Source organism: Rhincodon typus, chromosome 32 (assembly GCF_021869965.1).
Source record: "Rhincodon typus isolate 14 chromosome 32, sRhiTyp1.1, whole genome shotgun sequence".
NCBI lineage: Eukaryota > Metazoa > Chordata > Chondrichthyes > Orectolobiformes > Rhincodontidae > Rhincodon > Rhincodon typus.
In genome coordinates, this window is record NC_063363.1 from 29,492,139 (window position 1) to 29,559,889 (window position 67,751).

Here is a 67,751-nt window from a genome sequence, read left to right on the forward strand (position 1 = left end):
GCCTTCTTAACCTTCCTAACATATGCAATATGTCGGTCCCTCCACCTTCAGGGATCTGTAGATTAGCACCCCAAGATTCCTCTGCTTCTCTGAGCTTCCGAGCATCCTTCCATTTGTTGAGTAATCCCTTGTCTTGTTCCTTCTTCCAGGGTTAAATTCCATCTGCCACCGATATGCCCATCTGATCTATAACTCTAACCAATGCGTTTCCCAGTTAAGTTGTAATAAATTTTCGGGGGCTTGCAAATCTGGGATCTTTGAACAGGACAGCAGAGTGGATGTGGAATTAGTGTAATTGCCACAGAAAAGATACCAGGTTTCTCAACCTAAAATGAGATGGATTTGGATTCAGCTTAAAACCTACCTGTACTTGGAACAGGTATCTGTGATGAATTTGCAGGAATTAACAAAAGACAGACTGCTGGAATTGGCAAATAAGTTCGAAGTGGAATTGCCTGCCACAGCCAAGAGGTAGAAGTAATTGAAATATTGGTAAAAACCTCTGGGTCTATTCAAATTCAGAAGGACTAGGTACACCAAGCAGTGAGTCACTTGAGTTAAGGATTTAATTACGTTAAAACATGAGATAATGATAAAGGAGGAGAGGCAACAGCCTAGGGGTATTATTGGTGGGCTGTTAATCTAGAGACCCAGGTAAAGTTCTGGAAACCTGGGTTCATATCCTGCCACAGTAGATGGTGGAATTTGAATTCAATAAAAATCTGGAATTAGAAATCTAATGATGACCATGAATCCATTGTCACAAAAAAACCCATCTGGTTTGCTAATGTACTTTAGGGAAGAAAACCTTTTCTGTTTGGTCTGCATGTGACTCCATTAGAGTCATACAGCATGGAAATAGACCCTTCGGTCCAACCAGTCTATGCTGAACAAAATTCCAAACTAAACTAGTCCCACCTGCCTGCTCCTAGCCCATATTCCTCCAAACCTTTCCTATTCATGTACCTATCCAAATGTCTTTTAAACGTTGTAATTGTACCCACATTCACCACTTCCTCAGAAAGTTCACTCCACACACGAACTACACTCTGTGTAAAAACTTTGCTCCTCATGTCTTTTTTAAATCTCTCTCCTATCACTTTAAAAATGTGTCCCCTCGCCTTGAAATCCCCTATGTCTAAACACCTCTCATTATTTTATAAACTTCTATTGGGTCACCTCTCAACCTCCTACACTCCACACCCACATTAATGTGGTTAACTCTTAACTAGGTAACTAGGGATGGGTGATAAAGGCTGCCCCAGCCAGTGATGCCCTTATCTTGTGAATGAATAAAAGAACGAGGGGCTTAATGCCAAATTAAGAAAATCTCAAAGAACATAATCTCTGCATGCAAATTTCCATAAAGTAAATCAGATTAGAGAGATGACTGCATGGTTCAAATGTGATAGAAGGTGTGCGATTTATATGTAATCTAATATTATTTATTTTAGAGATTTTTGAATTTTTAAGTAGTGGCATATTGGTTTTAGGTGTCTGAATGGTTCAATGATTAATCTATATATATGTCTATAGCCATAGTGATTTCTTTTCTAAAAAAAAGGTGTGTTTGGGGAAACGGATTAGAATTTGTTTTTTATTGGGAGGTTTTCATGGTGAACAAAGTAAATAGTTGTGCGTTAAGTTTTCAGTTTAGAAAGCAGGACGCAATTTTTCTTTTCTTTTGGGCATTGAAAATCTGTTGGGTTTCAGTTGGGCAGTTTTGCAATGATCTAGGTTGGAGCCATACATGTAAAACCGTTGCTTCTGGCCAAAATATTTTATCAGCAAAGACATAGTATCAAGTGAAATATCTGTATTGTCGTGCAGTCCATCTATGACAAAGGCTGAAATAAAATAGGATATGTACCGAACAAGACAACTACGTGTGGGAAGTCGATGGATTTACTTATTATCCAGACATTATTGTGTTCCTTTAAACTTCTCTCATCAAAATACAGTATACACACCCGGCACTTTTCCCTGCAACCGCAGGAAGTGCTACACCTGCCCCCATACCTCCTCCCTCACCCCCATCCCAGGCCCCAAGAAGACTTTCCACATCAAGCAAATGTTCACCTGCACATCTGCCAATGTGGTATACTGCATCCACTGTACCCGGTGTGGCTTCCTCTACATCGGGGAAACCAAGCGGAGACTCGGGGACCGCTTTGCAGAACACCTACGCTCGGTTCGCAACAAACAACTGCACCTCCCAGTCGCGAACCATTTCAACTCCCCCTCCCATTCCTCAGATGACATGTCCATCCTGGGCCTCCTGCAGTGCCACAACGATGCCACCCGAAGGTTGCAGGAACAGCAACTCATATTCCGCTTGGGAACCCTGCAGCCCAATGGTATCAATGTGGATTTCACAAGTTTCAAAATCTCCCCTCCCCCCACCGCATCCCAAAACCAGTCCAACTCGTCCCTGCCTCCCTAACCTGTTCTTCCTCCCACCTATCCCCTCCTCCCACCTCAAGCCGCACCTCCATCTCCTACCGACCAACCTCATCCCGCCCCCTTGGCCTGTCCGTCCTCCCTGGACTGACCTATCCCCTTCCTAACTCCCTACCTACACTCACCTTTCCTGGCCCCATCCCCGCCTCTTCGACCTGTTTGTTTCCTCTCCACCTATCCTCTCCTCTATCCCTCTTCTATCCGCCTCCCACTCTCTCCCTATTTATTTCAAAACCCCCTTCCCCTTCCCCTGTTCTGATGAAGGGTCTAGGCCCGAAACGTCAGCCTCTCTGCTCCTATGATGCTGCTTGGCCTGCTGTGTTCATCCAGCCCTGCACCTTGTTGTCTCATTGAGGGGCTGGTATTGGCGACAGGAGTTTTACGTAAAAAGGGAATTCTCCTCAAATTGTCAGTTTACCAAATCCATCCTCTTACAGGTTGAAAATCCTACTATAGGATGCAGGAAGCATAAGGTACACGAAATGTATAGAATTTAATACAGACAAATATGAGGACATCATCACTATCCATAGTGAGTTTCTCATTAGCAAGTGACTTTAAAAAATTGTAGCAATTAACTCGAACATAGACGATAGAAGAAAAACAGTTTGTTTCCACTTCATTGGTATAGCTACTGGATTTAGTCACCCTACAATTATACACACTAAAGTGAAAAGAGTAATGGTGAACCAGCGAGTGAAGAAATGCATAGAGAGTGAACTGGAGGTGTCAGCTAAACTCCTAATGGACAACGGTAGGGGGAAGGGTCAAATTTGCCAATGATAGATCTAGAATATATGTAAAAATGTGAACATTGTGGTAATGAACACAGCACCAGCAATTCCCTTGAGTAATGTAGTGCGTGAAAGAAGCAACAACAAAGGATGAGCTGCTTCATAAAATCTTAGAACCAGCAATTTGTAAATTAACATCTGCCCTCTGATGAATTCATCTATTTGCAGCCATCTTTCGTAATGAACAAGCCAGCAATCTATGACTGGTCACATCTATAGAACTAACAGTTCCCAGGGTGGAGTGCCACAGTGGTTAGCACTGCTGCCTCAGCGCCAGGGACCTGGGCTCGATCCCACCCTTGGGCGTCTGTGGAGTTTGCAAATTCTCCCCGTGTTTGTGTGGGTTTCATCCAGGTGTTCCGGTTTCCTCCCACAGTCCAATGATGTGTGGGGTTATGTAGATTGACCATGGGAAATGCAGGGAGAGGGGGATAAAGAGGGTTGGTAGGGACTTGATGGGCTGAATGACCTGCTTCCACGCTGTGTAGGGATTCTATGAAGAATTACAAGTAGCAACATTCTGCTCTGTAGAGCAGTACAGCTTATTGCAAGGTTTTCAACAGGCATTTCAGGGGTCATTCAATAACAGTTTGAAGATTACAGGCATTGAGCAAGAGAAAGGAGAGAAGCAGATTCCGTGATGGAGGCGCTGGAGTTGGCTGTAAAGCTGAGAAAGCAACTCAACTACAAAGACTTTATACAGGGTACTTAATGAGGAGTCAAGAACAGTTGGATAGCCCTGTGCTGCTAGAATTCAGGAAAAAAAAAACGTTCTAGGAATTAGTGGGCAGCCAAGTGTTGGAATCAGGACCAACAGGAAGTCCTGGAAAGCTGACAAAGTGGAGAGATTGCTGGCTCTAGGAACACCTGAGGGGCTTGAAAGAAGCTTGCAAGCACTAATACTTCAGAGTGGTTGAGTAAGCAGGGCTTGAAAAAAAAACAAACAGTATTTACTTAATGCAACTGAGCAAGATTGAAACTTGTGGGGATAAAGCCTGGGGCAGAATATTTGATGTGGCTAGTTGTCAGTGAACAGCTAGAGTTACACTTGAGTGAGTACTTTAGTACTGTTTCAGAGTCTAGAATAACAGACCCAGGAAAGGAAATTACATAACCAGAACAACAGCAGTCCATGGTGGCTCCTCATAGGGAGTTAAGGTCTAGTTGGTAAAAGTAAAGAACTGTGATCCCTTGTGAATTTGAATAGATTGCATTACCCACAATGTTATTAACATTTGGAGCAAACTGCTAAGAAATCTATAGGATCTGCTTTGATTACATTTGGTAATTGATTAAACACCTTTAATTACCCAAATAAACAATTTGTATTTAGAGTTTTAGAATAGAAGATTTTCATATATTGGAAACAGCATTACTGCTCTTAGAGTGGACCACAAAGTTTATTCTTCTTTGTGAAATCGTTGGTCTCTTAGTAAATCCTCTGTTTTGTCTACTTTAAAAAATAAAAGTTTCTGATCCCCCACCAGAACATAAATATGGTGGTCTGGTTCAGAATCATAATACTAGGCTTGGGCAGGCAGTGCAAAGATCACACTGCATATGATCAGCTACAGTCTTTATTGTTTTTAAGAAAAGGAGGAATCCAGAAATTCCTTTGGTAATGAGCTGCCATTTCCCAGTCAGAGATCCAATTGGCTCTACTTCATCTGAATAGACGAATGTCCTGCCTGCAGAGAGAATTCAATGAACCTTCCAACATTGTATAACACCACCAAAAAATAAATTTTTGTCCAGTGGACATGGAAAATTATTTAAGAAAACAAAGCAGAATTACTTAAGGATGGTAATATTCTGGAGGCAGTTCAGAGAAGGGTTACTAGTCTAATATCTGGATGGTAGGCTGGGAGTGTGTGTCTTATGACAAAAAGGTTGGATACCATTGGCTAGTATCCACTGGAATTTAGAAGATTTAATTGACTAAAATAATTAGGGGTGGATGTAAACAGGAAGTGGCCTCTTGTGGAGATTCAAGAATTAGGGGTCACTGTTTAAAAAAAAAAAAAAATCAGGAATTACCCCATTGAAAACAATTTTTCCTGAGAGTTGAGAGTCTTTGATGCTCTTTTCCTGACCAAGTGACAGAAGTAAGAATTCTCTTGCAGAGAGATGGATTCTTAATGAAAGGGGTGAAAAGGTACATCAGAGGTAGGCAGGAATGTGGATTTGAAATTAATATCTGATCAGCCATGGTCTTATTGAGTAGCTAGGCAGGCTGCAGGGGCTCAGAGGCCCACTCCTGCTCCTAATTAGTAGGTTCAAAGTGTCCCCTTTATAAACTTGATGTCCTCCAAAATTCTACTGCTCATGTTATACCAGAAATTTGGGTAGGTCATTCAACTCCCATCTACTCCATCATTCGAGGTGGTAATGGCTGATCTGAATCCTCAACTCCACTTTCCTTGGCTTTGTCCACATAGCCCTCAATTCCCTTACTGATTTAAAAAAATCTATCTCAGCATTGGATATACTTAAGAGCCCAACTTCAGCCCTCCATAGCTAAGAATTCCTCTTCATCCACATCACATAGGTATTTTTTACTCTAGCTTCTGCCCTCTGGTCCTAGGCTCTCCCTTTAGTGAGGAACAACCTCTCTGCCTCTACCCTGTCAATTCCACTAAGAAGCTGTACGTTCCAAAAAAAAAAAAAAAAAAAGCCTCTGCTCAGTCTATGCTCCAATGGGTACAGGGCAAGCCTACTCAGAATCCTTCCATGCCCAGAATCTAACGAGTGAACATTGGCATTGGAGACAGACTAGATAATGTATCTTTTCTTTGATAAGGGGGCCAAAACTATTCAGACTTCCCTATTTTCATACCTCATTGAGTGTTGACAACTTGCCTTCCCATTACCTGCTGAACCTGTATACCAACTTTTAGGGAGAGTCATACAGGAGGACAACCAAATTGCTATGCTGCAGCTCTCCTCCATTTAGATCATATTCAGATCTTCTATTCTTCCAAATAGACATCCTTATATCTTCCCACATTATATTCCATCTGTCTGTATCCCTCTGTACGCTCTCATCTTCCCTACTTGGTCTTTTTTACTACATGGCTAGTCATGTCAAGCCTGGTGCTTATTGACCACTTTGCTTTTAGCATTTTCATGTTCATTTTCAGACTGTTCCATACCATTGGCCAGTCTCTAACTGTGCTCAACCCTATAATCTCCAACCCTCCCCCCACCCCCCACCCCCCACCCCCCAAGTTCTGGTTTCTTGATCATTCCGGATTTCAATTGCTCCATCACCAGCAATTGTACCTTCAGTTGTCAAAATCCTCATTTTCTATAATTTCTGTCGTAAGACACTCAGTCTCCTGACTTCTTTTTCCTCTATTAAGACACTTCTTAAAATCTACCTCTTGCCCAAATATTTCCCTTACTGTCATGGTGTCAAACTTTGCTTTGGAACACTCCAATGTTTAGAAGATTTAATGGACTGAAACAGTTTGGGATACAAAACACACTGTGCAAACACAGACTGTTGCTGTATATTAATGTGGTGTCCATGCAAAAAAAAAAAAAAGCTTGGTTTAAATAGTCCAGAATAATTGAACGATGACAGAAAACACTATAGAAATTATATGCAATAGTTGTGGGGAAGTGAAAGGGTAGGCTATACCATTTAAATTTTATTCTTTAAGGTTTTGAAAGGTCACTGGTGACAAACTCCAGTTTTCTCTCCTCCCCAAAATGTATAGAATCCCTACAGTGTGGAAACAGGCCATTCAGCCCATCAAGTCCATACTGACCTTCCAAAGAGCATTCCATCCAGGCACTCCCCTATACTATTCCTGTAACCCTGCATTTCCCACAGCTAATCCAGCTAGCCTGCCCATCCTATGGTCAATTCAGCATGGCCAATCCACTTAACCTGCACATCTTTGGGCTGTGGGAAGAAACCAAAGCAGAGGAAACCCATGCAGACACAGGGAAAACATGCAAACTCCACGGAGTTGCCCAAGGCCAGAACTGAACCCAGTTCCCTGGCACTGTGAGGCAGCATTGCTGACCACTGAGTCACCATGCCATCCCTAGTAGCCATGGTGCCCTGTGTAGCAAACAACCGAGAAAAACTTAAATTCTTGCTTCCCCCTCCCTTCAAAATAGCAAAATGTGTTGACATTCAAAAAAAAAAATTTTACTTTACGAACAATCTTTACTGTCCTTCTCCTTGGCCAGTCTTGAAACAAAAAACAACTCAGGTGTAGCCCAAAAACGTGACAAAAGAGAAAGCATTTGGTCAAAGCCAAAAGAAAAGAAAGTACCCATACAGTATCCTTAAACACCTTATATGTCATTATTTTATTGTACCTGCTTTTGAATCAGGAGGTATACCAAAAATCACCAGTAATTGAATCCACTGTGGGTTCAATGGAGAACTGCTCCGACAGCATTAGGAGAGGTAATTGTTAGCTAGAAGTTTGCAGTGAGGTTTCAAAGCTGCACTATTTTTACTCATCTGTCCAAAAATAACAGTCAACAAATCAAAAGGTTTTGCCCTGCACTTTAAATGCGCTATGCGAATTCTAGAGAATCTCATGGTCAACAAGGACGAACTGCTAGGAGATACTGGATCCCTCCATTAAGCTCAGTACCTGCCAATGTCATTTCTGCAGCAAGACTTTGACTCACTGACCAGTTATTAACTGAAAATCCATTTGATCCGAATTGTCCTGGATAGCCAAAGTGAAGTACCACAACATCACAAATATAAACCAGCTCAATATTATGGTCTCCCACAAACGTGCATGTAGAGAAACAGCAAATTGCAGTAGGAATGTCTGAATAGCTATGAGAATTAAGAAACTGGTTACAAAATGAAATTTTAAAAATAAAAAAAAAAAAAAACTTGGCAGGTTGACTATGTTCTCCAACTAAAAAAAGCACAAGTCTTGCCACAAATTGAGAAAACAGTTAGGGAGAATTTAACAGTTCCACATTTTCATTTTGGGTGTTTGAAAATGTTACGCATGTTCTTTAGTCAGGTTAATACTTTGCAAAAGCAGCCAAGTCCTAAAGAACACTTACAAATGAACATGTGGACATGTGACAGAGCAGGAATAGGCCATTTGTTTGCTCAAACCAGGAATTAAGTGACTTACTGCCAGTTGTTTTTAACAAATAAATAGTGAAGAGAGTGTAATATGTTGCCACACTCCAGTGCCATTAAGTTACAGAAGACAGTAAGATATAAATAAAAAGGAGTTCTTCCTCCCTTGTGCTCTGCTCGACATTGGGTGGGTGGGGAGGAGGGGGAAGGGGTTTGGTTCTCCAGTGGGCTCCAGGCCCACCAATGCCCTCGCACAGTCCATTCTAGGAGTCCGACACTGGGGCTACCACTGCTGCCAGGAGAACCCCACTAGGCCTACCACACCACCAACGACACAACTGCCGCTCCTGTTCATTCGTCAGGAGTACCAGTTTGGGGCTTACTGCGTTTCCACAGCTGGCTGACACAGCCTTGGATGCTACCTTCTCTGCAGGCTGCAGAGGGACCCGAGTAACACTGGGAGGACTCCATGTATAGGGGAATTGCTGAGCAGAATGTTCACTTCCCGGACAATTCCCTTGCAGTCTGCGATGATGGAGGATCAGAAGGGTTACGCCTGAGCAATTACCAGGAGGACTTCAGAAAGCACGGTTTAGCCTATTGGAAAGTATAGGGCTGCTTGTTGTCAGCAGCTCCAGTCTTCTCCGAAGGAGGTTTAAAAACTTCGAGCACAGAAAAAGAACATTTATTCAATCATGTCTGTGCAAGCTCTTGATAAAGAATCCAAAATCACTTGGATGATCTGATTTTTCCTTTAAAAGCTCCAAGGTGAAAAAAGATGGGCAGGAACAAGCATGGATGGGATGTACACGAGAGACCCAGCTTACCTCTGTCTCAATAGTATAATGTCTCAATGTAATGTAACACAAATTGCACACCTCGCTGAAAGTGCAGCAAATTTATGAAGCTAACTGGAAAACAGATCATCAGAATTCATTTGAGAAAGTTTACCCCCAAAGTCTTCGATAGTTGCTGATATAATGGTAAGGCTCAGCAGGTCTGTCTGGAAATCGAAGGCAGAAACACTTAATATCACAGGTCCTGCTTCTGAGGCACTAAGTTGCTCTCTGTACGTATGCCCTGGAGAATTTCCAGGGTTTTGTTTTTCTATCTGGAGCCTTGATATTGTGTGGAATGTAACAGTGCAACTGCATTGTTGGTGCATACGTCCATCTGAAATAAGATTGAAGAACAGCATAGCTATTGGCCTTACTGTGGCTCCTGGCAGCATTAAACTCAGCTTCATGTCAGTCAGGTCACAGCAGATTGTGGATAGTAAAAAGGACAAAATTTAAACAAAAAAAAAGGTGTTAAGTGCTGCACCATGAAGCATGCACCCTTGACATTTATTTTCCCTTTTTAAAAACAAGGAGTGCAATTCAGAGGCTGGTGCAGTAGTTGACAGGGACTGCCCTTTCCCAAGACACCTGTGGGAGAGGGAGACAGCAAGACTCCATCTTTCTCCCAATCCTCACCAAAAGCCAATTAAACTGGTTCAGGCTGCAGCACAAATGGAGGGGGGTGTCAGAAATCAGAAGGGACCAAATAAAAAACCTGAATAAATAAAACGGAAGGAAAGCAAAAGCTTGCTGTTTGATTGTTAAAAACAATGAGCTGGGAAACAAAAGATTATACAAATTGTGTGTATTTTAAACAATAAAAGACAGTACATCACAGATTCTGCTGTCAAATGAAGTCCTTTTCACCATCAATTGGAAGGCAATTTTCAATAGAAAGGGTCTAAAATTTAATTGACTGTTTCAAAAGCCGAGATGACTTTAATCTCTGTGATGTTAGGTTCTGGGAGGGATTGAGATTAAAGAGACTCATTATTCTTCTCACTGTACTGGATCGAGAGAGTTTGCTCCCACACATCGACGAATAGGTGGTGAGCTTTGAAGCAAAAAATATTAAATTAACCCGCAAATTTCAAGTCTCTTGGTCTCATTTAGCAACTTCTCTGAACAGCATTCTCAGAACTCCTTAAACCTACAGGGCAAAAGGGAAAAAAGAAAAAAAAAAAGAGGGGAAGAGGAGTTAGATATCTATGCAGCTTTTCAGTGTTAAACACAAACTTAAATATACAGCACTCCTCATCTTTATCTTCCATTCTTTGCTTCCTCTGCACCTGCCTTTTAAATTCCTCCTGTAAAAAGGGATGCCCTTTCGAGATGCAGTGTCATCAGATTTCTAGCATCTTATTTTGACAAACATTAATAGTTCAGCTGCTTGAGAGCTGCACATGGGCTGCATGGTGGCTTAGTGATTAGCACTGCTGCCTCAGCACCAGGGACCTGGGTTCGATTCCACCCTCGGGCAACTGTGTGTGGAGTTTGTACGTTCTCCCCGTGTCTGTGGGTTTCTGCTGGGTGCTCTGGTTTTCTCCCAGTCCAGAAAATGCCTAGGCTAGGGGCATTGGCCATGCTAAAAATTCTCTGTAGTATCTAGGGATGTGCAGACTAGATGGATCAGCCATGGGAAATGTGAGGTTCCAGGGATCTGGGTGGGATGCTGAGAGTCGGTGCCCCTTTCTGCACTGTAGGGATACTATGAGGGGCACAGGGAAACCAACAGCTGATTTGGTCCTTGCACAGAACCATTTCCAGCACAAAAATCACTGCTGACATCCTACTGAAGACACAGAATGCTGCCTGTCCATTAGCTCTTAGCTGAAAATCAAAAACAGCACAAACTGGAGTTTAAACTGCATGGCTCAGCAATACACTACCTGATTGCTGAGGACAATACAAAGTATAGGTTCAGATTTTTCTAAAGCAGCACTTGTGCAAAAAAATAAAAAAAAAAAGAAAAAAATCCATTAGTGTTTCAGAGTCCAGGGGAGTTGATGCCATCCAAATCTCCTGCATTACTTTGTTCAATTCCAGTTCGGTGCTAAAATCGACCTTGTAAGTCGAGGGCTCCCATCAACTGAAGTTTTACCCCAACACCCCAATTATTCTTGTAATTGTAAAACCAATTCAAGATTTCCCTATACAGCAAACAAAAATCCACTTTGAAAAACCACTTGAGATCCTAAGCATACGAAAAAAAGTTTAAGTGGTCCATGTAGGTTGCATAAAGTCTGTATTCACTCAAGTTTAGAGGATTAAAAAGGTATTAACCAGCTGTGCTTAGCACAATCAAAGGAATTGAAAGAGAAAAGAAACCCAATTGCTCTGATGGGATAGTCCAGAACACAGCGGAATAACCTTAAAGTTAGAGCTAGGCCATTCAGGGATGATGTCGAGAGGCACTTTTGCACACAGGGCAGGTGAACATTTGAAAACAAAAAAACAAAAAAGGGAGAGAGACTGGGGCTCTACTGGGATTTGTCAAGTCAGGCAGTAGATTTGTTAGGCAAAGTCAGTCAGTCAAAAAAAGGGATACACTGCCAAGAAAAAAGGCAAATGGAGTCAAAATAGTTCACAATGCTTTAACTGAAACAGTGCAGACTAGAGAGGCCTTATTCCTACCAAATGCCAGGTTTATTAAACCAGAGTGGCACATGCCTTTGCACAGAGGGAGCCCGAGAGTCTGTTCTCACGTTAAGCTGAGGAAATCAATTCACACTAACCAAAAAAAGGACACATGTCCAGATTGACAGTAATGATTTAAGTGTTACCCTTAAATACATGAACAGAAAAATAAAGGACAAAGCTTGAACAAAGCAGCATAGACATACCAGGATATCAAAGTTTAAAATTTTAGAAGGAGCAGCAGCAAGTAGAATTACACTTTCAAATGGGACCTCCTTTGCAAAACCCCAGATGCTGGCAACATCATTACTGGAAGCCACAAAACAAAACCAGAGATGAACGTGCCCAGCTGTTGTTCTCTGCTTTTCAGAAGAGCCAGTGCATCACAGCACATAGCGCTAGGGTGCTAGATCCCAGATAATCCTGGGGAGCTTCTAGGAATATCAGTTTCCCCAGACATTGTTGAGAGGAATCTACTGCAGACAATGTTTTGCCTGAAGGAACCGCAAAAAGGTAGTCCCTAGTTTAAAGGGAAAGACAATTTGGAGGGCTGGGAGAGGAACTTAGCACATCTATTTCCAAAGTGTCTCATTCATACAATAAAAAAAAGAGGAAATTAAAACTGGTCTGTCTACAAAAATATAGAGCCACTGCAACAAACTGCTGTCTAAGAACTCCAGATACAAGACACCGTCTGGCTCTCAGGCCCAAAATGCAGAGGTTCAATGAGAAGGCTTTATTCTTACCCTCTTAGCCTTGTGGGGTATCCACAGCAGCCTCGGATCTCCTTGTACACCAGTCTGCTCAATAACTGCAAAACAGCCAGAAAAAAAAACAAAGATTAGAAGGGTCCCGACTTGAAACGCCAGCTTTCCTGTTCCTCTGATGCTGCCTGGCCTGCTGTGTTCCTCCAGCTCCACACTTATCTCAGACTCCAGCATCGGCAGTTCTTACTATTTCAGATTAATATTAAATAATGTGAAAATATTTTGCCCATAAACTCCAGTGAAATCCAATACCTGAGCTGCCTTTGTCCTGGAGAGGGATATGGGTTGAGGGGTGCCCAGCCTAATGCTTTCTGCTGGCTAGCCCAAACCATTTACATTCAATACATGGACAGAATGACCCCAGGGGCTAAACCAATTGGGTTACTGTCTCCTGTAAATAACATTAACTTCAGTTTTACTTCAAACTGGCCCACACTGGAAAAAAATAGGAGATATTGATTCCTGAAGAAAATATTCTGAATAAGCCCATGTAGCAATAATTAAACATTTAAAGCCATCTGCCCAGGAGAATGGTGTCAGAAAAGAATGGTCAGGGCCATGAGGTAGAGCAAAATGGAGACTCTTCTGCTTCTCTTTACACACAAAATCATCCCCATTTCTCCCAATGGTGGAGAAAGAAAACAGATAAGATTTTGGGTTTAACAAGAACCAAAAAGGGAGGCAAGAAAATGGAGGGGTTCATTGCCGTCCTTATTCAGATTCCTCAAATGAGGCTTCAGCTCCAATCTACTCCCAGATATCATCTTTCTCTCCTTGCCTCCATTTTGCCCCCTCCTGCAGCATCATTCTTGGAGCACAGCCTTTCAAACAGCAGTCTTCACACCACTCCGTTAGGGGCAAGGCTGACCTTCAAGTAACAGTTATCCAAAGTGGGTCAATGCTGGGAACTCCCTGTACTGTGTACGAGTGGGAGAATTGCAAATGCAACCCCTACCTCACAACAAACTGGCTTTCCAACACATTGATAGCACGGTGTCAGAAGAAAAGGGGTTGTACCATGATCAACCTCAACACAAATCACTCCATAAAGTATGAAACGTCCCATATTCAGTGAAGTCAGTTGGTAGCACAGAACTTGCTTATCGATGGAGAGAAACATTTGGCCGATCATGCACTGATCAGAAAATTCACAAGAATTTCAATTCTAGTGGAAACATTTATACTCTAAAGAGAACAGAGAGTGGTTGGCAAATAGGGTCTGACTGGTAGAAGCATGATCATGGAGAATACACCCATTAAATGTGTAGTCCATGACATGTACTGTCCTCATGCAATTTAAAACATTGGCTTTTCTCCTCGAATGTGATATTCTTGCAAATTGTCCCGATGAGTGAAAGATTAAAAGCTATGACAAAAGTATCTCTTCTCAGCAATATTTCACAAATACAAAAGTGTATAAATGGGATATGGTGCAATGAGGAACAAATGCAAACAAGATAAAGGAACTTTAATCAGAGCAGAAAAACTTAATTTATAATCTGTGCTAAATTGGATGGTCTCACTTTAACATTGTGGAAGGACTGTACGAGTAATCAGTGTCGAGATTAGTGTGTGTAAGAGGGGTAACAAAAGCAGGGAATCCTGGCTCCCTGTTCCTTTAATGGATCACTATTTCATTAATGAAAAGTTTAAAAAGACAACACTAACCCAAGGGAGTATTTATAAAATCTATAACTGATGTAAATAAGGTTGAGACAGAGACACAAAAGAGGGGGGTGAGGGGCAACAGCATGCAGGGGGAAAGAGCATGGAATTAGGCCATTTGGTCCATCCCATCTGCACTGACCCACCAAAGAGCATCCCATCCAGACCCAGGCCTAGCTGTCCCTACAATTCGCATGGCTAACCCACCTAGCCTGTACACCCCAGTTACTGTGGGCAATTTAGCACAGCCAATTTACCTAACCTGCACATCTTTGGACTGTGGGAGGAAACCAGAGCACCCGGAGGAAACTCATGCAGACACGGGGAAAACATGCAAAGTCCACAGACAGTTGCCTGATGCTGGAAGTGAACCCAAGTCCCTGATGCTACACGACAGCAGTGTTAACCACTGAGTCACCATGCTATCCCAAGAGAAAAAAGGGAGAAAAAAAACAGAAAGAGAGAGAGAGAGATCACTTGGACATGGGAGTGTGAAGAGGGCTAAAATATTAAAAAAAAAGTGCAGGAAGAGGCTATGGAACACTGAGTGACATACCAGACAGGCCAAGATGTCAGATGCTATCAACATGTAAAAGACACTGTTCCAGTCACTGAGGAGTCCAGCCAGCAGCGGGCCCAATGCAGCACCTAGAAAATGAACAGCAGGAAGATCAACCATCCTGCAGTTACAGCTGGCCCCCGAAAATGTTCAGCAGGAACAACAAAAGGTTGATCTTTTCTCAAAAAGGCAACAATTGACAGAATCAGGAAAAATGTGGTGTTTAGTTAAAAAACTAGAAATCCTTAATAGCAGGAAAACCAACATTCCAAAAATAAGATCGGCTTCTCATTTCACAACATTCAATCTCCATTGCATTTGGTCGTAGAATAGTCAGACATGTGCCATGACAGTATGGAGTGTATTAACAGAGAGGGATTTTAGTGCCAAGGATGGAAATTACAGCTCTTTACAATGTCTCAAACTCAAAAAAAGGACACTATCTACACAATGCAAGTTGAAGTTGCAGCATTTAAAATGAATAAAATGTCTGTTTCAAAGGGCCCAAAAAGAAAACAGAAATCAAGCTAGAGGCAGGGATTAGCAATGTGACCAATAGCTTGGTCAACCACACAGGAACTGTTTGGCTTTGCAACCAAAAAGGTAGACACCTGAAATGTCAACTCTCTCCAGATAATTCTGGGGGAGGGGGGTGGGGGAAGAAAAAAAACATGCTTCAGTTGGTTATTTCCACACATGACCACTTCTGTATTACTTTGCCTCCTTTACCAGCATGCAGCAGTGGATGAGAGATGTTGGAGGTAGGTCAGTGTCACAATCCTTCTTTGCCTTGAGCTTAGCTAGTGACAAATGGTAGAAGATACATCACTGTACAGCATCTACAGAAGTGGCATTTGTTCTTTGATAACCGGGAGGGTTATAGCATGATAGCAATAAATACAATGATAATTGGTCAAGTATTACTTCTAGGACCGTAGAGAGCTGGTACAGATACATATGCTCCATCTCAAAACTCGTGTAAAGTTCCCCATCTGCACCCAGGCTAAGATGTGTGCAGAACGGGGCAGAGCTATTAGTGTGAACACTGAGCCATGACCTTCTACAACAGTGATAGCAGAGTATGCCTGACAATAGCAATGCTGTCACATTCACTTTCCACAACACCCAGACTAAGTCTAACATTTCATACTGCGCCTTTGTAATCACGATGAACCAAGTCACAACATCCAAACAAAAATTGCAAAGACTTTTACAGGCAAGAATGCGAGAGATATCATTCCCATTCCAGGTGGCTTTTATAGCTGAGCCTCAATCTGTACTTTACCTTCAGCTAGCTCACTCCTCACTGGCTATAGGCCATTCCTACACAATTACAATCTTCTAGCTTCTAGAAGCATTAACATAGACATATAGGGCAATTAAACTTAAATCACATTCACTTCACATTGATGGACACAACTGTGAATGCTCAGCATAATTTCCTTTCTAAGAAAGGAAATTAAGAACCATGTACCCAACATTATGCCGTATTCCACTTTACTTAGAAACACTGCAATCTTCACAGTCTCTCCTCAGGTGATGTGAACTAAAAAGTTTAATTGTCTAAGTTACATTTATTTACAATGTAGCTTTGTGGCCATTATATATACCGGTCAGTGTAAACACTACTACCCAAACTGCAGAATACTGAGGTCCCAACTACAAAAATAAAACATCCTGAAGCCATAAGCATTGTCAAGGCAGGTCTGCTAATACAGTCCAGATTGACTTTTTAAAAAAAGTTGCACTAATAGAAAAGCACACTACTTAAAAAATTAAAGGCATAAAACCTGCAACTTAATGATTAGCTAATTTGATTAAAATTATGACTTGATTCTCACCTGGTTATATCTAATTAATTTAACTCTAATCAGGTATAGCCCATTAACATCATTGGAGTAGTTGGTGGAATGACTTACCAATTGAACCTGTTCCATCGATGATTGCTGTGACAGTTGATAAAGCTTTAGCATTCCCTTTAAGACACCGGTGAGTTCCCTGATGATAAAGTCACAAAAGTTACGCATCTTCCAATCACTATTTTACTTGTTACACACAACTTGGGCCAGCAACGTTCAGTGGTTAGCACTGCTGCCTCAGTGGGCTTGATGCCAGCCTCAGGCAACAGTCTGTGCAAACTCCACATATGTTCTCAGTGTGCATAGATATTCTCCAGGTGCTCTGGTTTCCACCCACAGTCCAAGAGAGGTGTAGGTTAGGTGGATTGATCATGCTTGCCCCATATAGTGTCCAGGGATGTGCAGGCTAGGTGGGTTAGCCATGGGAAATGGTTACAGGGATAGGGCAGAAGGTGGGATGCTCTTCAGGAGGGTCAGTGTGGACTCAATGGGCTGAAATCGACTGCTTTCACACTGCAGGAATTCTATGATAATCTATTGCCCATTTAAATTTTTTTTTTTTTTTTTTGAAAGAGGTGTTTGGAAAGCTGGAAATGTTAACTGACCATAGGTTTTTAGTCAACGATCAAGAGTTAAATCATTATCCTACTCTTCCCCACCCTTGCAAAGTGTACACACAGTGGCTCCTCACCAGATCAGCTGCTACTGCTGTCGTGATCAAAGCATACGGTCCATTCACTAGCGCACCACAGAATATTAACATTCCTGTTAGAAAGAGCAAAACTTGTTTGTATTATACCTTTCAGAAGATGGCCTCAAAAACCAATAAAAACGTGACTACACTTCAAAATTAAGTGCAAGAAATGCCACAGGCAACTGACATACAGCAAGCTCTCACAAACAATGAGAAAAACGTTTTAAATAATGTGGAGGATGGGATAAATCCCAGCCAGGACAGTGGGGAGGAGGACACCAGTACTTTCTGAAATCATGTAGAGATATTTTTACGCCAAAATCGGGGCCTCATTTTAAACACATTACCTGAAAGTACATCACACCTCTGATGCTGCACACTTGTATTAGTTTGAATCGTGTCTTGAATCTTTAAGCAGGGGGGATGGCTACAACCTGTAGCCTAACTTGAAGGTTGGGGTGCTTTGCATAGAGCTACAACCAACATCCAATAATCAGTCTCTCCAATCTACTCCTATCTCTTCAGAGCCAAAGCATTTCAACAATTTTTTTTTTTTTTTTTTTTAAAAAATAAATTTTTAGAACATGGGTGCTGCAGGCTAGGCCAGTACTTGCTGCCCATCCTCAACTCTCCTCAAACCAAGTGACTTCCTAGGCCATTTCAGAGGGCAGGTAAAACTTGTCATTGTAATGGACATTATTATGGAGTTAGAGTTAAACCTAGACCAGGTCATGCAAGGAAAGGAAATATCCTTCCCTACCAAAAAAAAAGAGGAATCATTCAACCAGATGGGACTTACCCCCAGCAATCTATGGCAGTTAGTTTTCTAGACAAGTTTAAGACTAGATTTCCCTTATGTCCATTGGCTAGCCAATGGGAAGTAATCTTCTCCCAATGCTAATATGTAACGCCTACACAGATTTTTATATTCTGCAATGATCTTTGCTATTCTATCAAATGGCTTTTGGAAATCTAAAGTACACTACATCACCAAAAGCAGCTAAACTATGGAGAAATCCTTTTGTTAGAAGCAGAGAGACTTCATATAACCCAAAAGGTATGGCCAGCACATCAGAAGTGACTTACCAATAATTGGTGCTAATCCATTCTTCCCAATGTAGTTGTAAACAAACAGCTGAAAAGGAGGGAAAGGGACAGAACTAAAAAAAACAGCAGTAGTTAAGAGTTCGTATGATTTGAAGATGTGTTTTAAAACAAGTCGCAAGAAACTGCTCGTTAAGCACTGGTGAATTATTTCTTGTTTGACTCTCCTGGAGAAAGCTCATTGTTTTGTGTTGACTAAGAATTGGTGGCCAGGGGAAAAATCATTTGCTGGTTGGGTTACACATTGTTAGGATGTTCAAGACACGCAGGAGCAAAATTTTGGATAAAAAGGTCTCTTCAGCTCAACTTTGTAGCAAGTTCAGAATTCAGCAACCTCTCCCCTTCCACAAAATCCAGCAAATCTCTCCAGTCAGTCAGATTCTCTCCTACTTTCAATGAATGGTCACCCCCTTGCCCAATTGGCATAGATATTGGAGTAGTTATTGTATAAAATGCCTCAAGCACATCTAAAATAATTAGAAATATTGTCTCAGGTTTTAGGAGGCTTTCTACTCCCTTTGCAGTCATCCCAAACCCTTACAGCAACATCCACATCCCATGAAAGGATAAAACAAAAAAAAAATGCAGCCACATTGGGGATCATATTTTACCTCATTCCTAGCACACGTTCAGATGCAGCCAGATAGTGACCTCGGCCTATTTAAATGTCTTGTGGCTACATCATGGCAGTCACGTTGAAGTTTAATAGAACAGTCATCTTAACAATGTCAATGCCCACCCTCCACCCCTGTGCCATCCTTACCATAGGAGCAGCGGCAATCAGCATAACACAGCAAGTTGTGGCCCTCCCGCCCACGTAATCAGAGATAATTCCAGCCAGAATCCCACCTTCACAGAAAAAAGGAAACACAGTGAACAATTGGCATGGCAATGCCAAGACAGTTACCACATTCTGTAATCCACCACATCTTGCCCAGTGCTGACCAAAACTAAAACATCCAATTGCCTGGGGAGCACAAGGAAGGATCCCAAAGCTAGCATGATCCACAATAAAGTACATTTCCCCACTTCACAAAGTAATTAAAGGAAGTGGAACTTTTTTCGGTATGAAGTGGCATGAAATGGGAGTGGGGAAGGATTGACTGACTGACTGAGGTATCCAAGGTTACATTGCATTGTTGATGAAGGAAGAAGTCGATAGCAAGGTAAAGAAGCTCCAGGTAGAGACATTTATTCAGGTACAGCCACAAACTTCAGCAAAGGCTGACTCAATTTTTAAAAATGACAGGGAGGAAAACCCACACTCCACACAGAAACGCTGTCACCCAAGGATGGAATCAAACCAAGGTCCCTGGCGCTATGAGGCAACAGTGTTACTCACTGAGCCACCACGCAGGCCCTTGGAGTGATTCGGGTCAACAGCCTTCCAATTGATTTCAGGTGTATGTCTTGCATGGGTGCTAATAACAGTACATTGCTGCAAATTTATGGAAGCCAGAGAAAAGAAGTCGTTGTGCCAAACTGCAATGCCCATTGATTAAGTGAGCTGACACTGTTTAAATTACAAAAGCGGTGTTTCTGCTCCACCTAGTGGTGGCATTGGCAATAAATGTGGCTGTAAAAGCAAAGTTCGGGATATAACAGTCAGCTTTCCTGCTGGGTTCTGTCATGTCTAGTAAGATGATTAACTGGAATCATAATATTTTGTGTAGGAATTTAACATCATTCTTCAGTTTTAAACTGGTTATTATACTGTTGTCTGAGGATTACAAATCAGAAAGTCCTCCATTTAGCTGAGGCGCCGATTCTGCTGAACTTTGTTTCTTAAAGTGACATTTCCACTTTGGTTACGAATGGTGCTCCTTTCATTAGCCATTATAGCATCCTTAGCCTATCATCTTTCAGTCACACATTTTCCAATGACCAGCCACAGCTAAGCTTAGTGTACAGTGTAAAAAGAATGGAAAGGATAGGTAGCATACAGGATATTTGCTTAAAAAGCGATTAATACTGCCCCTCAGGTGTTGACTAACAAATAGTTAGTCATTAACTCAAACTCCACTGGGAGGAACCCAACACCAAGCTGTTGATGGGAAGAGGCTGTACAACTCAACGAGCCAGTTCCTTCGAAATTCCCCTGTACAAGTTTGCACTGGAAATGGATCCTCTTGATATTTTTGTTCCAAGATTCAGGATTGACAGGTAACATTAAACTCTTGTGATCAAAGTCCAGGCCAATTCAATAATAACAACCACTAATAACTCTGACCAGTGAGCTTGCTGTCATTTGTACTTCCTTCCCCCCTCCCCCCCACCCCCCTCCCGATTCCAGCTAGGTATATAGTTCTCATGGCTCCATAACACCTCCAATACCAACTCAAGTGACTGTACCGCAGGTCAAAGAGAAGTTAGCATCTATTTGACCAAAAAGAGTATGTGGCATTTCAAATAAACAGAATTTGATCAGCCCTCAGTGCCAGTGAATTCTGCCCCCCAGAAATACATTTGGTTGCGGTTCCCTAACCAGGCCACAAGTCCAGCTAATTGCAATTACCATCTATAATAACCAAGTGGAGCAAGAGTGCCAACAAATGTAGAAACTAAAAACTTTAGCACCAGTTACAATCTAAAGAAGTTAATGAGAAAACCATAATAGGTTAATATAAACTCATGATAACCAAAAATATACAGGTAAATTTGGACCAAACACTTGTACGTGGAGAAAGAGGTGGAAGTTAATAGGTAATTTTAGTCTAATGTCTGTACCACCTCATTGTATCAAATGCTTTACATTCCTCAAATCAAAATCACATACCTAAAATGCCACCGACATCAAAAAGTGTTGAAATGTCACCAGCAGCTTTGGGATTCAAATGGGCTGAAAAGCAAGAAAAACATTAAATTAGATAAGCCTCTGTTAGAAGTTGCAATGAGTTAACAAGTTTATGTTAACATATGCTGGAAGATTTAACTGTGGTTCAGCAGCTGGAAGATCTGTCCAGCTCCAGAGATTGGAGCACATAGGTAGGCTGTCATTAGACTCCAGTACTGAAGGGGCAGTAGATCAGAGGTGCTATTTTTCTGGACAGATAATATTGTTGAGTTAGAAATTGATTTTTTAGAAACAAAAAAAAAAATCAATGTTGTAAAACCAAAGTTTGATTCTGGGATATCAAAATTGCATCTGGTGTTGGTTTTTCAATTTATATGCTTCAGTTTTGTTGTGTATTGTATACATCTCAGACTAAAGCAGTGACGACTAGTTTTTTTTAAATTGAAAAAAAAATTATGCAGCCAGTTTGCTTATAGTACTTCAAAATATCTCCAAAACCACATTCACACTTGTGCTCATAACTAAGTTTAAGCATGAGTGCTAACTCAACTAAATCAATTACTACGCATAGATCAGTTCCAGACTAAACATAGTCCAGCACTGAACAATTCAACAGTTGAACACCACATTCAGCAATATGCCATTTAAATTTCTCAGTGAGTGGGGAAATCCTTTGCACACAGGTTAGTGGAAAGCTTTCTCCTTCCACAAACAACTGGTGTTACTCACTTCCCTACCCAGTAACCCAGACTACAAGCACCATGCATGTGTGCTGTGGATATGCACTTTGTGCAAGTGGTGCAAAAAAAAAAAAAGTGTTACTCACCAACAGATGAAATGTAGAGAGGCAACCAAAACAGGAATGTATAGCTGACCAATTTGGCAAAGAGTAAACACAGTGAGAATTCAATCACACCCTGCACAGAAAAGAGACTTCATTAACCAAGTACAAAAGACTATTTGAAGAAGCTTTGTTCCTTTACACTCCTCACATAGTATTCAATTGGGTGGTAGCAATGTATCATTATATCTAAAACCATAAAAAGTAAAGAGCACATCCAGCCAGTTTCAGTTTTACTTTGTTACCTTCTCAGTGTCCATGGAAGGATTTAAAAAAGGTCAATAAAAAAGTTAGACTGGCAAATAAACAGCCTGGACAGACATCTTAATTCAGTATTATTTAATTCAAACTCACTTTTAAAAAAAACCATTCACTCACAGATGAGGGCATCACTTATTGCCCATCTCCTAATGGCTGAGAGGGCAGTTAAGAGTCAACCACATTACTGATAGTCTGGAGTCACATGTAGGCCAAACCAGGTAAAAGGCGGCAGTTTCCTTCCCTAAAAAAGTCATTAATGAACCAGATGGTTTTTTTCTTGACAATCAATAATAGATTCATGGCACCTAATTCCACAGATTTTTAATTCATTGCGTTCAAATTCCACCAGCTGCTGTGGCAGGATTCGAACTCGGGTTTCCAGAACACTATCTGGGCCTCTGGATTAACAGTCCAGCGATAATACCACTACGCCATCACTTTTCCCCTAAAGAGGTTATTTAAGGTTGAAGCACTGGACACATGTTCACATCTCAGTGGTTGATGGCATTTAAATTCAAATTGAAATTGAAAGCTGTGTCAGGAATGGCAGTCATGAAACAATCTGATTACTGTGAAACCCCATCTGGTTTCAGAATGTCCTTCAGGGAAGGAAATCTGCCATTCTTACCTGGTCTAGCCTAAATGCGACACAGAGTCAGGGAGTAACAGACTGACTTTTGCCTCCTCTCAGGAGGTAAATAGCATGGACAACACATGCTGGGCTTGCCAGCAAGACCCTTATCTGTGAACAAAAATGTTTGAGCACTAAAGTTCCATTTCATCATTTTGATAAATGGATATGTTGGATAATCCAGATTTTTTTGTTTAAAAGTTTTGCTCAAAGAATTTAAAAAAAAGACAGTGCACCAACTTTTCAACTCTACAGCAGAGTGTGAAAGCATGAGCACTACCTATTGTCAGAACTTAATTACACATGGATTGCCCAAGGTTCTGGCACTTACAGGAATTTTGAGTGCTCCAATGAAGCTAATTGCAGAAGGCTCAGTGGGAGCACCAGGACTGACGATGCTGCCGTTCTCAGAAACATCACTCGGGCTAGTGAAAATCTCTTCCATGCTCCCGCGGCGCAACACCGGCTCCTGCTCCTTTGGGTCCTGTGACATTAGCAAAATCACCTCTTTAATAATCAAAACCCTGATCCATGGGACAATAAAAACCTCTTCCTTTTAAATATTCCGAACCTCTATCAAAGGCCTGGCTGCCAGAGTATGCAAGGGGTCAGGGGTGGGGAATAGACACCTTTCCTTGCACTCTGATCCCAGTGTTACACTTTCAAACATGAAAACAGAAGGAGGATTGATAGCTTGGTGATGATAGTATCCAACAGCAGCTCAAATACAAAATGAAAAAACATTTAGACAGATTCTGCAGAAGTCTGAAGATGCAAGAGAAATGGACCATCTTCATTTTTTAAAAACTGACCCACCAATTTGAAATTTACCCTTTGCCAATTTGCTAATCCTCTCAAGAGGAGGACAATAAAGATCCAGTGTACTACATGTCTGATCTAGAGACAGGACTGGAAGATTAGCAGAGACTGGGTTTGGAGCAGTGACCGAGCCGGAGTTTATTTCAATAACATTACTGCATTTTAAATGTTTAAGAAAAAAGGTCTATTTTCTTACATAGTGTGTTGGAGGGGTGCAGCCAATATCTTCAGGGTCTGTGAAAAAGATAACAAAAAAGTAAGTTTTGCACTTGTTAATTCAGAAACATTATGCAGCAATTATCAGACCCATGTTGTTCAATATCAGAATTCAATAATTAAAGTCACCAATCTATAGAAGCTCTTTCCAAAACAAAAAAAAAATCTCAGATCCCCAGGCAAGGCAGCACAAGTCATTATCAGCTCCTGCAGATGGGCAATTGCCAGGTGGTCTGCAGTGGACAAGCAGGCTCCACCACTGGTTTTCTTTGGAGATTTCAGGTGGAGATAGAGTTTGTAAAGGGTCAATTGCTTCCACTTCCTTCCACAATAACCCAAAGAGAAGTCTACCTGCACATGTATCCAATCAACACTATCCTAAATAACTATCCATTACAAAGCCATAGAAACATAAAAGATAGGAGTAGGCCATTCGAGCCCTTGAGCCTACTCTGCCATTCAATAGGATCATGGCAGATCAAGCTCAATACCTGAATTGTGCCCTCCCCCATAACCTATGCATCTTGTGGCTAATCTGCCTCTTTGTTGAAAACATTATGGTAGTGCAGTTCACAGCCTCACCACTCTAGGTAATGAAAAAGTTTCCCCTCATCTCAATCCCAAAAAAGTTGACCTTTCATCTTTAAGTAATGACCACGATTCTGGGCTCCTGCACACACACCCCCCCACCCCCTGCCCAGCAACTAATGACCACCTCTTTCCCTTGTCCCCCGTTCCCCCAGTCCTTCCTGCATTTAATCTGTTCAGTCCCATTAGAATTTTATAGGTTTCTAAGAGAATCCCCTCATTCTCCTGAACTCTAGTGAATACAATCCTAACTGATTCACTCAATCTCCATTGACTGAATCCTGGGATAGCAGGATTCAATTTGGTAAACCCTCATTGCACTCCTATTACAAGAGCATCCTTCCTTAGGTAAGGACACTATATTCCAGGTGTAGCCTCACCAATGCCCTACATAATTGCATTAAGACATTCTTGCTCCTGTACTCAAATCCTCACTAGGAAGAGCGACATTTAGTTTGCCTTCTTTACAGCCTGCTCACCTGTACACTTTCAGTGAATGATGCATAAGGAGACCCAGGTCTCTTGAACATTAAAAAAAAAACCTGCCTTATTTTTGCTCCCAAAGTGGACAACCTCTCCTTGGCCCACATTATACTGCATCTGCCATGGCCCACTTACTCATGCGTAGTGGTATTATCGCTGGACCCAGATAACCAGACACCCAGATAACATTCTGGGGACCCGGGTTCGAATCCCACTACGGCAGATGGTGGAATTTGAATTCAAATTCAATAAAAATACAAATAAAAATAAAAAATTAAGAATCTAATGATGACCAAGAATCCATTGCCAATTATTGTAAAAATCCATCTGGTTCACTAACATCCTTTAGGGAAGGAAAGTCATCCTTACATGGTCTAGCCTACATGTGACTCCAGACCTGCAGCAATGTGGTTGACTCTGAACCGCCCTCTGGGCAATTAGGGATGGGCAATAAATGCTGCCTGGCCAGCATCGTCCTCATCCTGTTAAATTAAAATACCTCAGCTTGTCCAAAATCACACCAACATCTTCTCAGAGGATCACCAGTTATTACATGTCTTCAAATACACAAAGCCATAATTCGATATTCTCCATCTGCACCCACCCATTTGCTGTGGGCAGCATAACAAGCTCATATAGGTGGTGGTGGTGGGAAGGCAGAGGCTAGGTACAAGCTCAAATGAACAGCAATTCATTTGCACTCAATTTGACAGCAAAAGCAATAAAAAAAGTTCATTCAATTATTTCCATTCACAGCTATTCCAGCATACCACATGAAGCAGACAGACACAGCCTGTGGGAAAACACAGGCATACTATCACCGAGCCATCACTTACATTCCACCAGAAAGAGAAAGCAGACAATTCCCATTGCTGCGATGATGGCACCAGGCACAATGAATGATAAACCCCAGGCAGATGACACAAAGATCCCAGCGATCAAGGACCCCAGGATATTTCCGACTGATGTGTGAGAATTCCAGATTCCCATGATGAAGCCTCTCCTGTCAAATTAAGTGGGAACGAGGTTAGAAAACAAAGTCGGATTTAGCTCAATTCAAAAAGCCATGGGAATGAAGCCCGAGAGCGCGCACAGTTTGGGAGTCAAGACATCAAAATCACAAAATTCTGACATGCCCAGATCTATACGTTAATAAAGTTAAGTTTCTCAAATATCCAGCTTTTGTTAGTGTGTATTCAGGAGAGCTACTGGGGAACACTTCTATATACAAAAGAGTGGAAGTAGTTTAGGACTTTTCTAAAAATGGCAAACAATGCTAGATCAGTTATTAATTTTAAAATGAGAAATACTTTTTCGCTTAACAAAAATGTATTTAAAAGGGCCAATACAGTCCAAAGACAGGTATATGGAGTTAGGTCACAGTTCAGCCACGATCCTTTCGAATGGTGGAACAAACTCAAGGGGATATTATGGCCTACTCCTATGTTCCACATGCCCATGATTACAGAGGTCTACAGAAAACTCTCAGTTCATTCAAAGCAAGCTGCTAGAGGCCACATCATCCTCAAAGTCAGGCTTACACTGCTGCCAAAAGTCAGAAGCTTGGGCTCAATTGGAAGTCAAGAAAACATTGACGACTACTTGATAAGCGTCAAGAGAAATGGAGTTAAGGCAAGCACAAAGAGCTCCAAGTTACATCTCAGACATGATCTAACGGAAAGGCAGAATGAAACATTTGTGTTCATTTGAGCCACACAGTTACCTACATTTTAGTGGTTATATTCAAGGGAGACTGGCAGAATTGATAAAGTCACCTGGTTAGCCTACAGGAAACGAGTTGGAGAAAAATAAATACAGACAACAGTGATGGGAGCAGCGTGGTGGGGTAACCCTGCAGTGAGATGCAGTCAGGCTGAGGAAAGTGAAAAGACTTGATCTAAGAACTGACAATAGGAAATACAAACATTTCTGTAGCTATTTCTGAAAAATAATTGACCAACTGGAATGGGCCCTACTATGTACAGGGTTGTCACTGAGTGTTCAGATGAAGACATTACTGATTTTTGTACAGGATTAAAGGAGGAGAAGACCATGGACTAGCATTCAGGTGAAGGGGAGTGGCTATTGGCGGAGAGTCAGTGGTTGAATGCTTGAAGAATGGGAGTGGAAATTTTGCCAGAAAGGGGATGGGTTTGAAGGACGATAGGGTTGAAATCCAGTTCTCTGTCATTGAGTAGCACATCTCCACCAGGTGAGGGTAGTACAGTTGATCTCTGAACTTGAGGGCCTGTGGTATAGGAGGTGATTCTACCAGGGCTCTAGTTCCCTTCTCCCAAGGGAGATTATCTAGGCAGGGTGGGCCATTGGAGGATCCTAGGCCAATCCATCATTCACTGATGAACCACGTGTCCACACTTGCTTTCCAAGATCAGCGACTGATCAGCAACAGTAAACTTTGCCCCAATTCCTCTAATTAAGGATGTTTGAATCCATCCCTAGTAAAATCAGTTAACATTGGATATCCAAAGAGGTCTATCGTTGGCTGTTTGACTGAACACATCATACTGTGCACAAAATCAGAGCTATTTGACTGGAGAGTTGGGGTGAATGCAGCAACACAAATGGATTACATCAAGAGGTATGAAGTTTATTAATCTTTTGTTGGGTTACAATTTAAACAATTGTTCCTTTTTGGGGAAAAAAGGAGATACAGCAACATCAGACTCCCCCGCTTCAAGTGATGCGGCATAGGGGACTCAGTTTGTCACATCAACTTTGGTTTTACAGGAACCATTAATTACTCTCACTTCCTGCTCATTCTCCACAGCCCTGCAAATTTCTTCCTTCCCAAAAATTTATATTAGTCAGAACTACTGAATTTGACTCTCTTCGCCCTTGCAGATTACAATTTGTCACAAAACAAAATTCACAACGTCCCATGTTCTTTCGCAAATCCCATTAAATCTGTGCCCACTGATTACTGACCAACCTCCTGCCCCTGCCCATAGGGGTTAATCGTTTACTGACAATCCTTTGCGACCTTGCAAACCATCCCCTAACCTTCCTGCTCAGTGAACTATCCCAGCTTCACTAATACCTCCATTGAATTGAAATCATTAAAGTCCATCCCTTTCTTTGCATAACTAGACCCAATCCTCTGGAATGGTCTCATTCTCTGAACTGGAGAAGAAAAGCCAGGTTTTGCCCGAAGTATTGTAGATAAACAGATCATTCAGCCCAGCTGATCCATGCCAGCATTTATACTCCAAGTGGGTATCCTTGAACTTACCGCCACCCCCGCTTCACAAACTACTATTCTTTTCTCTCATGTATTTATTTAATTTTTCCATAAATACATCCCAGCTGTTCACCGAGTGTTTAATGTAGTAACAGGTTCCACATGCTGGTTACAAAGGTAAAGTGAGTTCAGTTATTCTTTAGGGCAATTTATTTGTGGTGATGTTATGTTTTGCTCCCCCCTACCCCCTCCATTAAGTTCCCCCACAAATAGAAGCTTGTGTACAACCTCATTAAGCACTTCCCTAAAATTTGAAAAGCCACTATGGAGGTCATTCTTAGCTTCACTTTTCTAGTTTAGAAAGTGAGATTAGCGTAGGGGTGCATAACAAGCAAGCAGTTTGTAATCAAATGCCATGCCAATCATTGATAGCTTTCTTTGGGCAAATAAAAACAGCAACAGGAAGATCAAGTGAATACTCAGGCAATGCACATGATTAAGCACACATTTACGTAAGTGAGTCGTGTAATATTTCTATGTAATTGGCTGCAAATTAAAAGCAAGTGCATTCCTTTATTCAAAAAGGAAAAAAATAAAGTAATTTAATTCAGTTGATTTGATCACAAGATAAAGTGTCAAGCACCAGGTAAGGACTACCATTTTGTAGCCTCACATGCTGGATCACATGCATGGCTTTTTTTGCAAGACCAGTAAAACAATACTCACTTCCCTTTTCCAAACCAGTTCCCGACGCAAGCAACAACAGCTGGCCACCCTGTAGTCTGTGCCAAACCATTTGCGATCTATGGAAGAGATATTAAATGAAGATCATTAAAAAAGTGAGGAAGAAGAGAGTTGCATATAAAGAGTTCGACTATTGGTGGTGGATGGAGCCAATAACAGTGGTAATATCCCTGTTGATTGTTGGGAGAAACCCATCTAAAGTCAGATGTATAGCATGAAAACAGACCCTTCAGTCCAACTAGTCCATACTGACCATGTTCCCAAACTAAACTAGTCCCACTTGCCTGCATTTGGCCCATATCCCTCTAAACCTTTCCTATTCATGAACTTATCCAAATGTCGTCTCAATGTTGTAACTGTACCCAGATCCACTACTTCCTCTGATCGTTCATTCCACACAAACTACTCTCTAAAAGCGTTGCCCCCCATTGTCCTTTTTAATTATTGCTTGCCTCATGCCCCAAGTTTTGAATTCCCCACACTCTGGAATAAACCCGTCATTCACTTTATTTAAGGCCCTCACAATTTTAAGAGCATCAAGATGATCACCCTTTAACCTCACACTCAAGCGAAAAAAGTGTCCCAGTCTTTCCCATTGATTTTTATACCTCAAACCCTCCAGTCCTGGCAACATCCTGGTAAAGTAGTTTTTGAACCCTCTCCAATTTAATAATATCCTTGCTATAGCAGGGTGACCAGAACTGCATGCAGTATTCCAGAAGAGGCCTCACCAATATCCTGTACAACCTCAACATGATGCCCCAACTCCTACACTGAAAAAGGAGTGAGCAATGAAGGCAAGTGTGCTAAACATCTTTTTAACCATCCCATCCACACGTGACGCAAATTTCAAAGAATTATGTGCCTGAACTCCTAGGTTGCTGTGCTCTGGTTGATCAAATATCCTTTAGGAAAGGAAACTGCTGTCCCTACCTCATCTGGCCTGCACGTAACTCCAGACCCACAATAAAAGCATCTGGGCATTCTGTGACAGTAAGTAACTGCGTAGCCTGTGATACCCCTATCCCATGAGCAAATAAAAACAAAAACTGCTGATTGCAGCATTTGAGAAAGAGATGAAACCAAACTTCTCCTGACAAAGGCAGCAGGAATCAACATGCCCTCTAAGTTTTGTTGCCACGGGAACAGCCTACAGAAGCAATAAATATTCGTGCTAATCGGCCTGTGCTGCAGATCCCAGCAACTGCAGTGGGTTAAACTCACTTCTGAAGAAGGGTCCTGACCCGAAACGTCAGCCTTCCTGCTCCTCGGATGCTGCCTGGCCTGCTGTGTTCATCCAGCTCTACACCTTGTTAACTGCAGCGGTTTGCAGCTTAAGGGAAGACAGCTAGGAATGAGGATACCAAGTCAGCTTTGGGCTGAAGAACAATCTCTAATGGAGTCTGTAACCCACAAACAGCTGCCATTTTGTCCCCCGGAGCATTGGAACAGAGGAGGCCATTCAGCCCTGAGCCCTGCCATTCAAGTAGATTGTAGCCAATTTGAATCTTGATTTTTATATTCCCAGAACATAACACTAGATACGGTCATCCAACAAAATCTATTTCTTTGTCTCAATGGAACCCAGCACCTTGGGGAGGAAGAGCTTTAGACTTTTACTACCCCTTCTGAAGTTATTTCTCAGATTTAAGGGGGAAAGGAATAGTGGAGATCACATTTTTCAGGCAGAAGTTGTGCTGGTGGTATTAACCTGGCAGCATGCATGCCCACAAGAATGTTGTGGTCTGCAGCTATGGATCCAAGGTAGATGATCCATTTCCTTCCATCGCAAGGAATCGTCCTTGCACTTACAGCTATTGGCATGCAATGGAAGGGTTTGCAGGTTGATATTCACATTTTATGTGAATGAATGTACCCTCCTTGGCAGTTCAACACTTGGAATAGGACTTAAACTTGGAGCTTCTGGCTTCCAGCAATGTTGCTACCCACAGCTCCATAATGACCTCAAGTACCTGAAGCAGAATGTGGTTTTATTTCGGTCTATTACAAAATAAAGCAAGACCAATCCCTCTAGCACCAACAGAATTGTCTCTTGCTACAATTCTTTGAATCCCAGGTGTTATTTCCTTGTGATCGGGCCAAAGGAGGCAGCTGAGCTCCTCAATAAAGTGTACTATGTACATAAGGTAGAGTGGTTCTCCACAACAGAGGGGGAAATAAAGTACATCTCCTGTCAGAGTCAGAGGCTGTGGACAGAATGGCTCTTTACTGCAAGTTTCCATGGCAGCCCCTGTTGCAAGCTAGTTTTCCCTCTTTTAACCTGAGGGGCCTACATTTCCAATATTTTCATTCCACTAAGGAAAAAAAAAAGTCCTTAGAATTGTTGAAAAATAAATCGAACCAACTTTAACCCTGCCACCCCACCTCATCCCAATCCAACCAGTGTAACTGGTCCATGCCAACTGGTGGTTTTAGCCCTTCCCCAATGCTTCCAGCCACGTGCGTGTGCGAATAGAACGGAAATAAATAAAAAGGCACACACACACACAAAGTCCAGCAATAGGAACATGGGCAAAAAAAAAAAAGGATCAGCACAGATGATTGCTGCACTCGAACAGCGTGAGGTCATCAGTGGTCACACAAACAGGAGCAGGACAGTTTAGTTGTGGATGGTGTTTTTAGGTGCAATCTGCAGGTTGACACTCCACCTGCTTTGCTACATTACCGATGTGAGTCTTGGGATGGAACTCGAACTCAGAGCTTTTGACTCTGGGACTGACTGCATTTGCACTTGTTACAAATCATACCTCAGTTTAACACTTTAAATAGGGGGTAAAGAATATTAGCCAATGTATTTTGCTAAGACGTCAGCTGCCTGCTCTTACACCTACAAGAGCATTATATCTGTCAACAAATCCAATGGGCATCAGAATCATCTCAAAAGGACATTAGAAAATGTCTAAGAGGGTGACAGTGATAATATAAGTAAACAACAGCCCACACACGCATTTGCTACTTGACACCTACAGTAGGGCTCCACAATCAACTATGTGACTGACCTGTACAATTGTGTAGTACCAGATACTGTGAATGTTCCAATAAAATCCAAACCCAAAGAGTGCTGTGAATAACCCACTGAGCAACATCCCAACAGTCAGGTAATATCGCAGAGGGAGCCGCTCACCGAAAATACCACTGAAACAAAACACAGGAGGCAAGTTTAAAAACTAGTCGGAGTAATCAGAAATCATTTCTACACACATCAGTTCCCAAGTAACTGGTCAACTGCTTACGGAACCAAGAAAAACATTCTGCATTATACACAGGAATTAAAAATGTCATAACAAAGCTGTGTCATCAGCACTTTCCACTAAAATCAGTTCTCAGGAACCCTGCTGCTGCTAATTCATCTATGTTTCATCTAGTACCCATTATGGACATAGGGTGGTCAGAGGTTGGCAAAAACGATGATTAACTACTAATAAAATGTTCCCTCTGTAGATCTGTCAGCTCTAGCCTGGGCAACTAGGACATGCAACATCAGATGACCCAAGGGAGAACAAAGCTAAGGAATGCTAGAGGATACAGTCACAGAATCACAGTGTGAAAGCAGGCCATTCAGCCCATCATGTCCATACCAACCTTCTGAACAGTATCCCACCCAGACCTGGAATTCAAATCTCAGTGTGAACTTGTGATGCAGAGTCAGTGTCCCTATCTCTAAGCCAGGAGGCCAAAGTTAAAAGTCCCACCTGCTCCAGAGGTGGTATAATAATCTGTGCTGGAATGTTAAGTGATAAATGTGTTCTTCAAATCTCAATGTCAACTACCAAGTCTTAGCGACCCCTCATCTGCTCCACAGAAAAGTTTCCAAACTTTAAACCAGCCAGTGAAAAACATTCCTGAACATTTGCACTTTTGGGCAGTTTTATTTTAAAAAATAAAGAAACAAATTTCTCACACCATAAACTAAAAAACTAAAATGTTCCAAGTTGAATTTGATGTTTTGCATCAAGTCTGGTAGAGCAGTGCGCTGCAACCAATGTTATGTGATAAACACTGATTGGCTCCTTTATTTGGACGATCACATGATAGCCATTTTGGTGCCCATCATTCAGAACAAAATGAAACATTGACAGGCTGGTGAATTAGTGGCAAGTTTTAAGTTTGGGGCAAAAGGTTCAGAGTTTGGTGGAGCTTTGGGAATACCAACATTGGATATCCCCAAGAAAAAAAAAAAAAGAAAATTCAGTAGGTATACATTGTCTGAATTTCTTGACTACTAACCTGAAAAACATGCCGATAGCATAGGCTATCAGGAAGGAATTATCCAATGCACCAAACAACATCCTGTAGTTGGGTTTATCTGAAATAAAGGGAACATGGAATGAAGTAATTGAATATTCTGCACACACCCCACACCGTCTCCCCCCACACCCCAACCCCCAATCCCACACCACCTGTTTACTATGGCTCTGCTTGACAAAGTGTCTTTGGCCTCACAAACCCACAGCCCACCCAAACCCACAGCCCCTACCACCAGAAAGAAAAAAACATCAAAAAAAAAAAAAATCAGCATAGCCAATATAGGAGAACACCATCAGCTCCCAGTTCCTCTTCAGTTCTGATTTGGATATTGTCAGACGCAAGAAACTTTTGACCCAATGGCACTGAGTACCTTCACCTGCAGTGATTCAATGCAGGTAACCATCCTCAAGTAGTGCAATTAAAATATTTTTGCCTTTCCAGTGAAAGATCACCGTTTGAACGTCCCAGCATTTGCTCCAGCTCCCATTTGTGTCTTGATAATGGCTCGCAAATGTTTATTGCTTTTGGAAATAAATGTAGACATTTCAAAAAGTCAGCTGACAATGACATTGGTTAGTGGGGAATTCAAAACCCAAACAAACTTGCAAAGGTCCCAGGGTTCAATTGGATTTCAGAATTATAATCAGTTAGCAAGCAATTAACCTCCATACATTTGACTGGGTAACAGTAATTCTCTAAAGTTATCAAAACAGAACATAATTCTATATTCAGCCAGAGACCTTGCACGTTAAAAGTCGTTGTCTTATTTGTTTCTAGCAGACTCTTGGTAAGTGCACACGTGGAACCTCAAGCAGACAAACGATTTAATTTTCAGTAGACTTCATTTTGTGGCTAATGAATGAATGTGTAAATGAGAACAGGATCAGGGTTAGCTGCAATTTCTTAAGGAAGAGGTTGGTTTTCTAAAATGCATGCATAAAGAAGTCATTTAGAATCATAGAGCTGCACAGCATAGAAACAGACCCTTCAGTCCAATTGTACCAGCGTCTACCACCTCCTTTGGCAGTTCATTCCATTCACGCACCACTCAGAGTTGCCCCTCAGGTCCCTTTTAAAATCTTTCCATCTTACCTTAAACTTATGCCCTCCAGGTTTGGACTCCCCCACCCCAGGGAAAAGACCTTTTCCATTTACCCTATCCAAGTCCTTCCTGATTTTATAAACCTCTAAGGTCACCCCTCAGCCTGACACTCCAGGGGAAAATAGCCCCAGCCTATTCAGCCTCTCCCTATAGCTCAAAGCCTCCAACCCTGTCAACATCCTTGTAAATCTTTCCTGAACCTTTTCCAGTTTCAGAACATCCTCCATAAAGCAGGCAGACCAGAATAGAATGCAGTATTCCAAAAGTGGCCTAACCAATGTCCTGTACAGCTGCAACATGGCCTCCCAACTCCTACACAGTGCACTGATCAATAAAAGGCAAGCGTACTAAACACCGCCTTCATTGTCCTGAATATCTGGGACACCACTTTCAAGGATCTATGAACCTACATGCCAAGCTCTTTGTTCAGAAACACTCCCCAGGTCTTTACCATCAACAGCACACGTCCTGCCCTGATTTGCCTTTTCAAATTGCAGCACGTCATATTTATCTCAATTAAACTGGAGAAAATGTGGATCTATACTTTACTTCTTTCATTAAAATGGACAAAAGCAACAGTGCACAACTGGGCTAGAGACCTGGACATGTCAGACAGGGTCCCATGTCCAACCCCCTCTGACAAAACAAAAAAGTACTTCCACAACTTTCCAAGCAGTGATCTCAATATTCAAGGTTTCAGATTGTGTGCTGTACTTTGCAGCAGCCAAAGCAGCCATGGAGACATCACTCCAAACACAGCACCGCAGAACCTGCAACTCCATCGTGGCAACTTGACATTTTGGCTGGGACTAGATAAAGTGGGAAATATTTAAACTCGTTGGAAAAGCTTCAGGGCTTCCATTGTGCAACACGGCTATATTGTAATTAATGTGGGCGCTTTACCTAGTGCTATTTGCCAGCTTTGGCAAAAAAAAGCTGGAGGTTTGAAGTCCGTCAAGGAGTTTGACAGATAAGTCAGTGCCGGTGTGACAATGCGATTAGCATTTTATTGTGCAAATAAAATGCTAGCCAAGTATTCAAGGATTAATGTGACATTGAACAGGTAGCAAAAGTATCTTTGCTGCATTGTAATTCAAAGTACTGTAATTATGACCAAACTAATTGTATAGATCTCTGTTCATCTACCGTTTTAGTGTAAAATACATTTGCATGTTGGTTTTTAGCCTGAGTCTCACAATCTGTATATTTGGCTACTAACCAAAGTCACTGAGCAGAATGATCTATTCCAACAAGCCAGAGGGAAAAAGACAAGGAATTCTTTGATCTCAACATCTCTTATCAGCTCAGTATTAGGATTACTCTGGTCTGGTACAGGGTGCAAGATCTAATTACAGGCATGCATTTTGACATTGAACTAGATTTATATACCAGACATTGTATTAAGGACAGCAATGCCTCTCACTCCAGAATACTGGAGACAGTACGTTGCAGCACAAGTTATCACAGTCAGGAAAAGAAACAGCCCATGTACTCTCCCCAACTAGATCCTCCCCTGTCCTGTGATTGGTTGGTTTGGCAGAGTCTTGACAGCTGGGAATAACAAATATAAATCAAATTTGGTGTGTTAGTGCAACAGAGAAGATGGGGAAAGGGACAAAATATCTAATGGCTTATTGAGCAAACCCTTAGCACTTTGCAGATAGATAGGTGCACATGAGTCAAGTGGATAGCTGACCACAATTGAAATAGGTAAAAGGGTGTTCTGAAGTCTCCTGATCAGAGACGTTGACTCTGCTTTCTCTCCATACAGACACTGCCAGACCTACTGAGTTTCTCCAGCATTTCCTGTTTTTGTTTTGGGTAAACCATGACATTGTTACATACAGAGTCAACCAGATCACAAGCTCAAATTCACACCTAAAGTTGTGAAATTGAACAAGCTCTGGATTGGTAATAAGCACAGCCACAAAAAGTTGTTGGATACCAATACTAAAAGAGAAACTGGATCACTGCTCAGGGGGTGGGGGAGGACGACAAAGTGGAGAAGCCAAGACGAAGTAAGAGTAAAAAGATAGAAAAACAAAATGGGTGTTTGTCATACAACCAAGACGTGATAGAGGAGTCATTTTGCTTTTTAAATCCAGGAGGTAGCAAGAGCAGAGATTCTTACCAAATGGTGCCCAGTCACACCAAGTGTCATTGTCACGGTGACTCATGGATCCACGGCCATCAGCTCCTGAACAGTTCTTGTGAAGTTCACTCTAGGAGGAGGAAATAATGAAAGTTTCTGTTAAGTATTTATAAAATAGACAAAAATAAACAAACATGATCTGATGGTATCAAAATGGTGCAGCCAGCTGGAGGGACTGATTAAACATGAAAACGAGGAGCAGGCAAAATAGCACAAACCTCAAAAAAAAACTCCTGTCTTAAAAAGGGCAGTCCCTAATGTTAAAACTACAGCCCCTAATGTGGGGCATCACAAAAAGGCAACATCATTTCAACATGCACCTTATTAAAACCACAAAGGATATTTGGCACTTCAACAAAGTCAGTCCTCTAAACTCCAGAGGATAGAAGTCCAGGCTGTCCAACCTATCCTTGTAAGATAACCTGTTCATTCCAAATATCAGTTTTGTAGCTTCTTCTGTGCCACCTCCAAATGTATTTACAGAATTCTTTAAATAAGATGGCAGCAGCAGGGTCGGGAATATTCATCTCCTGAGCCCCATGCAGTGGAACCAGCCACATCCATACCTTCCCTCACATCTTCAACCATGTTCTCGGTACCGTTACTTCCACAGGTTTTTTTTTTGATGGATTCAGTGATTCTTGGGCTCAGATGTGTCAGGAGCAGCAGTGGAGGCAGGTGGCATCAGAGAAGGAGCCAGATCCAAGATCCTACAGGGCCCAGCGCAGGACACGGCCATAGGAGCTGCGGCAGGAGGAGTGGTGCCTTGAACCTGCAGCCCACCAGGCCGCTACTCCCCCACCCCGTGTGGGCACAGGCTTAAGGCCAGCTCTAACTCAGCAGGAGGGGGAGTGGAGAAGCCCGGTTCCAGGGCCTGGCTGATTTCCAGCATCGGGAAGGGACGGCCAAAGAGATTGCAGTCAAGTAGGCGTAGGTGAGCTGAGCCCTTGGACAGACATCTACCTGACAAATTGCAAGTCTACTGCTTTAAACCTCTTGCTTTTTATTTAGAAATCCAAGATGGTACCAGAGAGTGGCAACTCTTTGCACTTTTCACTGTATTCTGTTATGTGACAGTAAATCTAAAGCTGCACCGTATGTGAGATGTGGTCTCAATGTCCTTGAACCCTAATACCCTTACATTGAAGGATAGCATTCTATTAAAAATCTTAATTACTTGCTGTACCTTCATACTAACTGGTCACTCCTGCACTTCAACACCTAAGTCCCTCAGCACATTAGAATTCTATGCAGTCGCTCTGTTTAAGTAATTCACTGCTTTATTTCTGCCTGCCAAAGTGAGGAACTTCCCATTTTTCTACGTTGAATTCCATCTGCCAAATTTTTACCCACTCACTCAGCTATTTACAACTTCAAAAGGTCCTCAACACACAGACATGGTCTTAATCTACACAATTCTTCTGCCATTCCACCGGAAGACACTGACCCATGTATCAGCTCCCCAGGCAGAAGCAACCATCAATATAGACTGTGAGACAATTTGTTTTTTTGCAAAAACAGAATTGCAGAACAAGATTATTTTCTCCTTTTAATTCTCAGAAGAAGCATGACCATCAAGAGAAGAACTGCAGCTCAGTATTAGTCACCCTTAATGCGGTGAGCCACCTTTCTTGAAATGCTGCCATAAGGAAAGTTGCCTTTTTGAACTACAGTAGTAAATGTGGTGAAAGGTCCTCCCACACATTGCTGTTAGGCAGGGAGTTTGAGGATTCATAGTTCCTTGAAGGTGGAGTCACAGATAGACAGGGTGGTGAAGGCAGTGTTTGGTACACATGCCTTTATGGGTCACTGGATGGAGTATAGGAGTTAGGAAGTCATGTTGCAGCTGTACAGGACATTGGTTAGGCCAGTTTTGGAATACTGTGTGCAATTCTGGTCTCCCTGCTATATGAAAGCTAGTGTTAGTGTTAAATTTGAAAAGGGCTCAAAAAAGACTTAAGGACGTTGCCAGGGCTGGAGGGTTTGAGCTAGAGGGAGAGGCTGATTAGGCTGGGGATATTTTCCCTGGAGCAGAGGCTATGGGTGACCGTAGAAGTTTATAAAATCAGGAAGGGCTTGGATAGGGTAAATAGCCAAGACCCACCTCCACACCAAGAGTAGGGGAGTCTAAAACTAAAGGGCATAGATTTAAAAGGTGAGGGGGAAAGATTTAAAATTAACCAAAGGGGCAATTTTTTTTTCCCTCCCACACAGAGGGTGGTGCACGTATGGAATGAGCTGCCAGAGGAAGTGGAGGAGGCTGGTACAATTACAACATTTAAAAGGCATCTGTATGGGTATACGAACTGGAAGGGTTTAGAGGGATATGGGCCAAATGCTGGCAAAAGGGACTAGATTGGTTTAGGATACCTGGTCAGCATGGATGAGTTGGGCCGAAGGGTGTCTTAGATCACAATGCATCCAAGTGGTTCTTTCCAGATTCGGTTAAAACATAGATGAGAAGGTTTGACAACAGCAATTCGCTTAAATATGAATGTTTATTAAATAATAAAATGATTATAGTGGTAGTAATAAATGGAAACAAAAAAAAAGAAAAAACAACAAGTCTCACACCCCTCTGCCCTTTGGGGACCCCTCGATCACTGGCTGGTCTGGAGGCTTACGTTCGTTCCTGGCACCGTTCACGATCCCAGTCCGAAGTGAAGTCCAGCAGCTTGGAATGAAGTTCTCTCTTATGCAGTGTAACAAACAGCCAGCAAAAAGAAAACAAACAGCAGACAAAACTACTAATACAGAAAACACAGCTACAAAAGAAACAAGCTGCTGGTGCCACCTTTGGCCAATAAAGGAATGCTCACAGGACTCATCCAAGGTTCTACAGCTTGTTGAGTATTGTCAACAATTTTAGCCCTTCAGCCCATCCTATACAATCTAGGTTCTCATGCAGCTGTCAAAAATCATTGTTAATTTCTAGCCTTTCAGCACATCCTATATACAGTGTGTTGCAGTGCTATAAAGCTTTATGACTGTTTTGATCCAAGTGACTGACCAAAGGGGATTGTTGTCATTTGGAGGAGAAAATTTGAACAGATTTTGTTCTTATGCATTTTTGTCCCTTGTTCTTTGAATGGGAGGTGAGCAAGAAAATACCAACCATGGATATGAAGGGATGAATGAATTTCAAAAGAAAAAGCTTTTTAAACAAGCACTAGAGAAAGGAGGGAAGAAATAATTGCAGAAGATAATTTTAGAAACGTCAGGAAAACAAAAACAGTCACTGGTGGAAAAACCAAGTGGCCTATTTGTGCACTTCTACTTTTAAAAATAGATGATTTCACAGCTAAAATTAACCAGACCTTTCTGCAATTCTAAACCAGGAATAGTCTAGCCAAATGAACACATGCATTTGTCAATAGGCAAAGGGCTGGTTTTTCATAAGCATCTAATTTGAATGAAGTTTTCAAGCTTGCAAGTTAGAAACCAGTTTAACCTTTAGAACAATACCACCACTTGCTGACTGTGGATCTTGATCGGAGCCTCACTGGTGGGATGTATAAAAAGGAGAAAAAAACATCAAAACTAAAAAAACAAGCAGAGTATAATTACAGGAAAAAAGAAACCAAATTCTTAATTTTCTTCCACATCAAGCACACTGCTGAGAATTTTCGATCTACGTATATACATGAAGCCACTTTAAAAGAAGGCAAAAAAAAGTCATTGACATAATTTTTAACCTACCTGTTTAGACAGGTTATTAAACACCTCAGGATCAGGTGGGATTTGAATCTTGTCCCTGCATCTGGTCCAGGAAGCCATTACCACTATGCCACAAGAGCTCTTTGCTTATTTTACACAAAATGCATCTTCAGGACGTCCTGAAGTCTGTAATGACCAACCATATTTAATATGTTTGGTATAGTGTTGGTTATGGAGTTGGTAATCAATTTGAACTCAAATCTTCTCATGTTGATTGAAGAAAAAAATGTTGGTTGGGACTCTGGGAGATCTTCTGCTACCCCCCATTACTTTGACAAATGCCACAAAGTCAAAACTGACCAAGATAGCTTTTGATTCAACATCTCAGCTGAAAGGATGGCACTTCTGGCAGAGCCCCTTTAGGCTGCAGTAATATGTCAGTATAGAGATGGTGTCTAAGCTCCAGGAATGGGAGTTATAACCCACAATCTTGGTGAACCAAAGCCAACAGCAATAACAACATGCAGTGATCAGAGAGGAAAACAAACTCACCATTTAGACATCTGTAGTCCAGAAGTTAGGTACTGGGCTACTAAACATGGTGGGTCACAGCAATAGCCCTCAGGAACCTACGTTTAGCATGGGGGTCAGTTTTAAGCAAGTGCCCATTAGATCAGGGCAGGGAAAGAGAAAACAAAAAAAAAAAAAAAAAAAAGGGACTGCAACATTTCTGGACAATCCTGTTCAAAACTGCAGATTTCACCTCTCCCCACACCACCCTCCAGAAAGTTACTGCCTCATTTCAGAGGGCTGTCACAGATGGACCTACTTGTCAGCATTAACTCAGATTTTGACTGTGACCCTGGACTGTGGTATGTGGTCACTCCCTGAATATCATAATTCAGAGAGCATGTACAACTTTGAACAGAATGATTAACTCATTACAAGTAAAATGAGAATCAAGCATTTGATGAAACAAGATTATAGAGTCAGACTCATACAGCACAGACATAGACCCTTCAATCCAACCAGTCCACGCGGACCATAATCCCAAATAAAAAAATTGTCTCACCTGCTTGTGGTTGGCCCATATCCCTCTGAACATTTCATTTTCACGTACCCACACACCACTTTCTCTGGCAGTTCATTCCACACACAAACTACACAGTGTAAAACTGCTGCCTCATGTCCTTTTTAAATCTTTCTCCTCTCACCTTAAAAATATGCTCCCTAATCTTGAAATCCCTCCTTCCTAGGAGAAGAAAAAAATGACCCTTTTCACCTTATCGATACCCCTCATTTTATAGGCCTCCAGGGTCACTCCTGAACCTCCTATGCTCCAGAAACAAGTTCCAGCCTATCCTTACAACTCAAGCCCACCATTCCTGGCAACATCCTGGTATATCTCTTCTGAACTGTCTCCAGTGTAACAACACCCTTCTTAACAGATCAAAAAGAATCACAGCAGAGGATTCTGGAGTGGTAGACATACGCCTGAGTGAATCTGTTGTCTAGCCAGAGTGCCACTAGATTTCCAGAAGCTAATAGTGATTAAATCAATTGTCTCCCACTCCATCCGGTTGCCAGATACAGCACTTTTAACTGCCCTGTACTCATTGCAATCTAGAAGAATGACAGGCAACCTCATTGGAACACACTAATTTAGAGGACTTGACAGGTTGTGGTGAGGTTTTATCCCCGCCCCCACTTGTGGGACAATCTAGGACTAAGTGGCACATTTTCAGAATAAGGTGTCGCACACATTTAAAGACAGAGGAGGAGGAATTTCTCCTGAAGACAGTGAGTCTGCAAAATTTTTTATCACACAAGGTGGTCAAAGCTGGGTTAAAAAATATATTCCAAGCCGAGACAGATAGATATTTAATCAGAAAGGAAGCAAGGATCATGGGGGTGGTGGGAGGCAAGAAATATGGAATTGAGGATCTCATTGAACGGCAGAGAAGACTTGATGGACTCAATGGCCTACTTCTCTTGCCTTATGGCTGGCTGCAAACATACCTTGACAATGCTGATGGGTTTGCGAGACAAGTGATAACTGGTGTAAAACAGGAAGGTTAGCACGAGAGTAAACCCACGATACCTGCAAAAGAGAAAAACGAGGTTTAAATTTTATTCCAGAAAAATCACATTGTAAATTTAAGCTTTAAGGTGATGCCCATCTGATCAACCCATAACAGCCTTCAGTTAGAACAGAAGTCACTTATGGTTGATTGTATTTTTTTTGAAACCATTGAGAGAAAAGTTTTGATCAAAAAGAGGAGCAGACCGTACAGCTTCCCCTCTTTTTAAACCTCCATTTGGTTTCGTTCCAGCAAAACATTTATAAAATTATGCATTGATCACCAGTTAAAAAAAATTGTAGCTCACAAGAAAATTAGCCAATTACCAAAGTTTTCTGGAGTAAAACAAAGAGGAGGGATTTGTTTAGCCGTTTTAGATTACCAGGCAATAAGACATCAACACCACAACATTAAATGCACACACATCGGCAGGAAAGCATAACAAGGGAAGGGGACTGATTCAGATAGGGAGAACACACACACACACACACACACACACACACACACACACAGTTGCTTTTTCAACCAGGTGGAGTTTTCCCTGAAACAGACAGGAGAGAGTTCCAGCTCTGTCACAGCTTCATGCTCCCTTCCTTCTAATCTTCAAAGAAAGTTGAAATTAGTTCTGTGTATTCCAGAATCTAACTCCATTGTCTTTTCAGGTTTGTCTACATACAGGCAAGCTATCACCACCGCCCCCATCACGTGCAAATTTCTTGACACTAATTCCTGGTTTAGACATCTTTAGATGGAAATGGTAATTTGATAGAGGATTTTGCTTATTCCTTGTGGCTGTCATGAAGCTTGCTATATCGTGGTCAGGTGACCAATGCAGTCATTTTTGGGTCACGTTTCCTTCTTTTTAAATGCTGGAAATAGTTCAGCTTCTATGAAAAGAAAACCATCATTCAGAAGTAATAGATGTACCAGTGTGGAGCTGAATGAACACAGCAGGCCAGGCAGCAGAGGAGCAGGAAAGCTGATGTTTTGGGTCAGGACCCTTCTTCAGAAATCTGGCATTCTGTAAGGACTGCAGCCTTGGGAGAACAAAATACAAGGAACCCCAAGGACAATCTTGTGGCTCAAAAGGGAACAAAACAGATAGTGAGGGATGAAGAAGCCCTCCTAACTGCATTGGAATGGAGTAACCAGAGATGCTAATTCACAGGAGACAAAAGGTGACAAAGTCTGCACATAGTCACACTGATGTCTTGGTGTTTCCAATAATGACATCAGCAACACAGGCATCCTGGATGTTGTCACAGCCAGCTGATGTCACTAGCCTCATCTACAAAATGTAGAAGGACTTTTTTTTTGGTGCTGTGTAATTGCTCCATCGCTTAAAATAAAACTTCAGTCCAAGAAGTGGCTTTAGCTATAAAAAAAAAACCCAGAAATTAAAATTCAATTGTCCACATTTACCATTACTGTAACATATCCAAATTTAAGACCCATTTTCTCCAGCCTATTTAGAAAGATAGGGACATTAACCATTCCTTTTTGCAAAGAGCCTTACAAGAGCCTGAAATGGGACAACTGCGCAATAGTTTTATCCTCCACATCTGAGGTGCCATCACACAATCATGGCCAGAGAAGTTTCCTGAAAACCAAAAGGGTCAGACTAGGGGTTTTCAAATTGGATACAAGTTGATTTTGAATAGAATACCCTCCTAGTATCCCCACCACACTGGGCCAGTTTCAAAAACTTAGTTTATGCTTTGAATAACAAGTATTGTCATAAGATGTAAAGAAAGAAAAAAAACTGAGGAATTAAAACAATCCACAGGTTGTGTGCATCATTCTAGATTTTATTTAAAGAGCAGCATAGAATTGGAAGCGCTATAGCACAGGAGAATATTCAGCCCATCATGTCCACGTGCCAGCTTTCCTGATCAACACCTCCTGGCCCTCAGAAGTGGCAACTCTGGCTAGTTTCTGCTCCCTGGCCATAGAATATCTAATGAAGTGCCATCCCTACTACCTGCTGCAGGATTTCACCTCCACCACCCAGACAGCAGTTTACATCCCACCCTATGCGGGAAAGGAGTGCACGTGATGATGAAATACATACGGCTACAAATTGTCTTCCAACAGAATACTCCGAGGCCTTGTTCATCATACCTGGTGACTTCAACCAGGTCAACTTTAGAGTGCACTGCCAGAACACCATGGTGGGACAGGAGGCATGTTAATGGATCAGAGCATTCTTGACCATTGTTGTACAACCAAAGACATCTACCACTCAATCCCCCGCCCACATTTTGGGGGAGAAAAAGAAAAAAAGACCATAAACACTGCGCTTCTCCTGGCTTACAAGCAGAAACTGAAGTGAGGATTCGGTACAGAAAGTCATAAAGTGCTAGTTTAAGGTAATGGATGAACTGCTACATGACTGCCTAGATTTGATGGACTGGTCCACATTCAAGAACTTAGTGCCAACCTTAAATGAGCATGCCACAAAAGTCAGACTTCATCTGAAAGTGTGTAGGGGGCTACACGCCAAAGGAGTTTGAGTGTTCTCTAACTGGAAACCACGGATGAACCGGGAGATCCACTTCCTACTGAAGTACAGGTCTGAGGCATTCAAGTCAGGCCACCCTGCCCTATACAGGAAATTTAGGTACAGCCTTCACAAAACCAGACACCAAGGACACAATACCAGACTAAGCCAGAGTCTCAGACTAACCACACAAACCCGTTGATTGGGACAAGGCTTACACAATATAAAAATGGGGTACAAAGCAAAGTCAAGTAGAATCACTGGCAACAATGCATCCCTTCCCAATGAGCTCAATACATTCTACGCTTGTTTTGAACAGAAGCTTGCCCACAAAATTCTTATTTTCTTTTTTTAAAAAAAAAAGGATGCACCTTAGAAAGCATCCTATCCAGATGCATCACAGCTTGGTATTGGCAACTGCTCTGCCCAAAACCACAAGAAATGAGAGTTATGAACACAGCCCAGTCGATCATGCAAACCAGCCTTCTTTCCACTGACTCCATCTACACTTCCCACTGCATCAGGAGAACAACCAGTATAATCAAAGACCCCTCCCACCCAAGTTATACTCTCTTCCATCAGGCAGAAGGTAGAAAGAGGTTTGAAAACACGTACCAAACAGATGCAAGAACAACTTCTTCCCTGTTATCAGGCTTTTGAAAAGACCTCAAATACGAAAGCTGATCTTTCTCTGCACCTTCTGTAGCTGTATCACTATATTCTACATTCTATTACCCTGATGTACATATGCATGGCATGATTTGCTTGGATAGCATGCAGAACACTTTTCACTGTATCAGTACATAATAAATCAAACCCAACAAACATTATGACAGTGCCACTTTCCTGACTTTTCAGCATACCAAACACGCATACACACTTTCTCATCCCATTTGCAAATCAACATGACCTGGATGAGAAGGTACAGAATTACTTTGTTCAAATTTTTAAAAAAAAACAAAAAGTTCATGATCAGGCTCTAAAATGGTGAGTAAAGACAAAATATCTGTGTTCATTGATACCACAGAATTAAAAGTGGCATCAGGGATCATATACAACAAATACACATGCTTCACGACAGAATGCATCATTCCGTCTCCATGGTTGGCATCAGGAACTCATATGGGGAGTGGTATGGCAATGCAGTTCTTTGGCATTAGTGCCCTCCACAAAAATTAACTCTGAACATAGTCAGCAAGAGAGACCATGGTCTGGCAGTTTGCCGCCTCACTGCACCCAAGACAGGTTGCATGCACACCAAGGATTTTAATTTTTAAAAAAAAAAAACAGATACATCAGAAATTGAGGAAGATTGCACTAGACAAGAAAGAGGAACCAGGTAGTCCTGCCCTCCTTGTTGGGTAAATAGGAAATCATTTTGATTGTATCGGGAGTCTGGTGGTTAATCAAATCGAAAGCATGCTGACATTAACCACAAACCCTCAAGAATTAAATGGGGTCAAGGTTGCAACAACTTAAAAAGATGACAAGGTCACCAAGAGAGGGGTTCTGGCAACAAATATTTTGTATCAAACTGCAAACCAATGCCTCAGTAATTCCGTAAGCAGTTTCTTTTATTGAACAAAAGGGGAACTGCAGAATCTCACTTGGCTCAGCCGAGTCCTAATTAATTCCATTTTAACCAAGTTAGCCGATTCCGCCTGGGAATAGTGCAAAAGGAAAGAATCAGAGTCTCCAAGTGAGGCAGCGAAAACTGGTTTTTAAATAACTTATGCTAAAGGAAATGCTTTGATTGTTTGAGGGTGGGCTCCACTTGTGTCTCCTTCAGGTGAAGTCAACTTGAAGAACTCACAATAAGAATGGTCAGCTGACCAAGGAGTCAGAGGGTCAACAGTCCAATAGGCATCAACACGAAATAGGTTGGGTAGAAAAAGAGAAAAAGAAAGAAAGTGGGCCAGGAGAGACGGAGAAAAATAATATTTCACTTGGGCTTTCAGATCAGTTCCAATAGTAGATCTAGAGTAACTGGAGTCCACGCCATTAAAATAGAGACATCCTGATCCACCTTGTAACTACTGAACCGGAATGTCAACTGGGAAGCAGATCATCTATACCCAAAAGAAAGGGAAAAGATTTCCACATGAACAAAGGCAGATGAGGAACTTCAGATATTGGAAAAACAAAAGTTTAACTTCCATCTCAACAACCTTAAAAACGAGAGGGGAAAAAAATGGATGGAATAGGGACAATGGTGAACCCAATGAGAATTTTATTCTTAAAAACAAGTCTGCATATCTTTGGTTCAGTGGCAGCGCTCACCTTACAGCCAAAAAAAATCATCATTTCAAAGTCTGTTCCAGAGCCTTGAATACATTATTCAGGAATACTGCACTGTTTGAGGAGCTTTCTTCTGGATGGGGTATTAAACAAGAGGTCCCTTCTGCCTGGTTTTACATGGAAACAAATCCAATGCCACTATTTTGAAGCACATTGGGTGGGACAACAGGAAACCTCTAATATTTGTCATTTTACGCATGGTTGAAGGATAGTGTAAAAACCGGCCATTGGCCCAAACTCTTCTTGTCTGCATTTATCCTATACGGAAGCAGAAAGCTCAAATCACTTATCCACTATACACCATAATCCTTCATCTACTTTTATCTAACCTCAAACATTAATAGTTATTGGTTGAGGCAGTAACTGAGTTAACGTCACATCCTTGATCTGATTATCCTTCACTGCTGTTTGTGGAAGCTAGGTCTATCTTCTCAAAAGGAGGACTGAAATAATATCCTAAAAAAGTGTTGGAGAATGCAGAGTCTAGAGAGGGACAGGAATTGAAGGAAAATCAGTTCTTGTGGGGAAATGGTGTTGGGAAAATTGATGGGATTAAAAAAAAACCAACAAATCCCCAGGGCCTGATAATCTACATCTTGAAACTACAGAAGGAAGTGGCCCTAAAAATAATGGATGCATTAGTGGTCAGCTTTCATGATTCTACGGACTTTGAACAGTTCCTACACAGAGGGTAGGTAATTAATGTAACTGCACTATTCAAAGAGATAGAGTGAATAAAAAATAAATAGAGCAGTTAGCCTGACATCAGTAAAGGGGAAAATAGAGTCTGTAAAAGACTTGATAGCAGATCACTTGAAAGACAGTGTCAGGATTGTTCAGAGTCAGCATGGATTTACAAAAAAGGGAAATCATGCTTGGCAATCTACTTGTTACAAAATCCACTGCATTTTGTGAGGATGTAAGAGGTAGCCAGTGGCTGTCTAAGTAAATCACATTCAGAAAGCTTTACATGAATTCCCATACAGAAGATTAGCACAAAAGTTGAAGCACATGAGATGGGGGAAGGGGGTGCAGAACTGGTTGGAAGACAGGAAACAGAAGTAAAATAGCAATGACTAGTGGGTTACCATAAGGATCAGTGCTTGTACCCCAGATATTTACAATATATAGTAATGATTTAGATGAGGGAATAAATATAATATCTTTCAGGCAACACAAAGTTGAGCAAGAGGTTGAACAATAAGGAGGATACAGAATGCTCAAGTGCAATTTGTACACCAAGCAAGTAAACATATGATGAAGTACAATAATGATAAGTGTTGAGGTTATTCACCTTCATAGCAAGAACAGGAAGGCAGATAGGAGTGGTGATAGATTGAGAAACTGGGGAGGTGCAGTGAGACTGTGACGTCCTTGTAAGTCATTGAAATCAAGCACGCAGGTGCAGCAGGCATTGAAGGAGATGAATGGTATGTTGACCTTCATAGTGAGGGGATTAGAGCAAGGGATGCCTTGCTGAAATTGTACAGGGTCTTGGTGAGACAACACCTGGAGCATTAAGCAGTTTTAGTCTCCTTAGCTGTGTGGAAGGATGTTCTAACTATAGAGACAGCGCAAAAAGGGTTTACCAGACTGATTCCTGGGATGGCAGAATTGACACGTGGAGAGACTGGATCAGTCAAGATTATATTGAGTTTAGAAGAATTGGGTTGGGGAGGGATGGTGAAGGGAAGAAAGGAAGAACAGGACTCAAAACCCATATAAAAAAGGTTCTAGCAGGACTAGATAGGGTATTTGCAGGAATAATGTTCCAGACAAGCAGGGGGTCCAGAACTAGTGGGTCACAGTTCAAAAACCACAGGATAGGCCATTTAGGACTGGGACCAAAAGAAATGTCTTCGCCCAGACAGTGAGCCTGTGGATGTTGCTGCCACAGAAGGTGGTTGAGGCCAAACGTTGTAAGTTTAAGGAGTTACAATTCTTAAGGCTAAACAGGATTGAAGGGTACAAAGGGAAAGCTGGATGATTGCCTATGACCGTACTGAATGGCGAATCAGGCTCAAAAAGGGCTGAATGGCTCGTCCTTCCCACTTTTTTGGGTTGTTCCTTTCAAAAAAGGAATCAGTTGTCCCAAAAGGTACAATATCAAATGGGATATTGAATTCTCATTGAGAAAACACTCAATTTCTTAATGAAAAAGGACCTGTTGGCTGAAATAGCACAGACTCATGTAGCATTGGTGAATCAAAGTTGGCATGCAGTAACACCAGATGAGGAACTGGTTCCTTCACATGGCAAATAACTCTTGTGTTGTTTTCTCTTTTACAAAGCTACTTTGAGTGGTATGTGTTCTTAAGATTTCAGATATACATGAAACGCATCAAAGGACAATAAATGGTACTGAGAGCAGAATCATAAGCCTTGACTAAAAAGATAACCTCAGCATTCGAGGATGACTAAATACTGGCTCAAGTTTCCCTCTGAGGTATAAATTTAAGCAACTCCACAACTTCAAATTCTGACAGCCTAACCCAGAGCCTTGTATCAGAATCTGCACAAAAACCCAAAGACATCAAGCTTTTGAGGAGTTCCTGGATCCTTGTCACAGTTCCAGTCATCCTTTAAGCCCATGTCCTGAATCAAACTGGTCATAAGACTGGAAACAAATGTGTTACAGAAATGTATGTTGTTGTTGACTGAAATCCATACACAAATTCTCACATTCATGCTGTATCAATTGCTCCCTTATTCCCACAGCTGAATTACAGACCCATAAATCTGGCAAATTGACAGTGTCTTGGTAAGCAAAGACGTGTTGACTGTGGACGGAAGCTAACGGAATGGGGCGACATTTCTTGGCCCATGCCCACAAACCCTCACTGACCACATTCAATGTAAAGTTTCAAAACACTGGTTTAATAGAGATTGAGAAATCAGTGTCTGATCCAATTTCAAACTTAACATTAATAATGGGCATCCATTGCAAAATCTAAATCCATTCAGTCAGACCCAAACTGAAGTTTAGACTGATCACAACTGTCAGATCACAAATAGGTAAATAGCGGTAAATAGTTGCCATTAATCCCAAGATGATAAACAGGACTGAAATATCAGACCAGAAAAGATTGTGACACCAAAATAAATCACTTATTTAGAAGTCCGCTAAAAAAAGTATACAATTAAGCCAATTTAATGTTTTATTTTAAAAATTCCTCAGTGGACTGGAGCAAAATTTAACTCTGTTGAAGATAGTCTTTGGCAAGAATAGATTGGTGTTAGTTCGGTGCTTCCCAAACTACTGTAAATGTGATCCCATTTAATAGACAAAAGTTATTATGAAGCTAAATGCCAAAACACAGCAATAAAGCAACATAATAGTTTTCAATATGTAATGTTTGCATATTATAGATCAGCATCTACATAAGGTGACAGTTAACCTCACCATATTCCTCAGTAACAGACAACTCTGAAGAGATCCTTTCCTCCTGCTTCTTGATCCGTATACATCCTGCTACAAGTGCTCCTTGTAAAGATAATAGCTGTTAATTTTTTTTTCCTTTGTTCATTCACGGAATGATGGAGTCACTGATTAGGCAGCATTTTATTGCCCATCCTTAATTACCCAAAGGGCAGTTAAATGTCAACCACATTGCTGTGGGTCTGCAGTCACATGTAGGCCAGACCAAGTAAGGATGACAGTTTCCTTCCCTGAAGGACATTAGAGAACCAGATGGGGTTCTCTAGCAATTGGCAATGAATTCATGGTCATCATTAAACCCTTAATTCCAGACTTTTTTTTTAAAAATTGAATTCAAATTCCACCATCTGCCATGGCAGGATTCAAACTTGGGTTCCAAGAACATTATCTGTGTCTCTGGATTAACCGTCCAGAGATAATATCACTAGGCCATCGCCTTCCCTACTCCAATTTTTCATGAGACGTTGCCCTGCTCAATGCAAAAAAGTGAGGCAAGTAAGTTTTATTCCCCATTTGCAGCCTACACACTCTTGGAGAGTGTTACGGCATTCTATTCTCATTTGGATCCATGACCATTACGTTAGATAATGCTATCATTTTTCATCTCTGGAACAATTGTTTGGAAATTATGGAAACAATGCCAGGTACTTTCAAATTCTTTTGCTACTTGAAAAAGTCAAGTTCTAACAAAAAAAAAATCACTGCAATCACTAAAAATATAGTGTAACTATGCAGGTTACATTTCCATCTCTTGGTCAACTCTGACACAGCTTTTGCAGCAAGGAACCCACATTTTGTACAGATGCAGGCTGACTATGTGCCAATTTCTCCAGGAGATTTGATAGAAAGAGGGAAGTAGTGGGGACACATGGGTGGAATGATACAAGGATCAATCATTTCTGTTCACAACCTTATTGGGACGGTAGTGAGTCTTTAGAAATTATGACCTTTATAAGGATCATTAGAGACTACTAGAATCCAAGCTGCAGGGAAGATGGTGTTTTATTCAACATTCTAAACTTGTAACATTAGTAAACTTAGTGTAAAGCTCTCCAGAGTTTCCAGTCATGTGATCTCAAATTAAGTTTGGTTAACTATTCACATTTTTGTATCTACCATCTGTCCTATACTTAACCTTCAGTCACAATTAGATTGTGTGCCTTTAGTTTGTTTTTACAAGAGAATTTAAAAAAAAAAAAACACGACAGCTCCAGCTGCATTGATCAAGGTCCGATTCCATACATTCTCCATGGGAAAGAGATTAGCATAGTTGCTGGATGGCTGGTTTGCGATGCAGGGCAACATCAACAACAGGATAAATTTCCCAGAGTGAGAGAAGTTACAATGAAGGCCCAACTTTGCTTCTCGAAAGTGTGGTGATTCCCAGATTTAACCACCACCTCTCTAACGAGCGCGCAGCTCTATGGTCCTCTGGGACTACAGCGGCCACTTAACTTGGAGTAAAGCAGAACAAGGGCAATAGTACTGATTTCCAGTATTCCTTTAGGCTCTGTTGGATTTTTGTTATGTACTAACAGACCAAATTTAAAAGTAGAAAGGACAATTCACAGTCAAAAGGCCATCAGTGTTGCTGAGCAAAATTAAACCAATACAAACTGTGTGCAATGTCACAAGTCCAAATGTGCTGCAAGGTCAATGGTGCAACTCCATGCCTTAAAAACAATATAACAGTCGACAAATGCAAGTGCTAAATGTCAGTAATAGTAAGAAGCAAATGACAGACATGGAGCATCACTGCGAGGTTTGAGAATCTTTCTAGACATTTTCTAAATCAACCAGTTTGGAGATGTTACCACACATCTCAAGTAGGAGAGACTTGAACCGGGGTCTCCTGGCTCCTTACCACTGGAGAATCATTCTTGTGTTCTAGCCTTGATCACAGGCATGAGTCAGACAAGATAAGAAAGGGCCAGAGAAAGTACTAGTTAGTTAAAAGGACAGACATCAAGGGATTTTATTTTTCAGATAATGCACTGTTTAAAGAGTAGGGGAGGCAGATTTAAATATTGCAACTGTCAGAAGGGATGCTTGAAGGGGATAAAATGGTTGAAAGGGAAAATTTTAATCAGACTAGAGGAGGAAGAAAAAGGTGAATTTGATTGCTCTGTCATAGGCAGAATCAGCTGAATAGTACAATTGAGCAACCAATTAAGTCTGTAAAATGATCCTATTCTGCAAGGAGTACTCCAATTTTCTTGAAGTTCTGAAGCAGTAATCCAAACTTTCCTACAAAGGACATATCCAGCTCACTTACTGCCCAAGTTCACAGATCAGTTTAAACGAATCTTGGCGACATAGATCTGGAAAGCATCTGTCTGAGAGCAAGAAATAATTTCAAGTCATTTGCACTTTTCTTGGGGGGGCGGAGAAAAAAGTTCTCTTCTGTATTAGAAACAATGACGACAGAACAATGTCACACTTAGCATGGTGTAGTTTAGTTTATTCAGGGTTTAACAATTCTAATCCAATCTAACCCATTGTTATATTACACCAGATGTCAAATAAACCGGGAGTTTTTGCCAATGTTTCATTTTATTTTGGCCAAAACTACTGCTGGCTGGACCACAGCGGCCAGACTGAACTGTAGAAGTACTTTTCGAAACTATGTTAGTTCTAAAGCCATTCTAGAAGTGGCTTGACCCAAACACCCAAGATTGGTTATAATCCCAGTATGATCTTTTAACCACGTGTACCATTGGTTACAGGGTTGGATGAGACGACAGGGATGTGGGTGACAGTATCTAGCACTGCTGCCTCAGTGCCAGGGACCAGAGTTCAATTCCAGCTTTGCCAAATGTACAAACTCTACAGGATTGAAGTATATTGTTTAAGACCTTTCAGCTCCAATAAATAACCTCCTTTTATCAGTTGCGAAGGTATGGAATCAGTGCAGAACACATCTAGCAGGACGAACAGTGTACTGGAGAGATGGTGGCGTTGTGAAGTCAGTGGATTAGTACTCCAGAAGCTGAAGTTAATGTTTGAGGACATGGGTTCAAATCTCAATATGGCAGATGGCAACATTTGAATTTAAAAATTAAAAGCTAATCTAATGGTAACCACATAATCACTTGATTGTTGTAAAAACCCATCAGGTTAACTAATGTCCTTTAGAGAAAGGAATCTGCCATCCTTACCTTGTCTGGCCTATGTACGACTCTAGACCCACAACCACATGGTTGACTCTAAACTGCCCTCTTGGGCTAATGCTTGCCTAACAAGTGACAATCAAAATCCCATGAAAGAACAAACTTTACATTATAAAAGACAATTTTCATTATTTTCAGCACTATATCCGATCAAGAAAGGCTGAGGTATAATTTGGTGACTCCAGGTTTGATTTTAAAAGCCACAAGTAAAGGGGAAATAAAGTTGCAGAGTTCCACTGTTCTGCAGTCCACTAAACAGGAATTATTGGAGAAAGTTTAATAAAGAGGTGGTTTCTGTTCTGTTGAATCGGTCCTACTTACGAAAGTGTATAAATTCAGCAACATTATGCAATGCCAGAAGCCCTACGCTTGGATATAACAAACTGCTGAGAGTTGTTAATGTTACAATACATCCATAACCTTCTGCACTAGTTCACCTCTGTTGGAACATGAATTAAAAAAAAAAAAAATCACACCCCTGAGAACCTTCAAGCACTTTTCACATCAGCCTTGTACTTGCTGCTTAATTGTCTTTGCCCTGCCACACACCTCCCACCTAAAATCCATCTTTCAGACAAGGCCTTCAGCCACTTCCCTCAATTAGCCCTGACCCCTCCTGAATTCTAATACCCCAACTGCACATCATGCTCCAAGTCTATGGAAGTAAACACAGTCAGACCAAATGAACCAATGGTCTTTGTATTGTTGACTTCAATACAGTCCAAAGGTAATTTGACATGATAAAAGCAACAAGACTTTAAAAGTAAGAGACAACAAGGTGCAGAGCTGGATGAACACAGCAGGCCAAGCAGCATCATAGGAGCAGAAGGTACGCCCGAAACGTCAGCCTTCCTGCTCCTATGATGCTGCTTGGCCTGCTGTGTTCATCCAGCTCTGCACCTTCTTGTCTCGGATTCTCCAGCATCTGCAGTTCCTACTATCGCAGACTTTAAAAGTATTTCTTTAAGTACTTGTGGAACATGCTTGAAATTGTGAATGGTGGTTGTACAAATCCAATTACTTCTTCAATCTAAAATATTAGAGTTTTTAGCCAAGCGAACAGTTGTTAACTTCAACTTCGGCATTTTAGCCAAATGTTAATACAAAGTCACACACACAAACCTACACACCCCTCTGACAGCCTTTCAGATATTCTATTACATCTGACTAATGTCAAACTGTAGATGACTAGCAGATGAAGGGAAGCAATTGAGAGGGGATGGGTGCAAGAGAACAGGAACATGTAATGTCAGCGGTTTCAGTTCTGTTACCTATTGGCCAATATAAAAAACAAACTTTAGCTATACTTATTTCAACATAAAAATATACAGACATCAGACCCAGCTGCATTTACATTATAACCTAAATCCCTGCTGTGAATGGTATTACGTACCAATTATCCAAAGTCAGCCATTTAGTCCAACCCAACTGAAGCAAAGCAGAGCTGAGCTACCTGTCAGAGACCTGGTCTGTTTCCAACACAGTTTAGTCTTTAAATACAAGAACCTGGGGTAGGCCATTCAGACCCTCAAGCCAGCTCCACCAGTTGATAAGATTATGGCAGTGGCAAAAACCACATTTCTGCCCACCCTGGATAAGCAAGAGAGAGTGAAAAGGTTAATAAATTTACCCACCTGACTTAGTTATTCAGAGAGAGACTCTGCAACCAACTCCTTTACAGGAAGGAAGAGTGCATTCCAAGGACTTGTGACCCTTAAAATTCTCATTGGTGTTGAATTAGAATCTCAACTGTGTGGAAGCAGGCCATTCAGCCCATTGAGTCCATACCAACGGTTTGAACAGCATCCCACCCAGACTCACACCCCCCTACCCTGTCCCTGCGACTCTGCATTTCCCACGGCCAATCTACCTAACCTGCACATCCCTGGACACTATGGGCAATATAACATGGCCAATCCACCTAACCGGCACATCTTTGGACTGTGGGAGGAAACCAGAGCACCCAGAGGAAACCCACGCAGACACGGGGAGAATGTGCAAACTCCACAGTGGAATTGAACCCAGGTCCCTGGTGCTGTGAGGCAGCAGTGCTAACCATCGAGCCACGGTCTAAGTGGGCAACCTGATTTTTAAATCAGTATGAAGTGTATAAATGCCATTTTCTAGATTCTCCCATAACTGAAAACATACTCTCCACACCTACCATGTGCCTCAGGATCTTCCATGCTTTAGTAGACACTATACAAAGGAGATACTGATTTAAAATTAAAACTGCTTCTCTGCATCTTTAAAGTTGTAGCAAAATGTTCTCAAGGAGATTCAGTCAATTGGAAGACTAGGTACAGCTACACATCATAATATCACAAACATTCGACTGATAAATGTTTACGTGTGCTGACAGACTATAGAGCATGAAGTCTTCTCAATGCTTGCCATATTCTGAACAACATTGGTGCAGGTAGGTTATTAGCCATTGTGTGCAAAAAGCAGTTTTCTCATACAAGACAGGAGGGGTTATGCAGTTTGAGGGGCACAAAACTGTATCAAGCCTGGGGACTAGGGGAGGCAGGTCAGCCTCAATGAGCTCTCAGAGTCAGTCCTGGGACGGAACTTGTACTGCTGGTATCATTCTGCACCACAAATTTACTAGCTAGCTAACCATTATAACCAAACCTCAGACTTTTTTTTTTCCTAATATATATGACAAAGGCAAGTCAAATCAAACTGCCAAAGTACAATGCCAAAAGATGGCAAATGAGTGTTACACAGAGCGACTGGGACTATTTCTGCAGGAGTAAAAAAGGGCTTTTTCACCCCCCAAAAATGGTCTAAAATATAGAAGGCCTTTGATAGGCTGAATGTGAAGATGTTATTGCCTCAAGCAGTTGGATTAACAATCAGGTTAAATACAGGGCATAAAAATACGTATGAACTCTCAATGTTCAAACACCCCCTGGAATATTCGATTCAAACTGCACAAGTGGCAAGCAATCAGTCCATTGCATCCAATAGGATGGAACTGGGATAGAAAATTAATCAGGCTTTGATAAAAAAAAGGGTGTATGTGCTCTTAGACAGGGTGGAGAAACTCTATTGTTCTCCCAGTATCTACAGAGGAAGAAACAAACAGGAGGTTAATATTAAAGTCTAATGGGACTTTTTCAGTTCTGCATTCCAAAGAGTCAGAATTTTACAGTATAGGAGGCCATTCAACCCATTGTGTGACTGTAGCAGCTCCTGAAAGAGCTATCCAACTAGCCCCATTCTCCAGCCCTACATCTATACATCAGCTAGCTTTTTAAAGCTCTCGTAGAATCTGCCTCCATCACTCTCCCAGGCAGCGCTTTCCAAATCCTAACAACTGAGTAAAATAGTGTCTCATGTCACACCTGGCTCTCATGCTGAGAATCTTGAAATTGCGACTCCTCATATTTAAATATTTAAAGTTCACTCTCTCCACAGATGCTTCTAGACCCGTTGAGTTTCTTCAACATTGTTTTCCAGCGCGTACAGTATTCTTGCTTCCATTACGACATTGTACAATTTTGCTCAATTATCTTTGGAAGTCCGGAAGAAACAGTTGGCATAATTGATTGAGAGAGACTGGACAGGAAGAGAAAGTCATCGTGATGGCTATTGTACAATAAAATCCACGCTGGACAGAGGAGACAGGAGGTCGGAGTGTGGAAAAGATAAGGAGCATAGCAGCAAGCAAGGACAGGCGAGGTGGGAGCACCGGAAGAACAGTGAAAGGTAACAACTGCTTGCAGGCAAAAAAAAAGTGAAACTTGTAGACGTTGTGAACCAGAGATAGTAGGAACTGCAGATGCTGGAGAATCAGAGACAACAAGGTGCAGAGCTGGATGAACACAGCAAGCCAAGCAGCATCATTGGAGCAGATCTGCTCCTACGATGCTGCTTAGACTCTGTGAACCAACTGCTAAAAGAGTGATTCGCACCAGAAAAGTAACAAGATAACGCACAGAGCCAGAGAAATGGCATTCCTGACAAAAGGAAGATGGGCACACAAGACAGTGAGCAAAACAGGCAGACAATAAAGCGACACACAAGACCACAGTCTTCTTTGTCTTTGCTTGGAAAAGGAGTTGAAGGGCCTGTTTGCTTGGGGGGGGTGGGGGTGGGGGATTTTTTTTCCCCAGCCAGGTACTCGGTTACCGGGCAACACAATCCCGGTTTCACCAGGACACCGTACTATGTGTAAACCTAGCACACAATCCTTACCAGTTGTCTCTGGAAAACGCTTGAATGCAGCGGATTCCCGGAGGTATCGTAGCCCTTGCCATGATTCACTCGGTAATGATGTTTATTTCCGTGTACAATGACACGACAGAACAGCAGAAGCGAGCTGGCAAATTCCCACAGTGAGCCCCGGGCTCGCCTTGTCAGTTTCAGTAGTTGTGGCCCGGGGAATGGTTTTGAGAGCTCCGGGATTGAACCGGGAATAAGAGCTCCCGGTTTAAAACTGCTGCGGTCTCCATCCGGCCCCAGTGATGTAACAAATTACATGGAAACAATGCATCATGTAGCCAACCCTGGGCAAGATGACAAATGTTACAGCGCGGAACGCTTCCGGGACTGATCAGCTGAGATGGGATTCAATCACATGAATGCGGTCATCGACAGGACAGCTCCTGAACAAGCAGCCAGACCCAGAAAGTTTCCACCTTAAGCTGCATGTGACCCGCCGGAGAGTGACGAGAGAACAAGCCAATAAACCTGACGAGTGCTGAGCTCACACTGGGTGGAGCTCAGAACGAAAATCTCAAACCCCCTCTCCATCTAAAGCAGCGATTGGTCGCTGCAAGCGTTTTATCACCGAGGGATGGTCAACGTTGATGACTCACTTGCTCGATGAAAAATGTATTTGATTTTCAGTCGGCCCAAACCACGTTAAGAACTGCACACCATTTTGATCAGTAGGATTTTTTGAACACTGCAAGAAAGGCGCGGAGTTGAAGCCTGCGAAATAGTTAATGTATAGGTGCAGAGATGTTTCCCCAGGCTGGGGAGTCTAGAATCAAGGGGCACAATTTAAAAATCAGGTGGAGGCCACTTAGGAGTGAGATGAAGATAAGGCTTTTTGCTCAGAAGGTGGTGAGTGCATTCCAGAGGATGTGGAAACTGAGTTTGTTTAAAGTAGAAATTGATCGATTTTTGATTATCAATGGCATAAAGAGTCATTGGTATAGTGTGGATAATATACATTGAAGTATTAAATGGCCCAGCAGGATTCCACAGAATGAACTTCTGGTCCTAGCCATTCAGTCTGTCAGTCATATGTACCAAAATGCTCTCCCTTTCCCATAAATGACATGCTTCCCCCCCCCCCCCCCCCCCATTAAGTATTTATCCAATTCCTTTTTGAATGGTTATATTATATTGCAGATCTTGAGGGGAGAGTACCAACCTTATCTCAAGTCTCCTCACTTTATAAAGTATGGACCTACATGAAAAGTGAACACAAATTAGGGCAAACACCAGACACAAAGAACTGGTTGTCAGTGTTGTGCATCAAGAGGCCTCAGATTCCAAACATTGATAACGGAATGCTACAAATTGTAGGTCACTCCTAGAAAATTTGCAGACATAAGACACAGTTTCAGGACAGCAGATATGCTGGTAGTCACAAGCACCCACCAAAATTAAAAGAGGTACCCTCACCAAACAATACTTTCATTGGAGAAAATGCCTCAGACGTTGCTAGGAAGATCTGCCTAACCAGATGAGCCAGAAGACACAGCATTTATCTTTATCAATGGATATCCTGTTAATGGATACAGGAGCAAGTGTTATCAACCTGTCAGACCAGTTTCTGTGGCTGATTGAGCAGCAATTACTGCCTAGAGATGAGATTACATGGTGCAAGTAGAGTATCTGTGAAAAGTGTAGGAATACTACAAATTACAAAGGAACACTTGCAAGAGAATAGAAACGGCGTATATTGTTCCCAATCAAAATCTTCATTTTTGAGACTGCATGCATGTTTCATCCTCAGGTTCATCAGAAGAGCTAAAGGAGATTGAATGACCTCTCAGTAAGCAACGGGCCCAGAAACAAACCGTAATTGATGAACAAGAGGCAGCCAGTTGAAGACTTAATTGGGTTTCTGAGACTCATGGCTGAATCCAAACAGAAGAAAAAGTTCAGGTGTAGAGCTGGATGAACACAGCAGGCCAAGCAGCATCAGAGGAGCAGGAAAGCTGATGTTTCGGGCTTCAGAAATTTCTGAACAAGGGTCTAGGCCCGAAACGTCAGCCTTCCTGCTGTGTTCATCCAGCTCTACACCTTGTTATCTCAGATTCTCCAGCATCTGCAGTTCCTACTATCTCAGAAGAAAAAGTTAAGTGGGATGAAGTATGTTTGAATAAGAGAATTCTTTCACATTATGAACAGAAATGAATTAACAGACTATACAGGACTGGTGGAAATATTCAATGTTCTTGTCCTCAAACAAAATAACCAGTGTCATTGTAGTGAACAGTTATCTTTCAGAAACATGATTGAAAAAAGTCTATTTCACCAAACAACCACAGAGTGACTAAAGACATCTAACCTGACCAACAAATTGAGGGAAATTACAGGTTGTGATCAAGAAGAACAAATTGCCTGGTCTAAGCATCCAAGAAAGTCCCCAAAAAAGAGAACAGCCACTTCAATCAGAAAGATATTATTTTGTGCAAAAATCTAAGATACTACAAAAGAATATAGTACCGATTTCTATTGAGCGCATATCAGTTAAATCAGTTGGTTGAATGGTTCATTTGTACTGCTGAATGATGCTAACAGCATGAGTTCAAATTAATGCATTGGCTGAAGTTATCATGAAGGACCCTGCTTCTCAGCCGCTCCCCTCATCTAGGGTGTGGTAACCCTCAGGTTTAACACCAGTAGTCATATCTCTGTAATGAGAGAGCAGCCCTGTGGTCCCATAAGATTACTGATCTGATCCTTTAAAGCAAATAAAAGAGCATGGAGAAATGACCGACAGATTAGAAACAGGGTCAACAGTCCTCAAGCAAAAGTCCCACCATTCTTTCAAGGTTGAAGAGAATGCATTCTGGAAAAATTGTGAAATGTCCAGATTGCCTGCATTTGTGAAGTCAGAGACTTCGGTGAAATGAGATAGTGATTAATGCAAACATGGGTTAACTCAAGAGGAAAAAACTTTAGGGGAAATGTTGCATAAAGTTCAGAAAGAGTATTAGCTCCACCCAATCTGAAGTCATCACGGTCTTTGTTGGAAACAGGGGATTCTTAAAAATTGTAAATGAATGGTAGTGCAAACTTATCGCTATCGTGCCATCTTGTTAACTAAGCCCAGTACTTTTTCTGTTTAGACTCACTACTGGTGTGACACCTACCACTGAAAACTAGATATATCACAGTATTAAAAACAAGCATTGGTGACAGCAAACTATTGCAGTTTCCCCAAGACCAATAATAAAGGCTGTGGATGCTGTAAATCTGAAACAAACACAAAGAATGAGAGTAACTGCAATGTATCTAGAGCGAGAAACAATGTTAATGTTTCAAGTCTGGTCTGACTCTTCTTTGGAACTATCTCTAGTCCAGTACTACTACGATGGTGGAAAACCACACACTTGCCCCCAGATACCTACTAAAAATGAGAAAAATTGTCAAATATTTTTGATATCCATGTGGAGGAATTAATGGAAATGGCAGATCGGAATTCAGTGGACGAAGCATATGTTTACCTAGACTTTGCCATTATGGTTAAGGGGCTCAAACACATCCTGTGTTGTGTGCTAATATCATGTAGCTGAATACTCCACAATAAATAGGTGGAATCTGGCAGTCTTGGCACAGTGCCTTGGAAGATCACAGAATTTGCTGGTCCTTGGTAGCTTACCTATTGGGATCAGCACAGGAATTTTTATACTTGTTTTAATAGTACAGTGCAATTGAAGATGAGATGAAAAGGTTATTGTAAAGAAGTTAGATGATCCCTTTAACTGCCAGTATAATTCTGGGACATTGGAAACCAGAAGTATTGTGGGGTTTATACCTTCAGAACATAATGGTCAACAGACGTTGTTGGACCATAGTGTACTGGATTAGGTAAGTACATACTGTACTTTATATTTGGAATATATATGTTAGGAGTTGGTTATTCAGTACCTTAAACCTCCTCCACCATTTTTATCGAAATCATTTTGTTAAATGTTTCCCACTTTATTTATAATCACACCTTTTTAGTCTATTTACTAATCAATAATTGCAAGCTCTTATTTATGTAATTAGCTTCATGGAAGGAGGGGGATGAGACATAGGTTGCTTTTGTCTTTGTCTAAATTTTTTCGGTTTCCAGGAATTAATTCTTACTCTGCCACTGGAGAAGAAGCTGGTTAATTGGTGAATATCTAGTAAATGACGACAGTTCATTCTATTCCTTAGGTTCAAAATAGTATAGCAGCTGGTGATCAGGTTAATGAAATATATAAAAACATAACTAACTATGAAGATGAATGCAGTAATTAAGTACTTCTTTAGAACATGTTGAGGATAGGAAGTCAGGTAATGTATCACAGTTGCAGCATGTGGTGTTCCTGGATGTTATCTTGATACACAGCAAACATGTCAGCAATGTTTGAAGCTCGAGCAGCTTCAACCCAGAGCTTATGAACTGTGTGCAGAACTATGGACACTGTGCTGCTTCATGGAAAGGGATGTTACCTGGATTTTTCATATCAGGAGGCTATCACGCCTCTTAAAGATGGATTGTCTTATTTGGTCAGTGTTCAGGGGCAGGAAGGTGTGATTGGGGTAGAGCGGTGTACCACAGAGTTCAGTACTAGGACCCCAGCTGTTCACAATATTATGTTAATGATTCAGATGAGGGAACTAAATGTAATATCTCAATTTACTGAAGAATAAAACTGGGTGAAAGGGTGAGCTGTGATGAGGATGCAGAGATATTGCAGCATGATTTGGGCCGGCTGAGGCGGTGGGCAAATGCATGGCAGATACAGTATAACAGGGATAAATGTGAGGTTATCCAATTTAGTAGCAAAAATAGGAAGGCAGATTATTATGTGAATGGCTGTAAATTGAGAGAGGGGAATATTCAAAGAGATCTGGGTGTCGTTGTGCAACAGTTGCTGAAAGTAAGCATGTTGATGTAGCAGGCAGTAAAGGCGGCAAACAGTATGTTGGCCTTCATAGTAAGTGGATTTGAGTACACAAACAAGGATCTCTTTCTGCAAATATATAGGGCATTGGTGAGGCCCCATCTGGAGTATTGTGTGCAGCTTTGCTCTCCTTATCTGAAGAAGAATGTTTTTGCTGTAGAGCAAGTGTAGCAAAAGTTTACCAAATTGATTGCTGGCATGTGAGGACTAGAGATGTATGACTAGAGATTGAGATGGTTAGGATTTTATTCACTAGTGTTTAGAAAAATGAAGGGGATCTCATTGGAAAACCATAAAATTATAACATCACTGCACAGGTTAGATATGGATGGATATTCTCGATGATCAGAGGTCATATTTTAAAGGGGCAAATGTTTTACAACTGCGATGAGGGGAAATTTCTTCAGTCAGAGAGTAGTGGGCCTGTAGAATTCAGTACCAGAGAAAGTGGTTGAGGCCAAAAAATTGTGTTTTCAAGGAGGTAGGTACAGCTCTTGTGGCTAAAATGATCAAGGGATATGGGGAAGTGGTAGGATTAAGGTAATGAGCTCAACGATCAGCTGTAATCATATTGATTGGCAGAGCAGGCTCAAGGGGTCAAATAGCCTACTCCTGCTCCTATCTTCTATGTTTCTATATGTTTCTGAGTGCTGGGGCCAATATTAGTTACAATATATATCCATGATTTGGGGGAGGGAAGTGAATGTACTGTCAATTTGGTGGATGACATAAAGTAGGTGGGAAGGCAAATGTTAAAGATGACAAACAGTCTACACAGGGATATATATAGACAGGTTAAGCAAGATTGTGGCTCACAACAAAGACATATTCCAGAGGAAGAATGATTCGACGAAGGGATTAAGCCAGCCCTGGTTAACCAGGGAAGTAAGATTGAAAAAAAAACATTTAATGTGGTAAGATTAGTGGTAATCCCAAGGACTGTGAAAGTTTTGAATCAAAAGAAGACAATCAAAAAAAAGGGGAGAAAATAAACTTGCTAAACTTGCAAGTAATATCAAGACAGATAGCAAGAGCTTCTTTAAATATATAAAAAGAGAGAAATCAAAATGAACATAAGCCGCTTAGAGAATAAGGCTAGGGAAATAACAATGGGGAACTCAGAAGTAGAACAGGAGTTAAGTTAATCTTTGCATCAATCTTTACAAGAGAAGATACTATTAGCATCCCAAAATTACATATTCTTAAGTGGCAAAAGTTAAAATTGCTTGGGAAACTAATGGGGCTAAAGACAGACAAATTTCCTTGGATATTAAAGGAAGTAGCTATAGGTGCACTGTTAGTAATCTTTTAGGCATCTTTAAATTCTGGAAATGTCCCAGAGGATTGGAAAATTGCCAATGTAACATATTTATTTAAAAAGGGAAGTAGACAAAAAAAGTGTTAACTGATCTATAGTTGTTGGGAAATCTGTTGTTGGGAAAATGTTAGACTCCATTGTAAAGGATGTAATAGCAGTGCATTTAGTTAGACATAATATGATCAAGCAGAATCACCACGGCTTCATGAAGCCAAAATCACGCTTGACAAATTTACTAGAATTCTTTGAGGAGGTAACAAGCAGAATAGATAAAGGGAAAGCAGTGGATGTAATATATTTGGATTTTCAGATGGTGTGTAAAGTGCTACACTTTAGGCTACTTAATAAGAGCCTGTGGTGTTAGAGACAGTTTATTAGCAAAGACAGAGGATTGGCTAACCAACAGAAGACAGAAAGATTTTCAGGCTGGCAACTAGTAGTATGCCACAGGGATCAATGCTGGGTCCATAATTGTTTACATTGTCGTAATGACTTGGAAGAAGAAAGCAAATGTCAAATTTGTGAATAACATAAATGTAGGTGAGAAATCAAGTGATGAAGATGATACAAATAGTCTGCATAGGATTATAGACAGGTTTGGTGGGTGAACAAAAACTTGGGAGATGGACTATAATGTGGAGAAATGATCTCAGATCAGCCACAATCTCACTGAATAGCAGAGTAGATTCAATAGGCCGAATTGCCTACTTCTGATCCTGTGTCTTATGGACCAGTCTGCTTGCTGATTGCATAATGAGGGAAGTAGAGAGGAGTTCAAACTGAAAAATGGGGGTAAGGGATCAAATTTGGGAAGATGTGGTAAATCAGAGTAAAGTCAAGGCCAATGAGAAGGAAATGATAGATTCATACTTTCCATCATAATTTAAGAATCAACCAACAGATAAGATTAGAATTTAAGTAGAAGGATGAAACGAAAGACTGTGTATTTGAACACATGTGCTATTTGAAACTGATGAAATGGAATTTGGGAAGAAATGATAAAGGCAAGAAGTCACCCAACAGTAACCATACTAACCATACTATTTCTTCCTTAATGCCCCATAATGAGAACTTCTCAAAAAGGCTCGGCAACAATGAAGGGAGATTTTAATCTGCATATTGACGAAAATTCATTTGGGCAAAGGTAGCCTGGATGAAGAGTTCACAACGTTTTCAGGACAGTTTCTTAGGACAGCACGTTCTGGAGCCGACCAGACAACAAGCTATACTAAACTGATATTGTGCAATGAGACAGGATTAATGAATGATCTCATAGTGAAGGCACACCTTGGTGTAAGTAGCTACCGTAATATGAATGAATTTTATGTTCAGTTTCAGGGAGAACTAAGTGGGTGTGAGATTATTTATTAAAATTTAAATAAAGGTAATTACTAACGCATGGACACAGAGCTGGTTAAAGTGAATTGCTAAATTAGGATAAAGGATAGGTTACTAGAGATGCAGAGGTAGACATTTATAGTGATATTTCAGAAAGTTTGCACATTTTCCCCATGTCTGCATGGGTTTCCTTCCACAGTCCAAAAATGTGCAGGGTAGGTGGATTGGTCATGCTAAATTGCTTATAGTGTTCAAGGATGTGTAGATTAGGTGGGTTATAGGGATGGAGATGGGTGGGATGCTCTGAGGGTCGGAGTGCCTGTTTCCACACTGTAGGGATTCTATGATTTCTAATATATAGAATAGATATATTCAAATAAAAAGAATACAAGAGATGGACCCATCATCAATGGTTAACTAGGAACATTAAAGACTGAATCAAACTTCCAAGAAAAATCATATAATTGTGCAAGGGGTAGCAGATCATACAGCTAGATGGAATGTTTTTTTTTTAAATGACCAAAAAATTAAACAAAAAGATATTCAGAAATATTATCACAACAAGAATTTCTATAAATATCTAAAGACAAGAGTTAATGAACTGATAGAAAGTCAGACTGAAGACTAAAAGAAGGAACACCTTTACCAAAATTCACTGGACTCTGGGATGGTTCCGCAGATTGGAAAACAGCCGATGTGACGCCACTGTTTAAAAAAGGAAGTAGACAAAAAGCAGGTAACTATAGGCCAGTTAGCTTAACTTCGGTAGTGGGAAAAATGCTTAAATCTATCATTAAGGAAGAAATAGCAAGACATCTGGATATAAATTGTCCCATTGGGAGCACCCAGCAGGGGTTCATGAAGGGTAGGTCATGTTTAACTAATTTAGAATTCTTTGAGGACATTACTTTGCATGGTGGACAGTGGGGAACCTGTGGATGTGGTGTATCTGGATTTCCGGAAGACATTTGACAAGGTGCCACATCAAAGGCTGCTACATGAGATAAAGTTGCATGGTATTACAGGTAATGTATTGGCATGGATAGAGGATTGGTTGACCAGTAGAAAGCAAAGAGTAGGGGTAAATGGGTGTTTTTCTGGTTGGCGGTCAGTGGCTAGTGGTGTGCCTCAGGGATCAGTGTTGGGACCGCAATTGTTTACAATTTACATAGATGATTTGGAGTTGGGGACTAAGTGTGGTATGTCAAAATTTGCAGATGACACTAAGGTGAGTGGTAGAGCAAAGTGTGCAGAAGACACTGAAAGTCTGCAGAGGGATATAGATAGTCTAAGTGAGTGGGCAAAGGTCTGGCAGATGGAGTACAATGTTGATAAGTGTGAGGTCATCCATTTTGGTAGGAATAACAGGAAAATGGACTATGTTTTAAATGGTAAAAAATTGCAGCACGCTGCTGTGCAGAGGGACTTGGGTGTCCTTGTGCATGAATCGCTGAAGGTGGGATTGCAGGTGCAGCAGGTAATTTAAAAGGCAAATGGAATTTTGTCTGCCATTGTTAGAGGGACGGAGTTTAAAAACAGGGAGGCTATGCTGCAGCTGTATAGGGTACTGGTGAGGCCACACCTGGAGTACTGTGTGCAGTTTTGGTCTCCTTACTTGAGAAGAGATATACTAGCACTGGAGGGGGTGCAGAGGAGATTCACTCGGTTGATTCCAGAGTTGAGAGGGTTGGATTATGAGGAGAGACTGAGTAGGCTGGGATTATACTCATTGGAATTCAGAAGAATGAGGGGAGATCTTATAGAAACATATAAGATTACGAAGGGAATAGATAAGGTGGAGGCAGGGAGGTTGTTTCCGCTAGCAGGTGAAACTAGGACTAGAGGGCATTGCCTCAAAATAAAGGGAAGCAGATGTAGGACTGAGGTCAGGAGGAACTTCTTCACCCAAAGGGTTGTGAATCTGTGGAATTCCCTGCCCAGTGAAGCGGTTGAAGCTACCTCGCTGAATGTTTTTAAGGCAAGGCTAGATAAATTTTTGAACAGTAAAGGAATTAAGGGTTATGGTGAGTGGGCGGATAAGTGGAGCTGAGTCTCAAAAAGATCAGCCATGATCTTATTAAATGGCGGGGCAGGCTCGAGGGGCCAGATGGCCTATTCCTGCTCCTAGTTCTTACGTTCTTAACACCAAATGAATTGACCAGGTATTTTCCATCAATCTGCACAATACAGGATACAATTAACACCCAGAAGCAATGATAACTGGATGGGAGAGATGAACTCAGGAAATTTAGAGATTTGGTTCTGAGG

At 41.4% G+C, this 67,751-nt stretch overlaps 1 protein-coding gene across 2 annotated transcripts; it reads right to left on the reverse strand.

Moving 5' to 3' along the window:
- Window positions 1–9,957: 9,957 nt before the first annotated feature.
- On the reverse strand, window positions 9,958–58,402 carry slc37a2 (solute carrier family 37 member 2). Of its 2 annotated transcripts, XM_020520439.2 has the most exons (18): window positions 57,900–58,402; window positions 42,228–42,309; window positions 36,531–36,621; window positions 33,277–33,355; window positions 32,049–32,184; window positions 29,011–29,087; window positions 25,922–26,088; window positions 23,995–24,032; window positions 23,311–23,463; window positions 22,073–22,163; window positions 21,229–21,291; window positions 19,216–19,301; window positions 18,435–18,483; window positions 17,346–17,419; window positions 16,715–16,793; window positions 14,793–14,884; window positions 12,551–12,615; window positions 9,958–10,317 (listed from the first exon to the last, which is right to left on the reverse strand). In XM_020520439.2, exons 1-18 carry the CDS (start codon window positions 57,959–57,961, stop codon window positions 10,302–10,304), a joined length of 1,500 nt encoding a protein of 499 aa, XP_020376028.1. In that variant the 5' UTR covers window positions 57,962–58,402; the 3' UTR covers window positions 9,958–10,301. The 2 variants fall into 2 exon arrangements, with proteins under 2 accessions (XP_020376028.1, XP_048471611.1); XM_048615654.1 differs by lacking the exons at window positions 42,228–42,309; window positions 57,900–58,402 and adding an exon at window positions 34,038–34,149.
- Between the last annotated feature and the right edge of the window lie 9,349 nt (window positions 58,403–67,751).

Excerpts from the sequence above, each read along its gene's own strand:
- slc37a2 (XM_020520439.2), bottom strand. The coding sequence starts at position 57,961 with ATGGCAAGGGCTACGATACCTCCGGGAATCCGCTGCATTCAAGCGTTT. Across the intron at positions 18,484-19,215 it reads TGATTGCCGCTGCTCCTATG|CTGTTTGTTTACAACTACAT; the intron begins GTAAGGATGGCA and ends CCTCCTTTTCAG. Across the intron at positions 17,420-18,434 it reads TGGATTAGCACCAATTATTG|GAATGTTAATATTCTGTGGT; the intron begins GTAAGTCACTTC and ends TCTTTCTAACAG.